Raw genomic sequence first — 54,662 nt, forward strand, 5'->3', positions numbered from 1 at the left:
GAAACGTCGCATCTACGAATAGCGTCGTACCATGGTAGCGTAAGAATGCCACCAAGGCAGGGTGCGTTCAACCCAGAAGGCGAATAGGATTAATCATACCTCCGCTGTTTGGTGAAATACAGTGACGATGGAAGAATGTCACTGCCGCGTTTAGCGCTAGCGAGAGCGTAGATTTGTATAATGCATTTTCTAAGGAGAAGCTTGTCAAGATCGTGAATGTCTTCAACAGATGAGGAAACAACTGGAAACATTTGCAAGCACAACGGTCACCCCCGAAAATACAAAATCTGGACACCACACCTGCGCCATCACACACTGATGCTTTGGAAAGCTTACATCTACTACTACACCGTTTTTTCTGGTTATAGATGTTGTACACATCTAAGCCGACCGCGAATTCGTCGACGTAGGTGGCTGCGCAGGACACACTCAAAATTGTTACTAGAAAAGTTACAGAGGACGGGTAGATATAATGATCCTTAGTTTCATGACGAGCCAAAGACAGTCGCAAGGTTCACCTACGGTACGACTGCCTTTGTGTGTGCGCAGCCAGTAACGACTTTGCACACTTTGCACCAGATGTATCTTCGCCGTTGTCAGCTCCTCTCACATGTGCCAGTCGCCTTTTAGAAAATATCGGGCATACGTCGGAGAAATGTCGGGGGTGTTGTGAGACAAAGTATGCAAAAACACTACAATAATCTAGTACGTAGAAGAATCAATACAAATCACTAGTGTATACTTGACGGAGCCTCCGACATCATTGCAGTTTTATCTTTTTCTCACATGTGCCCCGTGAACGAGGAGCTAATAACGGACTCTAGCCTTCGCTCGTGCCGAACTCCTAATACCACTTTCGCCTCAAAGTGCAGAGGGCTGGGAAATATGTAGACCGAGCACTGGGCTCAACGGGGTTCCCCCCCCCCCCCCCCCTCCCCTCTCTCTCTCTTTCTGCCAACGACGAAAGTCATTTATTAGATGACTCAGTACTCCAGGGTAGCGCCAATTTGTCATCCCATCCAGTATAGTTTCATCTCTCTGGCTGCGTTTCGAGTCCATAGCCAAGTTCGCAAGATAGTCAATGATTTGGTTATGCCAACGCAGGTGGTGAGTCCACGACTCTATCATGGCCATGTTTGCCATCGGTTGAGCGGGGCCATACCTATATTCAAGCTTGCGTAAGTTTCTCCTGCGTCGCTCCGCAGAATCAGCTGGCTGTCGCCAACGATGTGAACAGATGAAAGTTTCTGTTTAACCACGAAGAGCAGAAGGCAGTGAAGGGTCCGAAACTCCGCAACGTTGCGGGTACCACTGGTCCCTGTCAGTGATGTTGTGCAAGTCCAGATAATCGTTGGTGAACCTGCTCTTACTTCGACCAATACACTGCCACTTCCCCGGGCCCGAGATAGCCCCGCGAGCCTCCATCGAAGAATCCAGCATGGCTGAGCGTCGGTGCGGGGTTGGTGGAAAGGTCCCCTGTAGAGGCGCTTCCTTGATGATGCAGCAATTTCGGGATGTCCGTGGTTATTACACATTCTCCGTATTTGACCCTGTTTAGAAGAAACAAACATGCAATATTATCGAATCCTGTTTGTAGATGCCAGTCAAAACGAGCCCGTCGCTCGTCTAACGGGGGTAATCTCTGGTCAGAATTATGTATCAAGTTTAGCCGTGCCCTCCATTTCGAACTGAGAACCTGCGTCACTGCGTATTTCTAGTACTTGTTGACCACATTCAAGATGGTGTCCGTCGTTATGTCATTATTTGTTGTTTCTGGCTAACCATGCCGCCCTAAAAGCAATACACTTTGATGGTGGGTAGTGCAAATTGAACGAGATATTTTCCTCCAGCCTGTGAGCCACTTGTCCCACGTGAAGGTTTGTGAATGTCGTCAGCATCCAGCTCCATGGCTGCTGAGTGAAATGACAACCCATAAAAATTTGCTGTCGATATGGGAAGGAGTTCGGATTGACCATGAGGCATGCAATTGTCTTTCGGTCCTTGATCCACAGCAGCGGTGCGTGAAGTTTTATCCGGTAGCCTAGAGTGTGCTGGTCCGTGGAAATGCCAGTAATACGAACCAGGCAACTCCAATGACTTCGAAATATATGGTGGGGTCATCTTGTTTGTGCGATACCGCAATCTGCGAGTCGCAATGCTGCATAAGCTGTAAATGTAGCAAATTTGCGAGTAGGTCCAGTACAAGTTCACGAAATTGGAGAACCTGCTGTAAAGTCAGTGGATCTGTGAATTGCGCACTTTTGAAGCTAATCATCCCCAGTCTGATTCACTTCCATTCCGGAGCTTCCGCCAAGTAGTCGCACTGTTTTCCAGTAGTCCAAACCGATTCCTGAGCAGTTACGTGATTGTTGTGTTACTTCAGATTACAGAAGCAATCATTACGATACAAGGCAATTAGGCCAACGCGTTCATACTCGCGGCAATAGCGGCAATGGTCACCGAATTTCCGGGTGCATCACACACCGTAAATGTAACGGGGTTACACGCACAAGTGGCTGCAAGCCACTTGTGAATTTAACAGATAAGTTATCTGTTAAAAGTTTTGGATACTTCCTCACCTTGGTGTAAGACACACCAATGGATACATTGAAGTGGACCACCACCGTGAGTGGTCCACACATACCCAAAAGATCCTATTGGTAGAAAGCAGCATCTTTCTACCAATCAGAGACATGCATATTAGCGGGGCTCTGACAGCCAGCCGCTGCCAACCCTTTCATAGATGATAAACAGTTTTTAGCAGATTTTAGAGGAAGATCAATTTACAAACAATACAGTTCTCATTTTACCTAATCTAAGTCACTTGGAATCCTTTCTTACTTAACTTATATTTGTGTATTCAAATATAATTAACCTAAGTAATTACTAAGTACTTACGCTTCCTCATACACGTTGCGCAACGTGTAAGCTAAAGTAGTGAGTCAAGTTAGACCCACTACACCTGGTAGCACTTCGTAGTCCGTCCAACGACCGACTGCTTGACGTTCGTACGCGGTGTACGAACGCGGAGCCGAGAACCACATGAGCACGGAGGTGCCCATGGAGAGCTCCAACACGCCTGCAACGCATGTTGCACGCGCTGACTGCCCCCACCTGTCTGACCCAGAGTGGAAGGCTCTCCAAAGACTGTCAACAGTCATTGGAGAAGCGGCGATAGCCACGATGCTGCGTACGCTATCGCCGACGGAGCAACATGGTGTTGCTCTGGGCTTCATCATGAAGGAGCAGCGTGATGCTGCTTCCTCAGTGACGGCGTCGTCAGGGACGACACCGCGTGCTCAACCATTAAAGTTGAGCGTAAGCAATTACGTGGGAAGAGAGGGCGAGCCTCTCCTCCGATGGCTTGTCGAGCTCGACACAGCCATAGCGGCTCGACGCATCGTCGACCCGCTGTCGAAGGTCGCGTTCGCCATGTCCTGCCTTGGCGGACGCGCAAGGAGTTGGGCGTATGGACGCCGACTCTCCGATCCTACGTGCTTCAGCACGTACGAAGTGTTCAAAGAGGAGCTCAAACAAGCGTTTGAGCCCCCGCAAACGAGTTCCGGTCGAGGGCGGAGTTCCTCGACCTTCAGCAGGGTAAGCATGACGTCCATGCTTACGCGCAGCGCGCACGATATTTGGTATCAAATCATCGTGACTAACCCGATTGACGAGGCGACCAAGGTCGTCACGTTCATGAAGGGGCTTAGAGATGGGCCTGTGAAGACCTATCTCTTCCGAGAGTACCCGAGTACTCTCGAAGCTGCAATCACCCTTGCCATGCAAGAAGAGTTTAGCCTGCGGCAGGCTAAACTCCATGTAAACGTACCGAGGCCGCAACCGCGCCCGGTAGCGAGGACGGGAGGTCCGGAGCCAATGGACCTCTCGAACGCAACAACTGCTGGTTACCAGCAGCAGGGAGGTAACGTGCGATGCTTCCGTTGCGGAAGGATCGGTCACTTTGCACGGGAGTGCACAGCTCCCATGCCCCCTGGAGGTGGCCGTCGTGGCGATGCTAGGCATCGCCGCGGACCAACAAAAAACGCGAACATCCAGTAAGCGCGGGGCGCCCTACTGGTAATGCAGTCGCGCGTGCCGATATCGGGCACGCGACACTGAGGACGGCAGCCCCCAGTGAGACTAGCTCTCACTGCAAGAAACAAGATGACAGGCCAAACCTAGTCATCTTGAAGGTTTACTCGAAGAGAGCGAGTGACTCTCTTCGAGCATTGGTAGACTCAGGCGCGTCGAACAACTTTGTTCGACTACGAAGCCTGTCGAGACTTGACTTCGAGGAGGTAGATACACCTCGAAGTCTTCTGGAGGTACGACTGGCCACAGGTGCCATCGTAAAGACCGAGAAGCGCGTCGTGAACGTGCGCTTCTCGTACAAACAACGAGTGTTTGTCGAACACTTCATCGTCCTGGACCTGGACGATAAGTTCGAAATAGTAATGGGCATGCCGTGGCTTGCACGGCATGATCCGGTGATAGACTGGAAGAAGCGCACGCTCGTGCGCTTCGGACGCGACAGCGGAACAGAGAGCGATGGCCCTGTTACCGCAGCGCACGCACCAGCAGGTGCGCGCGGCTCACCAGTCGAGACAGCGCTTTATGCTGCTGTCCCGGAGTGCCCAGGAAGTGCGCGAGGGCGCGCACAAGTGAGACCCACGTCGGCAATGCTGCCGACGTCGGAAGAAAAAGCTGTGTTGGTTCCGGGAACCAACACCCACGTTCAAGCGTGTACGGGACAGTCCCTGACCCGAAGCGGTCAGGTCGACAACGACGTGTCGGCTCCGGGAGCCGACGCACCCTCGGTCATGAGGGACTCCGCCAATGAATGACGTCGAGGTGACGAAGGCGTGTCAACTCCGGGAGTTGACGCTGCAAACAGTGCGGGCGGTTGCAAACGTACCGCACTGACGCAATTTGCATGCTGTCGTGCAGCCGGGCTGCACGACGAAGCGCCATGCGATCAAGCCGGGCTTGATATCGCGCGCCCGCAGACAGGGTCTGCCGGCGAAGGGACACATTACCGTGCAGCCGGGCTGCACGAAGGAAAAAGCGGTCAAGCCGGGCTTGATACCGCGCGCCCGCGGACAGGGTCCGCCGGTGAACGACTGTCCACGGCCGGGCCTGGACAAGAAGAACAACTGTGCGGAGCCGGGCTCCGCACAACAAGAAGACGGCGCAAGCGGAAAAGGCTGCGCAAGTCTCGGTCTGGGACTGAGACGCAACAAGGGCAGTCTGCTGGGCAGACTGAGGCGGGAACGCCGAATGTCAAGACGCTAAGCGTCTTGACGCGCACCGATACTGGATTCCAGTATCGTGAGATGGAACTCGCTAACCCTCCGACGACGGCGTCGGAGTTGACTTCGCTTCCAGCCATGAGCTGGAAGTGCTTCACGCGCGACTTGCACGATGGACGCGTCGAGCAAGTCTGCGTTCTTTCGGACAGCGAAAGAACGGCGAGCGAGAGCGAAGAGCTGAGACAGCTCTTCATGGGAAGTACCACTGAGAGTGAAGACACTCTCAGTGCGAAGACGAAGCGAGAACGCTTCGAGGAACAAGGCTGGGACTCGCTGAAGTCGAGTCCCTATTACGAATTGTTGAGGGAGTACAAAGACGTACTCCCGGAAGACATTCCTGCGGAGCTTCCGCAGGATAAGGGCATTCAGCACGAGATTGATCTCGTGCCGGGCACGAAGTACTGTGTCACGCGGCAGTGGCCACTGCCGCGAGAGCAAGTGAAAGCGATCGACGACTTCTTTGAAAGTCGTCGTAAAGCAGGACAAGTGCGGGAATCAAAGTCCCCGCACAGTGTTCCGACGTTCTGTGTCCAAAAGCCACAGGGCGGATGGCGCATCGTTCATGCCTACAACAAGCTGAACGATGCGACGGTACCGGCGCAGACGCCGATACCGCGAAAAGATGTTATCATCGATTCGATGGCCGGGAGCACCGTTTACAGTGCTCTCGACTTGCGAGACGGATTCTATCAGATCCTAATGCGTGAGAGCGATATCCCTCTCACGGCAGTGAGCACGCCAAGCGGCATGCTCTGGGAATGGCTAGTGATGCCACAGGGGCTTAAGAACGCCCCTGCGACTTTCAACAGGTGCGTGACGCACTTGTTGCGCTCGGTGCGCGACTTCGCACCGAGCTACTTCGATGATGTGTTCATCCACAGCCGGGCTGTGGACGGGAAGACCGACGTAGAGATGCACAGGGTGCATCTCCGGAAGCTACTTGAGCTTATGCGAAAGCATAAGCTCTACGCAAACCTGAAGAAGTGTATCTTCGGGGCGAGCGAGATACCCGTCCTCGGGTGTCTCGTAGGGAAGAATGGTGTTCGCCCTGACCCGGAAAAGGTCAGAGTGATCAATGAATGGCCAACGCCTTCAAGTGTCAAGGAACTGAGGCAGTTCCTTGGCTTGGCCACATACTTGTGCAAGTACGTGGAGGATTACGCGGGCAAGATCCGCCCGCTGTCACAGCTTCTCAAGAAAGAAGCTGTGTGGAATTGGACACCCGATTGCCAAAAGGCATTCGATGCAGTCAAGCGGGGCTTGACTGAGGCGCCGATCTTGGCAGTAGCTGACCAAGATCGCCCATTTCACGTAGTGTGTGACGCATCCGATTTCGCGATCGGATGCGCGTTGATGCAGCACGATCACGAGGGCCGTGATTGTGTCGTCTACTACCAATCGCGTCAGCTGAAGCCAGCTGAGCGCAACTATCCGGTGCATGACAAGGAACTCCTTGTCATGAAGTATGCACTCGCAAAGTTCCGAGTGTATTTGCTTGGGAGTAGACCATTTGTGGTCTACACCGACCATGCATCACTGCGCACCGCAGTGAAGTCGCCACATATCACAAAGAATGGCGAGATGGCTCTCATTCTTTGCGGAGTATAACTTCCGGGTCGAATACAAACCCGGAAGATTGAATGTAGTGGCCGACGCGTTATCACGTCGGCCGGACTATGCAGAAGCTGTGGACGTCAATGGCATTGACGCCATGCGATCGAGCAAACCCACATCATCTCTGTTGGATGATGTGAAGGCCGCGTACGCGCACGACGCGGACGCGAAGCTCTTGCTGGCCTATGGCACAGCGCCTTCTGACAAGTCCCGTCAGAAGCTGCCCAAGCACCTTCGAGCGCGTGCACACCGCTTTCGTGTGCACGACGGACTACTGCTTTACAATGCAGTCGACGACAACGCGGATCGCGTTGTCGTGCCAAATGACCATGACCTGCGACTCAGGATCATGTACGAGTATCATGATGCCCCGACTGCGGGACATCTCGGACGTGAGAAGACTTACGTCCTTCTCACGCGCGACTTCTACTGGCACCACCAGTACAAGTGGGTGCGCAAGTACATCCGTGCTCGCGAGGTATGCCAACGCGTGAAACCTGCGCCATTCGCGCAGGCTCCACTGCAATCACTACCGACTCCGTCGGAGTGTTGGAAGTCCATGTCTTTGGACTTCATCTTTGGTCTTCCCCCGGATAGCGGAGGGAACACCGGTATTGTGGTCTTTGTAGACCGCTTCAGCAAGATGGTACATCTTGCTGCGGTGCCAGCAGAGGTGACCGCGAAGCAGACGGCCCGTCTGCTCGTCGACATGGTGTTCAAACACCATGGCATGCCGTCCGACATCGTGTCGGACAGAGACCCGCGCTTCACAGCGCACCTGTGGCAAGAAGTGTTTACACTTCTTGGGAGCCAGCTTTCCATGTCGACTGCGGATCATCCGCAGACGGACGGTCAAACCGAGCGCGTGAATCGCGTGCTCGTCGATATGTTGAAGAGCTACGCTCACTCGTTCCAATACTGGAGCGAGTGCTTATCGATGGCAGAGTTTGCCATCAATAACTCAGTGCATGCCTCGACCGGGCATACACCGTTCTACGTGAATGCCATGCGGCATCCACGCCTACCGAGTTTACTCGGAGTGATGGCTCCCACTTTAAGTGGGGGAGGATCTACGACTGCAATACAGCAGCCGCAGAAAACCGCTGACACTTGTACAGTGTCAGCTGCAAGAATGGACAAACCACATGAGTCTGCGCAGGGCGCAGACTCCCCCAACAACAAGGCCAACGACCACGGGTCTGCGCAGGGCGCAGACACCGCAAAGAACCACGCAGAGGCCGGGCCTCTAGCGCAGAGCGAGCTGAATGACTTCAGCTCGGATGCAATCAGTTTCATCACTAAAAGACAAGCCGTAATTCGGTTTGTCCAAGACACAATAGCAGCTTCTGTTGATCAACAGAAGCTGAACGCAGACAATGCGGGCAGAGGCAACACAAATGAATTTAAAGTTGGTTCATTAGTTTTGTTAGCTACACAAAACCTGCCAAGACATGCAGTTTCGGATTTCGGAGCAAGCAAGCTTGCTCCGCGCTTCATCGGGCCGTTCACTGTGTTGGCACGGCACGGCAACGCATACACGCTAGACATACCGTCTAGCATGCGCCTCCATCCGACCTTTTACGTCGGACGGCTGAAGCCATACCTGCAGCACGAGCCATCTAGCTCGGCTGACCCGAAACCTCGGCAGGAGCCGAGGCAGATGCGGAAGCCTTGGCCTCGGCGACGAGCAGCCTCTCCTCCAGCGCGCGGACGCGCTGAGGCAACTCCTTCATCCAGGTCCCCAACTCGACCTGGATATCCGAGGCGGTCTGCGAGACCGCCGCGACTTGAGCCTTCTGGTTCGCCAGCTTCTGCTTCAGGGCGGCGAACTCAGCGCCCTGCAGACGCTCCACGGCGGTCACCCGGTCGTGGAGAGGCGCGTACTGATCAGCCCGGGGATGATCATTCCCGGGGCGCGTTCCCATCCCGTCCACCCCCGATCCGTGACGCCTGTGGCTCAACCCGCTCGATTGTTGAGCGGATTGTTGACCATAGTATCCCGAAAACGAACCCTCAAGGGGCTCGTTTTCGTATTCGTTGGAGAGGATTTCCTCCCCATCGAGATACATGGGAGCCGCGGAACGTCTTGCTGGAGGACGTTCCGGAAATGGTGAGGGCGTACGAGGAGCAGTACGCGCTGGCACAGCGGAAGTAATACGAGCGCTGTGATCATCGCCAGCGCCCGAACCCTCACGTGCTAAGAATTTAGCACGGAGCTCTTTGAGACTCTCGGGCACACGGAACGACGTGTACCCGTTCAGGTCGCGGTCGCTCAAGCGGACCGCGCCTGGGAAGCGCTTCGTGCACTGAAAGCCCTCGGGCACAGCGCACGGCACATTTGCCTCCTCAGCAGCAACGTGGAGCTGCTCCAACTTTCCACGCATCGAGTACGTCTCGAAGCGATCACGCGCTTGCTTAATCCGATCACGGTAAGCACTCGGCCTCTTGTTGAAGTTTTCAACAAAGGCGTTCCAACTTTGACAAAGTGCCTGCCACTCGGGCACTTTGCTGCGAGAAGACGTCTTCTTGCTTTGAAACCATCGGAGCTCATGAAAGAGTCCGATGTAGTAATCGCGCCTTTGATGCGTTTCCGCATCAAAGTGCAGCTCGGCAGCCACAGCGTCATCTTTGATGGCGCTGCATACGTACAGCGGTACCTCATTCGGAGGTACCGAGTTCCCATACCGGTCCGCAATCTCGGATGCGGACGGCATCCACGGATCGCGCGCTGCAGGCGCAGCGCGCGGAGAGCCTTGAGCTTTGACATCACGCGCTGCAGCAGCAGCGCGCGGAGTACTGAGAGCCCCAGCGGAAGCGAGTGGGGTATCGCTCTCAGTTCGCGAACGCTTCGAACTCGAAGCGTCCGATTCGTCCCCTTCACGCGGACGAACGTTCTTGGCGTGAGGGTCGAGCGATTCGCTCGACACTGAGTCTTTACGCTTTGAGGGCGAGTCCTCCTCGCCCTCCATATCTTCATCGTCGTCGTCGAAGTCGACGACGTCGCCGTACTTCGCCTTCTGGCGTTCGAAGTAGTCGTGGATGGAGAGATGACTCCCCACCGACTTGTGGACTTCTTCTGAGGCGCGCTCATCGTTGAATGAGCGCGGATTTCTTCTCCAAACGCGGAGAATTGACGAATGGTCAATTCCAAAAGATTGACGTGCGGGGACCCCGCGCGTCTAACCTTAAGGGGGGGGATGGTGTAACGGGGTTACACGCACAAGTGGCTGCAAGCCACTTGTGAATTTAACAGATAGGTTATCTGTTAAAAGTTTTGGATACTTCCTCACCTTGGTGTAAGACACACCAATGGATACATTGAAGTGGACCACCACCGTGAGTGGTCCACACATACCCAAAAGATCCTATTGGTAGAAAGCAGCACCTTTCTACCAATCAGAGACATGCATATTAGCGGGGCTCTGACAGCCAGCCGCTGCCAACCCTTTCATAGATGATAAACAGTTTTTAGCAGATTTTAGAGGAAGATCAATTTACAAACAATACAGTTCTCATTTTACCTAATCTAAGTCACTTGGAATCCTTTCTTACTTAACTTATATTTGTGTATTCAAATATAATTAACCTAAGTAATTACTAAGTACTTACGCTTCCTCATACACGTTGCGCAACGTGTAAGCTAAAGTAGTGAGTCAAGTTAGACCCACTACAGTAAATGTCAAAAAATAAAACGTGTAGTTTCACCAAAGACGAAGGCGGGAGGTCGAGTCGCTCGAAAAAGCTGACGTTCATACTGTGTAGGCATGTGGCGAGACGAAGACGGGAATAACCGCTAGACTCAAGCGGTAGTTTGACGATTTACTATCCAGTGGTATGGGTGGACAGAAGCGCTGCAAAATATCGACGAAGAGGGAATCGTCGCCGCCCATTGTGGTCGTTCCAACCAAGAGACAGCTCAACAATCGCCAGGTGTATTTGAAGGAGAAGCGTGCAGGTGCGTGCTGGTTTTTATCTACGCATCTTGGTAATTTTTGACAAACAACAGTGCATGTGATCTTCACGGGGTAGGGGGGCAGGAGATTGCTAACGAAGCTACGTTGCTACAGTGGGTCGGTTGAAAGATATGTCAGTCGTCGGACTATTTTGTGGTGCAGGGTCCACTTTCTTCACTAAAAATGACGTCGGGATGATTACAGCAAAATCGAGCAAATTACGATCCGTGTTTGTGGTTCTAGAGTCATTTGAATACGTCGCCGACAAAGAAAACGGGGTGAAAACACCAGTCTTTGGTGTTATTGTAGCCTCGAGGACGTGTTTCAGAAACATCGTGTACGCATATCGCGACCAGGGCAGTGACAGACTGCCAGCAGTGACCGACTGCACACACAAACTTCATTTCGGCACGTTGTATAGTGATTGCTATACTGCTGATACTTGGTTATGGACGTTGTTGTGCTTTGCAGATCAGGTGTCGTCATGATTTATGGCGTAGACCGAGGTTGACCGCTCCACAAATCATGGTAAAACATATTGTTAGAATGATTGACCTCGATTTGCGTTTCGAAACCTAAAATTATAGTTTTTACCGTAGGTCGACCTTGTTATAATCAAATCCACAAGGAGTTCAATCGCTAGCTCTGATGAAGCTCCATTTAGTAGCCGACCTAAATAGGTCGTTTTGTCCTTTCTATCGACCTCGATATATTATAACAGGCGAATAGAGCCTAGTAAAAACGACAAAATGTTTGCAAAGCACAATAACATTTTCTTAGTGTTGTCTTCAAATGCGGGGTAATGGAAAGCTACAGACTTCGGCACATACACGACCCACTTCGCAAAACAACCGTACTAACAAAATCTTCGTATAGGGATTTTACATGTTCGTTCTTACTTAGAACGAAATGGCGTACACAGCCACATACGTAGCAATCAAAACAATTGCGAAGGCCTTCTTCAATATCAACCTCCAACCCAACTTTGGGATTCTCGACAGAACGTCGTACATCGCAAATAGATACCACAGTTTGTGGCCTGAAATCCGACTGGGAACCGCTGCGCGTATCTTGCGCGAAATGCAGGAAGCAGAGGTAAGGTCCTTCAGGTAAGTCAATATGGCGTCACAGTAATCTTGTGTATTGGCGCCAACTTGTGTGTATACAGAATGGGCTGTTCTTCGAGACCAATATTTGGCTCGACATTAAGTACCTGCACGAAGCATGGTTGCGCATACAGTTCGTAGCTTTGCTTGAGCTATTTACCCAGTTTTGGAGAGAGAAACGTTACGGAGCCTATGCAGCTTGGTTAAACCACCAATAGACCAGGGTAACGGGTTTGGTACGTGTGTCATTTTAATCCATCTCACAAGTCCCCACACTGGGTGATCAAGCTGGCAGTGTTTCAGGTCAGCGACCGTCGTCATCAAAAATCACTAAGTCAACTTCGGTATCACACGGACAGCGAAGCGGTCAGGGTAGCTGTGGTATACCTTGATCTCGTTGATGTTGAAGCGGGGGCTGGTGTGTTGAAGGCTGGCCAGTAGATCCAGAGCGCGACGTTGCCACGAAACACCAGGATCTAACATGGGCCGATGAATCATCAGGATCAACTTCTGGGAACGAAGGGTCATTTCCGCATTCGCGTGCGAGATGTTCAGGTCCTGCACCAACCGTAAGGCCAGCTCGCCAACCTTGGGCGGGTTCACAACACGGCATCGGTCGTCGAACGTTTTCTGAGCCTCTTGTGCGTTGAACATACTATTTCGAGCGCGTCCAATCACCTCTTAAAAACCAGGACCGTACTCTACGCGAGACAGTACCACCGGATGAGGATCTCCCGCGCCTTCCAATCGGTTCTTGGGCTGGCGGCCGGTGTCGGCGAAGTAAGGCGACACCTTCGAGGAGCTTGACACCAGCGTTGCATGGGCGTACTCGAACATATGCAGATATTCATTCCAGTCGTTGCCATGGTGCGAGATGGAGCATCGTAGCGAGCTTTCGAGCGTCATGTTCTGGCGTTCGGTCTGCCCTTCGGCCTGTGCCCTGTGTGCAGTGGTCATCGATATTTTGAACTTCAACAGTTTAATTGAGCAGTCCAGAACTTCGCCGTGAACTTAGGTCGCGATCGGAGATAATGGTGGACGGGATCCCGTTGTACCAGATGACATTGCTGAAAACCAGCTTCGCGTTGTTGTCTGCCACTGTAGTTGACATGGTATGGGTCGGGATGCAGACCGGGCGCTTAGACAAGTTGTCAACGGTCACCATGATGGTGTCGACGCCTCCGAACACCAGCCAGTAGTAACGTCGGGCGAGACGACGTCTCAACAAGATTTTGGTACTGGAATAGGCTGTAGTTTCTCAGACCTGTGTCATGTGCTCGACTTGAACCTCATGCATGACCCTCCACTAAGGACGTGGTCTTTGAGTCCATTCTTGGTCAGAAGTATCAATGAGCGGCTGCTAGCTGTATTCGACGGATTCTGGGGTTTGCCTTGATGGCAACGCCATGTATGTTGTGGATGACGTCCAACCGAATTTGTCGTTGGTTGGGCAGGCACAGACGCCGAATGTTACCATCTGCCTTCAAGAATACGGGCTCTCCCATTATCTTGCTTCGAATCCTATAGCTGCTTGTACACAAGGTCTTTTGCTTATCCTCTCTGAATTGTCGTTTTCGTAGCACCGTCAAGTTGGATCGAGCTAACCGCTGAAGTCGTCGGCGCCAATGTTGCGTGGATCTACATCTGAATCTGGGCGGCTCTGGCAGGGCACCTCATCGACGCTGCTCCCTTGACGCAAAGCATCACGTTTTGAGTACGAGATGGAATTGTAATCAGCTTAGCGCGGATTGCTGCACATCTCGTGCAAGTTGCATGCACTGTGGAGCATGTCGCGCACGAAAATCGCGCCGCACAGATGACCACTTTGGCAGTCGCAGCTGTAGGCCGTAGATCACCTACTTCCCCCGGCTACGTCGATAGCACAGACGGGCGCGAAAGGCGCATCCTCGACGACATTCTGGTATCCTGGGCTGTTGTGGAGTTTGAAAGCAAATGAGGCGAAGACGTCTAGCCTGTGAGCAAGTCGACCAGAGATACGTGGATGCTGCAAAAACCTTTTGCACGCCGAGTTGGCTGTATGGGCATCGAAACGGACGCAGTAGTATCGCCAGGGTACAAGCGCTTGTTTTATGACAAATACCCCCTTTTCAAGTACCGACCGATTCAACTCGTGGGCACCTAGCATTTGCTGAAGAAAGCAGTCGGGAGGTCAGCGCCATTATGGATCTGAGAGAGGAAACACAGCCAATGCACGTGCGACTGGCATCGGTCTTCAAATGGACTAAGTCAGGCAACCACAGAACAGGCGTTTGCCTCAGATCCAACTTGATAGCATTGAACGGTTGACGCTGTGGTTTTAGCCAAGTCCACGTCATGTTCGCATTGACGAGAACACTCAACGACAATTCGAGGGTTGCAAACTGGTGAAAATAGCGTTAGTAGCGGCCCGCTAAACCCAGAAATCGCTGCACGTCCTTCACATTGGCTGGTTCAGGCCACTCCGCAACGGAGCGAGTATTGCGTATGTCCACATACAAGCCCTGCCAAGAGATGATATGGCCGAGAAAGACAACTGAGATCTGCCCGAACCCGCACTTGTCAGGGCGAGCATACAACTTGTTTTCGCGAAGGACCACACACACTTGAAGCGGGTGCTTGACGTGTTCCTCCATCGTCCGAGAGGAGATGCATATGGTGTCCAAATAAACAATAATGAAGTGGACTTGTGGAGTAGCTGACGCATGAGTCGAGTCCAAGTCCCTCGTATTCCGGTCAGGCCCATGGGAGCCACGTTTCCCTCGTAGATCACGTGACTAGTTTGGAAGGCCGTATATCGCTTCGAAGATGGAGCCATCCTCTCAACCGGTGGTATCCACTAGCGAGATCTAGTATGGAGAACACTCGGGTGCCCACCCGCTTCGATGATAAGAAGCCGAATCTTAGCGACCTCTGAGGCAGCGTTGACCAAAAGGAAATCGATAACCGATCCGAACGAAATGCTGGGGGGTTAGCCGCTCCAACCGAGCCGGAAACTTGCCAACGACCCGATCCTTCTTCGGTATGCCGAAGATGTTGCTCATACAAGGGGGCCTGGCACCTGAATACAGTTCTTCTACAATAGATCGGCGAAGAATTCGAGTGCTTCCTGCCCTACCTTGACATGGAGCTCGGTTGCTATGGTCCACGCCAGGCTTCCAGACCACCTCATGCTCGATGGATCCGCTTGGAGGCAATTAGGGTGGTAGTTCAGCGAAAAATACATCCGAAATATTCCTCCAGTACAGGCTGGAGTTGGCGCGGGATCGGCTTCGCTTACGGTGGCGCTTTGACGCGGACATTGTAGATCTCCTCATATGCTTGGTTCTTGATCTTGCTGTCGAATCCGGCATTTGAGGCCACAAGCAGGACGCTGGTACATCATCGTCATCGTCAGCTGCAATCGTAGCACCGGTACCATGAGGCAGTGGAACCGATAGTAACCAAGCGAAATGACCATTTGCTATGCGTCGCGCTTGCTCATCGTGGGGTTCTCATGAAGCATCGCCTCAACCATGTGATGTGCAGGCGATCTGATGTACGAGGACAGGCTCGGCATCTGGTCCTGCCAAGAGCAGGAAGACATGAACTAAATCTCTTCCGTCTTCCAGTCAGTGCTTGGGTTGAACTGTACCAGCCGTGGATACCCCAAGATTATATCCTGGTTGGCGATGTCTCCCACTCGATGAACGAGACGTCCACAAAGTCCTTGTCATCAAAGCCCACTGTCTCTCGACAGCGTCGCGCATTTCGGACAGGTGTGATCGACCCATCAAATTTTTCTGCTGTAACCCTACGTAATTTCGACGAGATCAAGTCGCACAATGTTTTGCTCTGCTCCGCTGTCGATCAACACCCGAAGGGGTTCACCATTCATGGTTCCGTCGAAGCAAAGAAGGTCATGCGTGGACTTTCCATCGAAACCATTTTCAGCTGCGTGCTCTCCAGTACTTCCTCATCCGCCTCGCCGTCCTCGATAACGCGGCGTAAAGAGATTGGATTCTTTCGGAAGGAAGTCGAGCCTTACTGCGGTTGAGCTGATCTGCTAGGCACGTCGTCAATAGATTACTGGGGTGGGCGCACAAGCTCCTCAGCCAAATCAAAGGTTTGAAGTCGCAGACACACCCTCGAGCGCTGCTCCCAACAATGCCGATAAGAGCCAACGAAGTCAAAGAGAGTACAGCTTCTCGCCCGGAGCTCTGTTTCCGTCAATTCCTGGTAACCTCTTGAAGTATTCAGTGTCCCGTAGGAAGCAAATGGGGCATTTCCGCTTGCTGCCACTTTGCAACTGAGAGCTGATGCGACAAATGGTGGGTCGACGTGGGAGCCGTGAATAGCCACGCGGTAATGATTGAGTGGAATGCACCAATGGGGTATTGACACGAAGTGACGTGTGACAATGCGTGTCTCCATCCCCCCTGAAAATAAAAGAGAAGAAAACGATAGTGCACGGCGAAAATGTCGGCCTCGTCAGCAACGAAGTGGATCGGGACGGTGAAAGGGGTCACGCACGCGGCGTACCCGGAGAAGATGGACGGAGTGGTGTACACCCTCGGCGCACCAGAGCGACTGATGCGTGGAGGACGGCGTGCGCAGCGGCAACGCGAAACGAATGAGACTGATCAAGCGGGCGCGCCGGCGACGCGTCACAGGACTGGATCTGGAACCGGGACTGGAACGATGGAAGCGCGCGTCGGCTTCAAAATTCCTACCAACTGTAAGGCGGTTGGTTATGCTTGCTTTGGAGGTAAATCGAATACTGAATTGATCGGTCTTATGTGCTGGTCTGAGCAGTCGGTTTACCCTAGGGTGCACTCGTGAGGCACCGTATTGTAGATGCAGAGGATGGTTGTGACCTGCTGGAGCAAACGCTTGCGCAACCTTGGTGAGTATGCAGGCGGTGACACAAGCTCTCAGCGCGCGGACTCAACTAATGATGATGTTTTGCTCCGTTCTTGTTAGGCCAGATCATTACAACCCACAGAGGTACAGGTACTGACTGCTGCACGACTTAGGTTTATGAATGTCCTTCGTGGTGATCTGACGGCAAAACCTACAGAAAACGAGATGAACTTGCTGTTTCTATATCCCGACAAGGTGGATCGACTGGATATGAGCCATTTCAGATTTCGGTGCAGGCTTCGCTATCGCGTGGCAATATGCGCCCTCCATTGCGGCAATAGTGCTGCAAAAGGATCTAGTACATGAAGGACTCGTCGCGCGGCTTCCCTTCAAGAAAGTTGGAGGTGGGCAGAAGAAGAATTGAGATGTGTTGTGTGAAGATCGCACCAGCCAACCCTATTCTGGATCCGTCAGGCCCTCGACCTGGCAGCTGCGTGCTATGCAGCAAATTCCAATTTGAATCAAATGCATTGATGCGAAAGGGGAGGTGATATCGACAGCGGGGTTCCCGCTATGCGCAGCGGGAGCCTGACTCCGAGTCATAGTTGAAACACGATCGTGCGGGAAAACATGGTGACGACGGTATGCCAAAACTAGGACGTAACACGTAAACGAAGACATGACAAATACTAGTGCCTACAAGGCGGCACGGTCGGGATCGCTGAGAGAGCGATTCCGATCACCATAACCGGATTTCTCTCGCCCCCCCCCCCCCCCCCCCCCCCCCCCGACCCCAGACACTGACAACCCAGCACAAATGACATCGCCTCACGCGGACGCCGCGCTGGCCAGCGCTCCTACCTCCCCTAGCACCGCCGCAGTTGCCTCCAGTCCTAATGAGCTCGCTCCGCCTCACTCGACAGCCCAAACCGGGGCCGCTGATGCTCGCCAAGGGGCCACCCCGACCAACACCGGGGGAGATCACGTGGGAAAGCGTGCCAAACACCACGAAAAAGCTGCTCCAACAACAAAAAAGGCGGACCCAGCTAGCACGAAAGCGGCCCCCGTAACAAGTAAAGGTGGAACCGCGGGTAAGAAGACGGCCGCGGCGCCCGAAGGCAAGAAGGCGCCCAGGGAAAAGGGGAGGTAGTCACGGTGGACAAGGACGCGGGCCGTTCGAGTGAGGAGGCATCTGCGGCGGGATATAAGACCACGCCTGTTAGGAAACCGTGGCCCCGGGTAGCATCGATGCTGCATCCGGTGGTCAACGTCAGCAACCCCATGGAAGGGCTGATGTTACCGGCGACGCCAGCCGCGGTGCCAACATTTCAAGCTACGAGGAAGTTCCGAATGGAGCTGATGCTGGCGCCGCTGGCGTCGATGCTAACCGGGGCTCAGCTAAATGGAGCATTAGAGAAATGGCTCCGTTCTGGAATACTGGTTATGCTACGTTGCCTGGGTTTATGGACCGCGATGAGGTGGATATGCTGCGCCGCGCTATTGACGGCTTTCATCCCTGGTTGTAGCTTAGAGAGGTGCGGAATCCAAACCGTCGACAGGCAGTAGCGAATACGCGTTTGGATTCCGCTCCTCGAGCTTTTTTCGTGTTCACAGACCGCCTGATTGAACTTGCGTCTAATGCGCATCCTCGTTGGTGTGTGTTGGAGAGCCTTACGGTGGTGGAGTCATTAGCAAAAGCCAAGGGTGAGAAACTGCACCGCGACTTTACGTCGGCGGAAACAGCTTTGGCATCAATTACCCATGAGCGGGTTCAGGCATCGGTACTGCTAGTGCTAGAGCCTAATACTAAGCTGATTGTAGTGCTAGAAGCATTTGCCGGATCGGCATCAAGGGGGAAATGTACTGCTGTGGAAGATCTACACCCCGGTGACTTGGTTATTTACCGAGGTGATTTACCTCACGCTGATGTGCCATATGAAAACGGCAACTTACGAATTCAAGGGTGCATTAATATTGACGCCATTGATCACGATGAAAGGGTGGTCGAGCGCGTGGCATGGCTTGTGTATCGTTGCACGCACTGCTTTGAAAAATGCGACAGTAAGCGGGCCCTGCCATGCCCGGTACTGCAACGCCAACCCAGACAAGGAGACGATTGCGAAGAAGCGCAAGCGCAATAACGATAAAGGTGCGTACTGTGAAGAGTGTGATCGTCACTTTGGTAAGAAAAACACGTACGTAGCGCATACCTGTCGTGGTGGTGATGATAGCGAGGAGGAAAAAGACGAAGATAAATCGTGAGTTGAAAAAAGTAGAGACGGGGACCAACTAACTTCTTAATACATGTATTGTGAGGCCCTGGTTTCTCCGTCTGTGTCTGGGTCTCGGAATAAATTAAACGATTCTGATTGGCTGACTGTTTATCCCCCGACAAGCCATTAACTCCCACCTCCAAGGGGGTGGGAATTGTTTGAGGATTTTATTCCGAGATAGGCATCAATTTGGAGAGGCAGATAATCGCGTGGTTGCCATGGACGACAAAGGCGACGACGCTGCAGCGCTCGTCCTTTTGGTGGTCATTGGCGCGGCGGCTATTGCGGCCAGCACCGCGCGTCTTTGAGCCGATAATGAAAACCAACTGACTGTTACTAACTTGAATTTCGACCCCTCTACTGGCATCTCCTAGCTTCGACGGGTGGTTTCGTGACAATTTACGCTGCTCGCAGAAGAATTTTGTGCGCCTTTGCGAGATATTTCGCCCACATGCTTCGACCAGCCTGCTTCACGGACGCGAGCACTCATTTGAGAAGAAAATGGCTTTGTTATTACTATATCTAGCATCCTCCGGAAGCATGAAAGATGCTGGGCTTGCGCTTGGCATCTCTAAGCCCCACGCAGTCGGTACAATCAACGAGTTGCTGAAAATTATTTGCGGGCAAGCAAAAGTATTCATCAGGATGCCGATAAATGATGTTGAATGGAGGGAAGTTATGGATGGTTTTGGTGCAGTTCGTGGCTTTCCGTACGTGTGCGGAGCTGTTGACGGCTCTCTCTTCGAGATAGCCCGGCCTGCTGAATACGAAGGTTGGTACTGCAAGGACTTTTATCCGGCGATAAACATGCAAGCTATTTGTGATGCCCATCGTCGCTATATGGACTATGATATGAGACCAGGATCTTATAGCGACAAAAAGACTTGGAAGGCATCAACAATCGGCCGCTCTGTGCAAAATGTTCTTCCTCGGGGATGTCATTTTATTGCTGAAGGTGGATATACCCTCAGCTGTGAGCTTCTCACGCCTTGCATACCGCGCGAAGAAGGTGGGAAGCTGTCTCGACAACAGGAGTACTACAGTTACATTCACAGTGCAACACGAATGGCAATTGAGTGTGCATTTGGGATGTTGAAGCAGCGCTTCCGTCTAATTAGGCGGCAGTTCGATCAAAAATCAAGCACAAACTGCACGAGGTGCATCTTAGCAGTAATGGTATTGCACAACCTTCTAATTGACTTTGAGGATGATACTATCAGTCGCAACGAACTCGATGATCCTAGCGTAATGGTGTTGGAAGTGAAGCCGAGATCGGACAGACGTGATATTTGTAGGGCAAAACGTGATGATCTAGCTCAGCTATTCTACCTTCGATCAAATAGACGTTACGCTTTACCTCTCAGCGTGTAAATGAGCTCTAGGATCGCCGCCGTTTGCCGCTGCAACGCGGTTTCTTGGCGGGTCAGCGAATCAAGAACATCTCGCGAGATTGAAGCTTCTGTTAATGTTGAAGTCTTTGCCTTCATAGCCTCGCCTACCAGTTTCACGCCTTCGGCAAGCGCGCGCAGTCCTAACATAAGCGCATCATGCACATTCGTTAACCATTAACATTAATACTAGCTCATAGTTCGAAGGTATGAAGGAGGATGTCGCTCCAACATTTCTAGAACTTCTCGGCACATGTACATGCATACCTTCCTCTACGCATTCGCCGTTCGTTTTCTTGCGCTTGTTTCGCGGAGCCGCAGGCGACTCATCTTCGTTTGACGAGGCGTCGCCGGTGTCGTCGTCGGCGTCATGGGTGGTCGACACGTCGCAGAGAGACGTGTTCTGCATGCCCGGGTTCGGAGCCCAATGCTCAAGCATCAGATCCAGGCACGGTGGTGGGGCCGCCTTGGGAACATTGCCAGTAGCGCTTCGATTCCGCCCGATAGAGTGACCACTTCTTCTTCAGCCATTTGATCTAGATCATCACAGTAACAGAGTCATCAATAAAACATTATTAGCAAATAGTTATCAGGGATGTTTACCTCATCCTTGCACTGAAGCACAGTGTATGCCTTTTCCTCCGCTTTATTCACTAACATGGTCACCATCACCCAGGCAGCACCAACTTCAACGTGGTTGCGCGCGCGCGTGAACTCATCCTTCGCCGTCACGTAGCTAACATATTTTACAAGCGCAATGTGAGGTTAGCTCCCTGCTAGGTCAGTTGCACCACAGCAGTAGTCCTTACAGCACCGCGAACAAGGTCTCTGTAGCCTCCTTTGTCCACAACTCGGGGTCGGCTTTCGCCGGGCGCCCACGCTTGGTCTGCTTCTTGGTTGCTTGCGGCACGCACGCGGAGAATACGGGAGGAGACCGCTTCGTCTCAGCCGGAGCTTCTTCGCGGGCGGGATCTTCTCCGCCGCCAGCAGCACTCACGGTGGCGGATTGCGCAGGGGGTGGGGAAGTCATCAGGCGGAGCGTCGCATCCGAGGCGGGAGACAACAGCATCTCCATGACGCTTGTTTGCGTGCCGGTGCGACGCAAATTTCCAACTTTCCAACTGCGAGGAGGCATCCTCCCTGGGGTTGTGTATGAGATCTGAATGGTGCGAGGAGACTCAAGCTAGAAAAACGATTTTGACAGGGTATTTGTAGCAGCAACACAATCCCCAGCACCAGCAATCTGGGGACTGCGTCTGGGAATTGCATCTTCATTTATCCCCAGACCCAGACGGAGAAACCAGGGCCTGAAGTTTTAAAATTGTTTCCAAGCAAATATTCATGGATCCGAATGGAGATATCATGGATCCGATTGGATGGTACCACTATGATTATATTTATATGTGAATGTCTTGGTAGGATTGTCTTGCACTAGTATTCAAAATCGGACGGAATCCGACGTGTTCCTCGGGGACCGGCTCCAGCTATGTGTCGTTGCGCCCGGTGCTCCGCGGCACGACGAGCTCTTCGGTCTTGAATGCGCTCAGGCTTTATTACACGCGGTGGCAGATCACGTGGGGCCTGTTTTCGGTGAACCCACCAATGTCCATGGCATTCCGTCGGTTTTAGAGGAGCAAAACATGTCATCTTGTGGTGGAGTATATGGACGCAAGGTAGGCCAAGTGTTTGCCGATATAATCCAGTACATAACTTCAGTAAATCGCCAACTCGGTGAAGAGTTTCAAGACATCGGTGCAAAGCATTTCGATGACTAAGTTTGACAACTGCAGTAAACAAATTTACTCGCAACCTTCTTGGTACGAACACTTCTGCGTTAGAAACATTCATCCAATGCTTGTCGACAGACTGGCACCACCAATGCTCCATCCGAGTATGAACAGTTAAAAAAAATCTCCAGTTGAGGTTCCAAGCTATCCTTTCATTGCATCATGATAGCCTTCAACACGCGAAGTATCCTGTAGACCAAAATGCGTCACTCGATCCGTCCAGCATATCACGACTCTGTATTTCCAAATATCCAGCCACACTTCCGATATGTAGGCTGCCTCCACAGGTGCGAGAAGATACAGTTCCCGTAACCGGTACTTGTAATCCTCTTCTGTATGAGAGTACACCACGCGAAGAAAAGCTTGGATAAAGCTTTCGTGTGACAGAGAGTCACATCGTCGACCTGTGAGTGGGTCAATCTGTTGAGGGAATGTATGTCGGCGGGAATAGGCTTGTACATCCATTAAAATGTGCCAGATGCACAAAAGCACTGGTGTTTCAGGAAATCAATGTTCAAGCGCGTTCATCAGAGCCAACTCCCTATCGGTCAGGAACACTTGTGGTGTAGAATACCGTTCGCCCGTTGAAGAGTCCATAACTGTAGCAATGCCCATACGTAATCGGGTTGGGTTTCGCAACAGATGAAGGCTTGAGCAATGTGGATTATCGTGTTCATACCGGTAACGCCAGCGATGTTGAGAAGTGGGAAATTGAAGCAAGCGGTTGGTCTTGTATGTACAATCGAACAATATAACATCGTAATTTGCCTTGTATGGATCTATCGCTTCCTTGTGTGCGAAAAATAAATGCGTCAAACGGTTGTTGACATCGTACTTGTAAGCCATGTAGTACGGACCTGTAGTCAGTTTATCCACCAGACACTCCATGCGCGAGCGGCTTCCTAGTGCGACAATCCCAGAGCGAAACCGCGTCCCTAGGCGTAATTATCAACATCGGATCTTCAATCAGTAGACGCGCGATTGTCTGACGAGCTGTCGTGCCAGTTTCACTATCCACGGCAATTGTCAATCGAACAGCATCAGAGCGAGTAGCGCAGCAAAAAATAGGGTGCGAAGCAGGATGAGAAGAGGGAAGGTGGTTGTGTTCAAATGCACGTCCGCGGTACAGAAGCTCCCACATGGTAACACCGTCCCCAGTCACCTTCCGATTCAGATAAACTTCCATTCTTCAACCACACTTCCTGCTCCCTGCATTTGGGCGAGGTCGCATTGTAGACTGTAAGTGACGACTCCGAGGAGCCCCATGACGATCACAGCCGTAGAGGATTAACTGTCGTTGGCGTTGGTTGTTGTAGGTAGTTCCCTTGTACACAATTTTGTATCCGTGCTGAAGGCCGATTGTATTCAACGTCTTTTGCACTTCTGACGGCGACACAAAGAGCTGCTCTTGAATGCAAGGTAAGAACCACGGTCCTTGAATGCTCCCGTCCAAACGCAGATGTAGCGGGTGCGTAGCGCAATGATTCATGTTACGTGAATCCTGGGTAACCGACGCAGCTGTAGCAAGTGCTCGGATACCATTTTGTCGCTGAACGGTGAAGCTGGGGGTTATAGGTAGCTGTTGAAGATACACGTGCTGTTCGTGGAGCGGCGCTTGATTAGGGTTAATTAGCAAGTGAAGTGGCAACGCTGTCCTAACCGCCTCACTGTATGAAGCGTGGGGATGTCGCTGACGCAAAACCCATTGAGCAGGTGCACTCGCCTGCAGCCCAATAGCATTCGTAGCGGGGGCAGGATAAGCAGCCATGTTCAGAGTTTCGTCCACGGTGGTTTAGTAGACAGGCTGGTAATGTACTTGTACAGAACTGCAGACGTGCGATGACTGGTTGGGAGAAAGCTTCAACTTTTAGTAATTATAACTTATTTTTGTGTACAGGCTCCCGCTGCGCATAGCTGGAGCCCCGCTGTCGATATCACCTCCCATGAGAAGGCTACCCGGCCTGAATCCCTGCGCTACCTGAATACTTGCACTACCTCTACCTTCCATCACCCCTGCTCCTCCGATCCATCCACTGCGTTCAGCTAGTAGCACCAAGTGGTTCAGCTGGTGGGTGGGTGTAGGGCAGAACAACACTTCTTCTCCGTCAACAACTTTGTATCGCTGTTCTTGTGACTTCCTGCTAGGACGCTACACTGGAATGTTCTCCAAGAAACGCCAAATGATACCGAAGAGTGGGAAACCCGAGCTGGCGTGGTAGTGACGTGGTCTGAGCGGGAAGGCGTCTTCGTTTGGACTTTCGAACGGGGAAGTTGTGAAAGTGGAGTGGGGCGAGTTCGTCAAGTTCGTGCACCGAGCGTTTGTCCTCGGGATGGACGTCACGACAAGCGTGAACTTGTAGGCGAATAGACAGCCAAGACAAAAATACAAGGCAATAGAACGATTCACACTGAGTTTCCAACAGTACAATAACACGATGGGCACTGTCAGAAACAGAAAACAGAGACGGTGCAGAGCTTCTCCATTGTATAAGTTGTGTACAAGTCGTGTATCCCTTTTAAACCATCATCAAACCGCATACCCTGTCCAACTCCAAACCCCGTGATTACGCGCTCCCTGCCAAACTCCATCCCGTCTTCAACCGCTCTATCCAGCGTACGTAGTGTCGCGCATTGCTCAATCAATAGCCCCCCCCCCCCCCTTCATCCCTCTGATCATGGCGGACGGCGCGCTGCTGCACTCGTGCGCCGTGTACCTGTACCTGTACGACGACGCCAGCGGCTCGTACACACAACAAACCGACGCGGCCGTGGGCTGCGCCTTACTCGGCAGCGACGCGCCCTCGTCCTCCTTCTCTTTACTGCTGTACGACACCAAGAAGACGCCGCTGCTGCAGCTGCCCTTAACGCCCAGCGGCGCGCGCTTCGTGCCGCAGAAGGACCTGTACGTGAACTTCTACGAGCGCCAGACGCAGCGCAACTACGCCATGCGCTTCCGCGACGCCGCGGCCAGCGAGGGCTTCCTGCGCGCCGTGGCGCTGGCCCGCGCGCAGATTCTGCTGCAGACGGGCAAGGCCTTCGAGCGCCAGCGGCCCGTGGTGCTCGTGGACCAGCTGGCTGTAGGCAAAGAGGACGCCGCGCCGCTCACGTTCGGGGACGTGGCGGGCGTGGCGCTCCGACTATGGCAGGGCACAATGCAGGACAGGGGCAGCTTCTTCTCGTCCAACCCGCTGGACATCACGCAGCGGACGACGAACGACGAGACGCAGAAAGGGGACGTCAGGAGGATCAAATTAGTGGACGGAGACGCCGCCGCAGTGGACAAGGACCCCTTTGTGGGCGTCCTGGCCACCGAGGCGCTCGTGAGCATGCAGAAGACAGGCAAGAGACTCGTGACCGCAGCCTTCCCGCAGACCCAGCACTGGGTCATTGCTGAGGTGGAGCTTGTTAAGGTCAAGAAGAGCACCAGGGCCAGTGTGGGCGCTGCTGCTGAGCAGGAGAAGGAGACGGCGGAGGCGGTGGAGCAGGGAGGACATGACGACCTGGTGAAGCGCATGGCCAGCTTGTCCAGGATGGGCAGTCAGGGCTCCGGACTCATTGCGAGCGTCAAGACGAGGCTGGACAGCCGATCGTCCTTGGAGAATGGGGAGGCGGACGCCGCGCTGCACCGAGCAGCTTCCATTGGACAGGGGGACCCACCGGCAGGGTACGTGCCCGTGCTGCTGGCAGGGCTTCAGCTACCTGGAGAGAGACCAGGGTCGTTCCGCAACTTGCAGAGCGAATTGCAGTCGACAGTGCAGGCCACAGTGCAGTCGGAAGCTGCCTCCCCTCCGCGTGCAACGTCGCTGGCGGCAAAGGTGCTTGAACCGCTGAAGTATTCTACTGAAGCTGTTGATGTGGACGTGGGTACCAGCAGCGCGAGTTCGACAGCGTTATCGAGCGATATGGAACGGCTGATGAAGGAGCAGTCGGACTTGGCGCGACTACGTGAGCAGCTGGAGGAGAGCAAGCGCAAGCTGCAGTCTGAGGACATCAGCGCGAATGAAACGTCAGCAGCTCCATCCTCCACGGGGAAGAATGGCACAACTCATTCTGCAAGCTTGACCGAGTACAAACCAGCGGAGAAACCAGCACCCACCTTCACGCCCTCCTCTTTTGCGCTGATGGGATCGAATGCACCGCCTATCGGGACAACATCTTCTTTTGGGTCGACGACTGGTAGGTGGAGCCCACCTAAGCTGGACATCGTGCCGTCCTTTTCTTCGACTTCGTTTGTCCCTCCATCGCAACCACCTCCAGCGATCCCTCCAGCCCCCAGCCCATTTTCTTCCTCGCTTACGCCGTACACTAACCGCTCGTTTCCGTCATATTCGTCAACACCGGCGCCGACAGGATCTGGTTCATCACCGGATGTTGAAAACGGCATCATTCGTCTGCAGCGATCGTCTACGTCTATCGAATCGACGTTGCAGGACCTCCAATCCAAGTTGGATAGACTTCTGAACATGCAAAACTCGATCAAGTCGACGAAGTTTGTCGCGAGTTCGGGCAAGTACGGTGGTGGCGCGTCCTTCTCGCCTGCTACATCATCTTCGTCATCGTCGTCATCTTCCTCGATGCTGCTGAAGAATCTGGAGAAAGCTTTGTCCCAGCGTGATCAACTGCAAGACATAAATGCTCGTCTCCAAGAAGCCAACGGTGAGCTGGAATCAAGTGTTGAGGATCTTCAGAGTCAGCACGAGTCGTTGCAGGTGGAGAACCGAACGTTGCTGGACAAGCTGCAAAACGGTAACCATTTGCAACAGGAGAAGTTCCGCTTGGAACTGCGGAGCGTCCAGCAGCAACTTAGTCACACGCAAGAGCAAATGCTGGTGTACCAGGAAGAAAATTTTCAACTTCGAGCACAACTTGCAGCGAAGGACGAGCAGCTCGCAAAGGAGAAGACGAGGCTGCAAGAAGATACGCACAGACAGCTGGAACAGCTTCAACGGCAGGTGGAAGATGAGGTCCGTCAAGGATCGAAGGACTCAATCGAGAGAATGGCATCTGAGAAAGCTGCGCTGGAGGCACAAGTTGCGGAGCTGACAGCTCAGAAGAAGCAGTGGGAAGTCGAGCGTGACATGATGAATAACCGACTGAATCAAGCGCAAAGCCAGCAGGTGCAGCTTCAAGACGAAACAGTCAAGTCGCAAGCTGCTCAGAACTCACGCGTCCAAGAGCTTATGGCTCGTGTTCAGCAGCTTGAGAGTGAATCCAGGGTGCTGAAACAACAAGCGGAAGGATTCCACTCCGACGCGCAACACTTGGAGGAGTTGCTGGCAGCGAAAGAGCAAGAGATGACCCAGCTGCAGTCAGCCAAGAACGACCAGGAGTACGCCGCACTGAGCGAGCTCTTTAAGGAGTTCATGAACGATATTTACTTCCACTTCCAGGACGCGTTCGATGAAGACACCGAGTTCACTGGTAAAGAGATTGTGATGGCCATCCGGAAGATTCTCAAGCAGAACACGATGGATATCCTAGCCAAGTTAGAAGAGTTCTACCAGCAGCAGGCGCTGCGTCGCCAGTGAACGAGATAGGCAGCGGTTGAGGTTGCGTCTTATTGCTTTGAAATGAAATTGAATCAAAAGAGAGATGGCGAAGGAACTATCCCTCAGTTAGACCGGCGATAAGTGATGCCGTGAGTATGCGTGGAAAGTATGCTGGACACGAAGCCGGTGGAGCTTCGAGCCATGTCAACTCGTGTCTTGTGCCCATGCGAATAGTGACGAAGGCAGTTTTTCTTGCGCAGACTGCAACCGATACATCAAGCGAGAGGATAAGTTTAGCGCCGGAAGTGCCAACCTGCATTAGGCAGAAACGTTTTGTCGACGTCGTGGACTGGTTCTTACTCGAGTAGGGTAGTGCAAGCTCGTCAACTCCATTGAAGCGAAAAGAGATGGAGGTGCTGGTACTTGCTGCGAACGGTGGCGCCGAAGCTCTGTTTGCCGTAGTTTTGAGCGTGCTACAAAGTGCGTATTCATCTCCTGACCAAGCATCTTGAAACGAGCGAGCTCAGTATTTAGTTCGACTAATCTTGCCGGTGTTTCGTGTGCTACTGCCAATGCAAACTACTGTCACTCCAGCATCGGCGACACCGATTGAAATCCTTTCCAGTCTACCAGTGGTGAGCTTCAATATGCACTGTGGAGATGCTGTTTTGGCCAGGAGAACTAACCGGTCGATCTGCCGTCGATTTGGTGTTTGTCCGTAGTCTGCAGCAGAACTTCAAGACTACCAACTTGTAAGGCATAGCGATCCGTCTTACGGTATTGCCGAACGCAAGTGGACTGAGTCGTTGCGATGAGTAGATTGTTTCTAGGAAGCGTTTGGACAGAGAGTCCCTGTCTGCCATTATCGGGGACGATACGAGCGGCAAAACTTCTGTTCCTAGCGACAATGCAGCCACATCTCGCTTGGACTCCGCAGAATCTCCATCAACCGAGGCCCTTGCCCGTGGTGATACAAGGCACTTGCTACGAAAGATTGGCAGGAAAAGCAAGAAGATAAAACTGTTGACGGAGCAGGTTGACTCGTTCAAGGCAAAGGCGCAAGATGCGATGCAAAAGGCGCAGCATCTTGAGATGGAGCAGGATCAGTTTTTCGACGACGTGCGCGAGATGAAAGCTCAGTTCGACAAGCTCGCAGAAAATCACCGAAAGTTGATGTGGGAATACCTCCCCGCTCGTGACCCAAGCCTGCGTTCTATTCCCCGTCTAACGACTCAGTTGCCAGAGACTCCGACAGCAGTCGGCAAATACGCACTGGAACAAGTGCTAGGCTATGGACAGTATGCAGTTGTGTACACTTCTAGCACGCCCGAACGCCCACAACTGGCGATCAAGGCAATTGACAAGCAAAAGCTTATCGATCTCGTCTCACTGCACCGTATCAGCTCCGAAATCGCCTCATTGAGCGACTCAGCCATTCGGCATGCGGGTATACTGGAGTTGGTAGACGTTATTCATACGCGGAAGCATATCTACTTGGTCACGGAGCGTGGTGGTAAGGACTTATTCGAGTTCTTTGGAGCGCATTTAGATGGGGTGACGGAGGACACCATTCGACCGCTGTTTCTACATCTCGCGCAAGCTGTGGAAGTGCTACATCGCAACGACTACTGCCATCGAGACTTGAAGCCGTAAGTTGGTGTATCTGAATGCTGAGCCTGTTAGGCAAGCTAACCAACACTTTATGAGCAGGGAAAACGTTTTGTACTCGCCTGAAGATGCGCATCTGATCAAACTCATCGACTTTGGCCTGTGCACTAAGGCTGTGTCAGAGCATGGATCCGCGCTTCATGACTTCTGTGGCAGTCCAGGCTTCTTTGCTCCTGAATTGTTGCTAAACGAGAGCTACGACGGATGCAAGGCTGATATCTGGAGCATCGGATGCATATTGCTTGAGGTACGTCTCGAACAGTGACTTCGGCATATTTATTCGTGTTTTTTACGCCGTATTTTATTTTGCATTATCCATAGCTGGTGCTGGGGAATGCGCTGTTCTCGTCGATCTGGATGTCGATGTACGAGATTTCTATCCTGAAGGAACCTAAGAAGTTTGCAGAGTGTGTCAAAGTGGTACGTAGTCTCTTTTCGACTCGTGCAGTTTTGCCATTAACTCACACTCAAGTCTGTTTCTGACGGCAGGCATTGGCACGAACACGTGATTTCAGCCATGGGCCAGATTGGAAGTACACCGGGAAGCTTCGCAGTGCGCTACTAGGCATGTTGTGCGAGGATCCGTCGGAACGGTTCTCAATTAACCAGGTGCTGGATCACCCCTGGCTCGCCGTCGAAGGTCCATCGCTGTCCCGTTCCGCATCATCAGCTTCAACCTCGCATTCCGAGTCGCGTAAATCCTCCCCTGTCAAGACCAAGTCGTCACACGGGCCTCCTTTGAGTGCTGCCACTCGGATACCCGACGACACCGCGGCAACAGACACGGGCGCAAGCGTGCACCCACTTCCTCCGTCCGACCACCCGCCTGGAGTGTTGTCTGCACCAGGCACACCTCGCAGCCACCACTTGCACAGCCCGTCGGCCGGGTCACTAGCCAAGCTCAGTCTACCAAGTTTATCACCAGAGAAGCCGTCCAGCCGCTGCTCTCCTGAGCGCAAGGGCTCACCGGACAAGCTCGCGTTCGGCGTTGCTCGGGTCTAACACCGGACTACTAACAAAGATGGATATCTAAGCAGACGACCTCAATTAACTGCCTTACAGCACGGAACTACTACTGGAGAAGCGTGGGGATGGCGGCCAGCAGCTCCTGCGCCTCCTTGAAAGTCTCGAGCGGCTCGACCTCGTCCCGGTGGGCCTCGATGAAGTTGGAGACGTCGGTGGCTGCCTCCTTGAGGCGACTCTGGCAGTCTGGAAGCATGGTCTCCGTCTCCACCAGCACTTCCTCCTGCTTGCGGATGTCGTGCTCGTCCTTGCCGTCCGCGCGCATCTTGTCGATCTTGGCTTGTTGAGCTGCGTGCTCCTTGGCGTAGTACTCCAGGTCCTTCTTCACCCTGGGCACCACAACGTGCGTTAATATATATTATATCATAGACATTGCCGGTAATATACTCAATGCACACACCGACGCAGCGTGCCCACTTTGATCTTGAACTGCCGCTCCGCCATTATGCTACTACTAGTACTAGTATATGCTACGCTGAGACTTGTGTGGTGCTTCGCCGACTGTTGCGAGCTGCGCGACGATCGGCTGCGATACATTTGTGTGCAGCACATCAGTTATCTTTTAGCAAAAACGGTTGTTATTTGGTGTGCGGTACCTAAGCTGAAGATGGACAACGCGACGATTGACGTTGAAGCTGTTCACACACCAAGCGGACATTTATTGACAAAGGAATGGCTGCTAGCAAGTCTTTTGAGTGTCCGCGTGGCCGCCCACCTGCAGCTCCTCTTGGTTCTGAGGCCGCGAGGAGCCCATCGCAAGTCTTCGTCTCTCTCTCTAGTTGGAGGAAGTGAAGGCCTTCTCCAGCGGGTGCGGGCGCGTGATCACGTCGAAGCGGTCCGGGCCCACGCCGATCCACTTGATGTGCGTGCCCAGGAGCTCCTCCACGCGCAGCACGTACTTCTGCGCGGCCACGGGCAGCTCCTCGAACGTCTTGCACTTTGAGATGTCCTCGGACCAGCCGTCCAACTCCTCGTACTCCACGACGGAGTCCTGCAGCAGCTGCAGGTTCGACGGCATGCCGTCCAGCTTCTTGCCCTTGTGCCAGTACGCCACACCGATCTTGACCTTCTCCAGACCAGTCAGCACGTCCAGCTTGGTCAGGTTCAGCTCCGTGAAGCCGTTCACCATGTTGGAGTAGCGCATCTGCGGGATGTCGAGCCAGCCGCAGCGACGAGGGCGACCAGTGGTCGTGCCAAACTCGGCGCCAACCGTGCCCAGGTGCTCGCCAACCTTGTCGTGCAGCTCCGTCGGGAACGGGCCTTCACCCACGCGCGTGCAGTACGCCTTCACAATACCGATGATGCCGTTCAGGCGGTTCGGAGAAATACCGCCGCCCGTGCACACACTGCCGATGCTCGGGTTGCTCGACGTCACGTACGGGTACGTGCCGAAGTCAATGTCCAGCATGGTAGCGTTGGCACCTTCCACCAAAATCTTCTTGCCGGCCACGTAGGCATTGTTCATGTATGCTACCGTGTCCACGGTCATGCCCAGGATCTTGTCCTTGATGGCGCTGTAGGCCTTGATCTCGGCCTCGGCGTCCGCCTCCAGCTCCGGGTAGTTGTCCTTGTAGAACTTGACCAGGTCGCGCATCTTCTCCGAGAAGTCGTCGAAGTAGCGCAGGTCGCCCACGCGCACGCCGTTGCGCAGCATCTTGGACGAGTAGGCCGGGCCGATGCCCTTCTTGGTCGTGCCGATCTTGTTGCGGCCGCGCCGCAGCTCGTTGATGCCGTCCACCTCCTGGTGCAGGTCGAGCACCATGTGGGCCCGGTCCGAGATGAGGATGCGGCCCTCGTAGTCCACGCCCATCTTCTTGAGCTCCTCCAGCTCCTCCAGGAAGCTGGGCAGGTGCACCACGACGCCGTTGCCGATGATGCAGATGGCGTTCGGGTTCAAAATGCCCGAGGGCACCAGGTGGAACTTGTACTTCTTGCCCTCGTGCACGATGGTGTGGCCCGCGTTGGAGCCGCCGGCCACGCGCACGATCACGTCGTACGACTGGGACAGGCTGTCCACCAGCTTGCCCTTGCCTTCGTCGCCCCACTGGGCGCCCAGCACCACGTCCACGCCGGCGTTCAGCCCATCAGTGTGGCGGTGCGGGTTGGCCACGGCGCTCTCGATGCGGTTGAGCTTGGCCACCACCTCCTTGAGCATGGCCTGCGTGACGGCCTCCCGGCTCACGGGCTTGGCCGCGGCCTCGCACTTGGCGGCCGAGCCGTCGTCCATGCTGGCCACGCCGGCCGCGCCCACCAGGGCCATGGCCGCGGCCACGGGCAGCAGTCCGGCCGAGCGGCCGTTGCGCTGCTGGGCCTGGCTGGCCTCCACGGCCAGGGCAGCGCGCAGCGTGGCCGACGCGTGGGCCGCGCGGAACTGCTGGCCCTGGCAGCGGGCCGAGAAGCGCGCGGCCGCGCGCGCAGCCTTGGACACGACGTCGAGGCGCATCGTAGCGGGTCTTCCTCCGGTCTCCCTGCGGCTCGTGGACCCTCCGACGGAATGAGCTGCCCGTGTTTGTGTGGCTCCGAGCTGGGCGATTCGGGCCGGGCCCGTTTTATGGGAAACGGGCCGAGAGCGCGAACACGGCCTGGCAAACCCTGCAGGGCCAAAAAACGGGCCGGAGGCTGGCCAATCGGAAGCCGCCTTATTTGTGGCACGGCCGGCCGTTTGTGGTCGGTCACGCGACCGCTGGTGTGGGAATGCCGCCGATGCCCGAGGCGTGGACTGCGCGCGTAGCGTAGGCGCACGGGCGGTGTGACTGGCCTGGAGGTGGCCTGCAGTGCTATTGCCCGCAGCAATACGCGCTGCCACCTTAAATCCCGGGCCGCATCGAACAATGAGCACTCGCATGACGCCCGAACTCAGGGATACTGGTACATGTATCCCTGTCATGTTGGACTTGCTGGCCGCCGCCAGCCAGCCAGTGGCCACGACGGCTTCAAGGCCGCCAAGACACGCGACGCCGCCGGTCGTAGAATGTGCAGCCGCGCATCGAATGAGCAAGCTGCCTTCGTCGAACACGCACGTGGCCATGCGGTCGGCTGCTTGGGTGGCGGAGACCAAGCAGCTCGAGCTCACATCTCGATTCGCGGGGTGACAAGAAGGAGGCGGTGATGCGCCTCGACGTCGTGTCCAAGGCTGCGCGCGCGGCCGCGCGCTTCTCGGCCCGCTGCCAGGGCCAGCAGTTCCGCGCGGCCCACGCGTCGGCCACGCTGCGCGCTGCCCTGGCCGTGGAGGCCAGCCAGGCCCAGCAACGCAATGGCCGCTCGGCCGGCCTGCTGCCCGTGGCCGCGGCCATGGCCCTGGTGGGCGCGGCCGGCGCGGCCGGACTTGACAATGACGCCAAGTGCGACTGCGACTGCGGATACAAGGATGAGCCCGAGGAGAAGACGTGCTGCGCCCACAAGGACAAGCAGCCCGTGGATCCTCAGGCGTCTACACAGGCCACGCTCAAGGAGGTGGTGGCCAAGCTCAACCGCATCGAGAGCGCCGTGGCCAACCCGCACCGCCACACTGATGGGCTGAACGCCGGCGTGGACGTGGTGCTGGGCGCCCAGTGGGGGGATGAAGGCAAGGGCAAGCTGGTGGACAGCTTGTCCCAATCGTACGATGTCATCTTGCGCGTGGCCGGTGGCTCCAATGCTGGCCACACCATCGTGCACGAAGGCAAGAAGTACAAGTTCCGCCTAGTGCCGTCAGGAATTCTCAACCCGAACGCCGTGTGCATCATCGGCAACGGCGTCGTGGTGCACCTGCCGAGTCTGCTGCAAGAACTGGATGAACTCAAGCAGGTCGGCATCAAGTACGAGGGCCGCATCCTCATCTCGGACCGGGCCCACATGGTGCTCGACCTGCACCAGGAGGTGGACGGCATCAACGAGCTGCGGCGCGGCCGCAACAAGATCGGCACGACCAAGAAGGGCATCGGCCCGGCCTACTCGTCCAAGATGCTGCGCAACGGCGTGCGCGTGGGCGACCTGCGCTACTTCGACGACTTCTCGGAGAAGATGCGCGACCTGGTCAAGTTCTACAAGGACAACTACCCGGAGCTGGAGGCGGACGCCGAGGCCGAGATCAAGGCCTACAGCGCCATCAAGGACAAGATCCTGGGCATGACCGTGGACACGGTAGCATACATGAACAATGCCTACGTGGCCGGCAAGAAGATTTTGGTGGAAGGTGCCAACGCTACCATGCTGGACATTGACTTCGGCACGTACCCGTACGTGACGTCGAGCAACCCGAGCATCGGCAGTGTGTGCACGGGCGGCGGTATTTCTCCGAACCGCCTGAACGGCATCATCGGTATTGTGAAGGCGTACTGCACGCGTGTGGGTGAAGGCCCGTTCCCGACGGAGCTACACGATGAAGTTGGGAAGCACCTGGGCACGGTCGGTGCCGAGTTCGGAACCAACACCGGTCGTCCTCGTCGCTGCGGCTGGCTCGACATCCCGCAGATGCGCTACTCCAACATGGTGAACGGCTTCACGGAGCTGAACCTGACCAAGCTGGACGTGCTGACTGGTCTGGAGAAGGTCAAGATCGGTGTGGCATATTGGTACAGAGGCCAAAAGCTGGATGGCATGCCGTCGAATCTACAATTGCTGGAGGAGTCGGTGGTGCAGTATGAAGAGATGGACGGCTGGTCCGAGGACATCTCAAAGTGCAAGACGTTCGAGGAGCTGCCCGTGGCCGCACAGAAGTACGTGCTGCGCGTGGAGGAGCTCCTGGGCACGCACATCAAGTGGATCGGCGTGGGCCCGGACCGCTTCGACGTGATCACGCGCCCGCATCCGCTCGAGAAGGCATAAGGTAGTTTGCCATGCCCCAATTGGAGAGAGGTGATGCAGTCTAGCTTGTTGCATTCGCCTAGTCAAGTGAACTTGCATTTGCTGGGGAGCGAGTGTACATGTCTGTGGGTGCGGTTGGCCGGTGGTAGATCATTAGAACTATGCCTCATAACCACTCGCATTCGTTCAGCAACACGCGGCCGTACGGTACTCGCAAGTTGCGAGTAGCAAGATAGTGGGGAATTGGCTGGATATGCACATTGTTGCTCTATTACGATCGCTTTACATACGCATGCTAGCGAAGCACATCACTTGCTTGGCGTACACAGCTCAGGGCAAGACAGCTCTTACGCGTCCTCCTCAATTAGCGACTTGGCCAGATCCGTGACACTGCGCAAATCCGTGGCTTGGGCGCAGCGCAGGCACAGTAACGTCTCTGCGGCGTCCACCTCAGGCGCGTACTTCCAGCAGCGAGGGCACTTGTGGCCCTTGGCCGGAGTCAGCACCAGCTTCACGTCCATCGGCGCATCGTTTGGACCCATGGTCAACTGGCAGCTGGCCTTGAACTGCTCCGCGCTTTCGATCTCAGTCTCGGACACCACAACTTCCACGCTAGAGCACAACAACACGTCCTCGAGCTCCGACGAGCTGCTCGCAAGCGGAGACAATAGTTCTGCAACGCGCGGGTCGGATTCCGAGGCCACGATGTACACGTTGCACTCGAGTTGGCTGCCGACACGCCCCGCCTGACGCATCTGCTCCACGACACGGTTCACCTCGAAGCGAAGTTGGCGGATAGCAGTCCAGTCGCGAGCCAGGTCGTCGTTCTTCCACTCCTCGGCGCTGGGCATCCAGCCCTTCTCCAGGAAGACGCTGCCGGGCACCTCCTCGAGGGGAATATCCCCCTGCAGCTGAGACACCCAGTGGAGACGAATGTCCTCGGCAGTGTGGGGCACCACAGGTGCAAGTGCACGGGTGAGAGCCTGCAACGACAACCACAGCACAGTCTGCGCAGAGCGGCGAGTCTGCGAGTCGGCCGCGTCACAGTACAAGCGGTCCTTGGTAGCCTCCATGTAGAAAGCTGACAGATCTGTCGAAATGAAGTGCGAGAGCGCGTGCTGGGCGCGGTTGAAAGCGAACGCGTCGTATGAAGCCGTCACGGACTCGGCCAACAAGTTCAACTCGTGCAGCATGTAGCGGTCAAGCGAGTACTGCATCTTGTCGTGCGGGACAGCGTGCTGTGCCGGGTCGAAGTCCTGCAGGTTGCCAAGCAAGAAGCGAGCCGTGTTACGCACCTTGCGTAGCGCGTCGCTCGCCTTACCAACAACAGCGGGTCCAATGCTGACGTCGCCGGTGTAGTCGGTGGTGGCCACCCAGAAGCGAAGCACGTCGACACCGTACGCAGGCACCTTCATTTGCTTGACCTTCGGGGCCTTTTGCGGCTTATCGCTGTTCTTCTTCGGCTTCTTCTTGCTGTTTGAGCCCTTGTCCGCAACGGGCACGGGCATTGTGCACCCGTTAATGAAGTCATTGGGCACAATGGTGTTACCCAGAGATTTGGACATCTTACTGCCACGCTCATCCAGAGTGAAGCCGTGAGTGATGACATTTTTGTACGGCGCAGTGCCCTGCATGGCCAGAGACGTAAGAAGCGACGACTGGAACCAACCACGATGCTGGTCTGAGCCTTCAAGGTACACGTCCGCACGAATTTGTCCCTCCTCGTTCGGCTCGACAAGGTTCGGCAGCACGGCGTGCCAACTGCTGCCACTATCGAACCACACATCGAGCGTATCGGTGCCCTTCTCGTACTGGTCAGCCTGATCCTGAAGCGATTCGGGAAGCAGCTCTCGAACAGACAGATCCCACCAGCAGTCAGCTCCTTCACGCTCGACCTCGCCATCTTCGCCTTCAACACGGTACGACTTGACAATGTTCTGGAGGTGCTCAATACTTTCCTCAGTGATCAGAGGCTCGCCCGTGGCCTTGTGGTAGAACACCGGAATCGGCAAGCCCCACGCACGCTGGCGAGAGATGCACCACTCGTGACGGCTTGACAGCGTAGCCTCTAGGCGGCGACGAGCACTCGGCGGCACCATCTGCACCGAGTCTTCGAGCACCCGCTTACCACGCTCGTGAAGGCCATCCAGTCGCGCAAACCACTGCGCCGTAGCACGGAGGATCACAGGCTTCTTGGTGCGCCAATCGTACGGGTATCTGTGGTGGTATTCGTTGATCGACAGCAGATTGCCAGAGTTCTTGAGCAGATCGATCACGGCAGCGTTACCTTCATCCAGCACACTCAACCCCTCGAGACCTTGTCCCGCCTCGGCCGTGAAGCAGCCGTCAGCGTCGACCGGGCACAAGATGTCCGGGTGCTCTCCAGGTTTCGAGTGGTGCGCCATCCAGGCGAAGTAATCGTCCTGGCCGTGTCCCGGGGCCGTGTGCACCACGCCCGTACCAGCGTCCGTGGTCACGTGCTCGCCCACCAGCACCACCGCGTTGCGGTTCACGAGCGGGTGCGTGAAGTGTGCGCCTTCCAAGTCGGCACCCTTGAGCGTCTCCAGCACTTCCAGCTCCACGTGTGCCTCATGGCCTCCCTTCAACACGGCCGCGAAGCTCTCCTGCAGCGCGCTCGCAATCAAGTAGCACGCGTCCGAGTCGGCGCCGCGGGGCCGCACCACCACGTAGTCCAGCTCGGCGTTGACGCACAGGGCCTGGTTGGACGGGATGGTCCAGGGCGTCGTGGTCCAGACCACGGCCGACAGTTTGTCCCCATGCTTCTGCAGCACGCGGGCCGCTTCGTGGCCGGCATTGCTGCCCATGGAGGCGAAGCGGAACTTGACGTAGGCGGCCCGGGACACGTGGTCGTCCTGGTACTCGAGCTCGGCCTCGGCCAGCGCCGTGCGGGAGCTGGGCGACCAGTACACGGGCTTGAAGCCGCGGAAGATGAGCCCGTCGTGCACCATCTTCTTGAGCACGTCGTACTGGCGGGCCTCGTAGGCCGGGGCCATGGTCAGGTACACCTCGTGGCCGGCCCAGTCGGCCAGCACGCCCCAGCGCTCGAAGTCCTGCTGCTGCTCCTGCACGGCCGTGCGGGCCAGCTGCCGCGACAGCGCGCGCACCTGCGCGGGCGCCAGGTCCCTGGCCTCGAGCTGCAGCAGCGTCAGCGCCTTGTGCTCGATGGGCAGGCCGTGGCAGTCCCAGCCGGGCACGTAGCGCACGCGCCGGCCGCGCAGCAGCTGGTAGCGGTTGATCACGTCCTTCAGCGTCTTGTTGAGGAAGTGGCCCATGTGCAGGCTGCCGTTGGCGAAGGGCGGGCCGTCGTGCAGCACGAACAGCGGCCGCGTCCCGTCCGCCGCCTGCTCCGCGTAGGCCACCGACACACAGCGCGCGCGCAGCTGCGGCTCGCGCACGGCCGCGTTGGCCCGCATCGGGAAGCGCGTGGCCGGCAGGTTCAGCGTCTGCCGCATGGCCCCCGCCAGCGCCTTGGCGTCCGCCGCCCCGCGCATCGCTGGCCGATAATGTACTAGGAAGTGACCCCAGCCGCTCGTTATGACACGCCAATACCGGTACATAGATAGATACCTGCCGATACTGGTACCTTAAATAAGGGGAATTTGCACATTTGGTCAGGTGTTTGACTGGGAAGTTGCAATTCGGTCAGGCGCTTGCTAACTTGCGAAACTTAGAATTATGGCACTCCTAAAATTAGAAATGCTAACCTGCAGCAATACAACCTGATTAAGTTGAATGTCAAGAATAATGCAAAACGCAAACGAATGGTGGTTCCTCTGGGAAATGGCAAGTTTGCTGTTCAACGCACAAATGGTTTGGATCGGATAGTTGACTTGGATGCGAATCATTGCACTGAGGTCTTTGGGTGGGTGTGCTGCGCTCCAAAATATGCATTTGTCGGTGTTCACTTCAGTTGCACCCTATTATCGTTATGGATGCCTACAAGCCATCTTCGCCAACTCGATGATCCCTATAGATATCGAGTCGGCAATCGGTGATGGCACGACAGAAGGCCCCGAATCATACCGTAGATCCAGTCGCCCCAAAAACCAAAACGGGTTTGCTGCCGAGGAGAATGTATACCCGACGACTCGCCGATCGTCTGCTCACGCTGTCGCGAAAGGGGTCACAACTTTCGGACCTGGGAACGAAGACAACAACTGAAACTACATCGTCACCTTGGCCCTAAGTAGCTTTAGCTTCGCATTTACTTCTAAGCTTACTTGAATTACAATTAGGTTTCAAAACTGCGCCACTTAATCCCTTAACCGTTGCCAATCGAATGGTCAATTCTTTTTGTAAGGGGTAGCTGATGAAGCGGTGACCGCCATAGTCCCCTTGAGACCCTCGCGTTTGTGCTCGAGTAGCCCTTTTTGGTTGGTGAGCAAATTGATGAGCAGTGTGCGCAACACGCCGATCTGCTTCGGTGGCCGTGATGCGTATGAGTCACTTCCATGCTATATGTTGTGGAGTAGTGGGTGGGCGTCGGTTGTATTGCTGCAGGTTAGCTATTCTAATTTTAGGAGTGCCATAATTCTAAGTTTCGCAAGTCCTGACTGACTAGCAAGCGCCTGACCGAATTGCAAATTCCCAGTCAACCACCTGACCAAATTGCAAATCCCCCCCCCTAAAAAAAAAAATAAAAATAATGTCAGTCTTCAATCTGACGAGCTCCGTTACTTAAAAGTGTATCCATCTCATGTCGGCGGCGGAGGACGCCGTGGCGCAGCTGCTGTGCGTGCACTTGGGGCTGCTAGAGCCGGCGGAGCTGCCTGACGACGCTGTGCGGGACTTCCGCGACCTGTACCGCCTTCCGCTGCGCTCGCTGGGGGACAAGTGCGCGCTGCTGAGGGCCGCGGAGGCCTCCGGTTGCGCGGCCGTGGTGCTGGACGTGCTGCTGTTCGTGTCCGAGACGATGGCGCCCTCTTTACTGCGCAAACAATTGGCGGCGCTTCCCCTGGCGCTGAGCCAGTGGGTGCACTACCTGCTGGAGCAGTGCATGGCCACGAACGAGACGGTGTCGCTGGGCGCGCTCAAGGACCTGCTGGAGCTCTACGCGGCCACGCAGCGCTACCGCGAGCTGGCGGCCATGCTGCTGTCGCTGGTCTTCTACGACCGAGAGCTGGCGCGGTCGCTACGCACGACCGACGACGTGCTGGACATCGCCAAGCTCTACCGCCACCGCCTGCCGGTGTGGATCCTCCAGCTGCTGCACGAGTACGTGGCGCTGTCCAAGCTGCAGCTCCAGACGGAGCAGGAGGACGCCGGCACGGCCCCCGAGGTCTGCAGGATGGAAGCCTACCTGGACAAACGCGCCAGGGGCGTGGGCAACCTGCAAGCCAACTGGAGGATGCGGTACATGCAGCTCGCGGACAAGGAGATCGTGTACTTTAAACACGACGGCGACAAGCTCGAGAAGTCCAGGAACCCCTTCCATGATAAGACGGGGAGGAGCAATAAGAAGGGTAGCTTGCCACTGGCGAGAGGCATGCACGTCGAGCCGCTGGACTACCGTGGCAAGTTTTCGTTGCGCCCGTACTGTGTCAAGATCTGTGACGCAGCAGGCACGGAGGAGCTCATTTTTGATGCCTTCACGCCGGAGGTGCAGCGCCAGTGGGTCGCTGCCATTACGGCCAATGTCAAGCGCCTGGAGCTGGATCCACGCTGGTTGGCGTTCCCGCGAAGGTGCGTGCATCGCATGACGGTGGGCGAGTTCCTCCGCTACTCGATGCTTTACCACGGCGACGCCAAGAAGTCGCACACGCGCCACAGCTCGTGTCAGCCCGGTCCACTACGAGAGCAGTTCAATATTGACCCCAAGCGCTATCTCTTCTCCGCTCTAGTGACCTGTGCGCTGGTGCGCGATTGGAACACCATGGAGGCGCTTGTGCAGCCGAAAAGCGCAAAGTCAGCGATCATCTCGCTGTTCCCAGGCGGCAACAGCGGAAGGCTCGCCACGGCGTCGGCTCCAGCATCGTCATCAGCGTGGAGCTCGACGCCAGCCCCGGCGCCGTCACGTTATTCCGTCTGGTCCAACAGTACGGACCCAGCACCCTCTTCAAGCAGATCAGCTGCCTCGTCAAATGCCACAGCTCCCGCTTCAGCGCCTGCGGGCAACACGGCGGTACAGGGTATGGTTGACGCAAGTGCTATCGGCTACGGAGCTATCCTCGACATCGCCGAGCAGCGTAATGCTCCGCCCAATTTGTTGATGCTGCTGGAGTCGCTGCACGAGAAGAATGACTCGAAGCGCGGGGGCTCCGCGGGCTGGAGTTGTCGCCGCGACGTGGATGCCAGCGACGCCGCGTCGATGAAAATCACGATTGCCATCCCCGAAAGCGTGCGCGTCGATACGAACTGGGAGTGATGAAAAAAAAAAAAGCTTGGAAATATGTAAACACAAATGCGATGTGCCGATAGTCAGTACGCCTATTGAGTCTGATCCTGGTGAAGCTAACCTTGCCATTTAATGAAACCAAAAAATAATCCTACAATTTTTAGGGATCTTGGTTCCTGAGGTCTCCGTAGGGCAAGTGACAATGGTGACACCGAGCCTGGAATCGTTACCTCCTTCCCTGCTCTCTCACATCCTCGAGTTCGCTATCTACAGCTTCACACAAGAATTGGCACCAACAGAACGTTCATTTCCACTACGGCAGCTGAAAAACGTGGCGCTAATAGCGTGCAAAGGCACACTCTCCTCTGTCCGCAGTCTCATCGCGACCTTCTGGGTTGCAACGTTCGACTTGGAGCTGCGGGAGATGCCGCGATAATGTATCAAGCTAATAGCCGAGTTCGATTTGGGGACTACAGGGACAAATTGTTATCGATAAGCCGCCTATGGAGAAAGTGGAGATCCAATGGAACACGGTATTTAGCTGTCTCTGACGGAGTTGACACTTTCAACGGGTGCGAAGGGGATCATCCAGCTTATGTTCGCGAATACAGTAGCTCAAACGAGAGTTCGGGCTTTGGGATGATGACATCACGGTCTGTATCGACTACCTGCAGCATCAATCTGGACGTGTATGGAAATAATTTATGGGAAGCACTGGAGGCGATCGCGATGGAGGATTGCTCAACTGACAAAACCTTTCGTGTTTTGTAAGCGAAGCATCCGTCATTGAGCTTGCAGGCGACTGTGTTTGGTCACAACGGAGACTAGTTCGGTCGTATTGATACCATCACGTTGGATTGGAGTCCAAACCACCGCGAACGGGGCCTTTTCATCAGAATGACAGAATGTATCGCGACGCTGGAATGGAAGAAATTATCAGCAACGACGAAGGAGATGACCTTGACGAAAACGGACGGCCAATGGACCAAGAACGACTGATGTTGAGGGCTCTCACGAATCAGTTCTTACAGGAACGGGGTTACACGTAATGGAAAACTCACATTCGAACAGCATATCGAATCCGCAGACCCTCGGACCCAAAGTATACGTCCCTCTTGTATGTTGGTTAATGTTTGCCCCCTCTCTAACTACTTTCTTGTTATCAGACAGTGGACGATAGCAATCAACTCATGCAGTCTTCACCGTAGCTGCGTGCTTCGCTCGCAAGTCCGCTACCTTCTTTTCAGACACTAAAAACTCCTCGAACGCCCAGTAGTTTTTGTGAGCCTTAAGTTTATCCCCCGACAGCTTTGACAACCCCAGCATTTTCATGACGTCTTCCTCGGACCAATTTCCAAGAGCCCACTGCCATACCTGCGTCTCTGTTTGCTTCTTGTTAAAGTACGCCGAGCCGATCTTGAAACGTTTATTCTTGAACAATATCGTATTGTACCTGGCAAGAGCTTTCCAGTTTTCATGCTGTTTTCTCGTGGCCAGCGGTAAGCTGGCCAGTCCCAGTTTGGCTGCGACATCGTCCTCGGATTCTCCGTTTTTCAACCAGAACTTAAGCAAGTCCTTCGTTTCCTCGCGGTTGTGAAATTTTCCTTCGAAGTTCATGGTCACTCTCTCTTCGCCGTCGTTGGTAGTGCTCAAGTCGGTCTTCTTGTTCGTTCGCAGGAATCGTGCTTCGCCGCGTTCATTGTTCTGGAGTGAGAGCTTGGCAGGGGCTTCGAATGCAGAGACTTCGCCGATGGCGGAGTAGGAGGCAACAGCAACCACCAAAACGTAGGAGAGCCGCATGCCTCGAGCGGAACGGAGTGAATGCTGGGAGGAAAATTGCAGAATGAACGGACGGGACCGTCAGACTCTGATTCAGAGTGATCACGAACGCCTGATGGCTGTGTATACATAGCATCCCATGGGTTTCCTGTATTTTATGGAAGTGTCGCCTCGTCGTGGCAAAATCCGATCCCACGATTGACCGGCTGGGAAACACGGACTCGCAAGTGGCTGACATGTAGTAAGTACATCACAAGGATTGAAGTGTACAGGTACAGTTTTTATTTACAGTGCTTGATTTATTAAAGCGCGTGGACTGCCGTTGGAGATGCTCTTGTAAGACAATACCTGTATTTCGAATACATTTCGCAGCGTTGTTGCTCAGCTTGAAACCAACCTAAGAGTCATCGCACTGGTAGTGCTATTGTTATTGCTTTGAAACCAACCTAAGAGTCATCGCACTGGTAGTGCTATTGTTACTATGTACAGTGCGACCCCCCCGTTTTCGCGGCTGCTGACCTCTAATAAACTGTTAGAAATAATACTCCGCACATTCGGAGGCACTCGGATGATAGCTTTTGGGATAGGACTGGTGGCGTGCACATCTCTGTTTTCAAAGGTTTTCCCTGTATCAAGGGAGGGATGACACGTTCTCCGAGATTGACTTAAACTCGGGTGCATAGACCTTTTCATACCCCTGCTCTCATTAAACATTTCTGTGTCGTACAAATGTTGCGTCGCCCCTCCTGGTACACTACGCTGACACTAACTCAGAAACACGAACTTTGTCTTAGCGCCAACATGGTATAAGACTGTGGATCTCTTCTCCGCAATGAAGTGTTGCTCTGAGGGCTTTAAAAGATCTCCGATGAACTATTCGCAACTGCTGGTGCCGCACAGGCTTCATTTATAAGGCTCGGATTAAGTGAAATACAGTATCAAATAGCAAATCATTTTAATGTCCATGGCATTGTTTATTACCCTCTCGTTTCTTTTATGGACCACCCTCCGCGAAAACGGGGGGTCGCACTGTACTGTTATACATTTGGCACGCGAACCACCTGTTTTGATTCAGGGCCGTTCTTAACGGAGCGGGTGTGCGTAGGCCGGGGTAGGCTGCGCACCGGCTCTGTGCAGCAATCGGGACTACCTCGAGGGAATTTTCGATCACGGATCGGTAGGCCCCCTACACCCTACGCGAGGTGTGTGTGTGCGCTGTCCGTGGTAGGCTGCCCAGATTCAGACTCCCCATCCAATTGGATCGCCCTCGAGAGTAAACGCCAACTGCGTTCCCCGGGGGAACGCAGTTGGCGTTTACTGTACTGTACCGTAATCCATGCAACAAGGCAACACGTAAAAACAGTCAGGTTTTCGGCAAAAACGGTGCAGAGATCAGATATATGGGGGTGACACAACGTCTTTATATTGATATTTGTATGGAATTTGTATGGAAAAGGTTAAGCATTTCTTGAAACCGCAAATTATGCGATGGCTGGTCACTTTAGTTTTTACGCCGTAAAAACTCAGAATATGCCACCAAATTGTATAGGATGGGAACTTTTTACGAGCGTTGCAATGAACCCGTGGTTTACGGTATATGCACATGGGGGTTGTACAGTAAACATTTTCTCTCCAGCACCTTGGACTCCTAAGGCCCTGGTTTCTCCGTCTGTGTCTGGGTCTCGGAATAAATTAAACGATTCTGATTGGCTGGCTGTTTATCCCCAGACAAGCCATTAATTCCCACCTCCAAGGGGGTGGGAATTGTTTGAGGATTTTATTCCGAGATAGGCATCAATTCGGAGAGGCAGACTATCGCGTGGTTGCCATGGAAGACAAAGGTATGAGAAATATGGTGCGACCTCTCACATTGGCTGCGTACGACAATACCTATTGAACCCACAGCCCAGTGGGTGCCTTCCAAAACCTCACCAAACGGTTTAATTGTTAGGGTTAGGCGAGATCAAACGGGTCATTAAACAGAGTGATAAAAAACGAATTGTTTCGTGGGATCAAAAAGTCGTCTCATCAAACAATTCATTTGGTCACGGTTTTATAGCACCCTCATCTTGCAACGCTATTAAAAAGCTTCTTTAACAAAGTATGTACTCAAACATGCCCCCCAAGTAGAGATATCCTTCAAATTGAAGAGGCGCGATCTTGAAAGGCCCCAAAGGCGCGAAAATCCCGCACGCTCGGGCGCCTGGCCTTCATTTCGAAATTGGACTCGGCGCCCAGAAGCCCCAATCGCATCTAGTATTCAATGGTAAGGACTCGCATCACTCTCTCCTGCTGCCCTCCAATTTTCTGAACATCCTGTGTGTAGACAACCATGCATGGCTATTGCAGCAACAAAAAGCGGCGTCAACACTCAATCAATACCGTTGCTGCCACTACTGACATGGATTGTGACATCACCGTGGGGCCCAAGAAGCGCAAAACCCTGGTTTTCACACGAAGCACCACTCCAGTAGCGTCCCCATCTGCGATGTCAAGCATCCGATCCAGTAACTCTCCCCGCTGCATCGAGAAGTGTTCCAATACCGCGAGCCCCCAAACACCTGCCAAAGACACTATCGTTGCTGCCAGTCCGGGTGTTTCTTCGATGCCGTTCCGTCAAGACGGGGGATCGGCCACACCATCCAACGCTCCACCTGCCACGAGGGATGTCGTGTCGGAGACCGTGAAGAAGACGATCAACGCTGTCAAAACATCATTTACCACTTCGGCGAAGACTGCGGTGGCGTCCCGGTCGAGCATGGCGTTCTCCAAAGCCAACGCGGAAGATGGTTATAACCTTCTGTCTGCTACTTGCGACACCTCACTTTGGAGCTCAACATCTTTTGGAACGCGCTCTGGGCATGTGACTATGCCACTTCCAGTCAACGAAGCGGTGACCATACAGGTCTCTCCACTTTCGGAGTTCAAGCTATCACAATCGTCTGAATCTGGAGCTAGCTATCGAGGTGGCGAGAGCTCAGTGTCAAGCCAGAGAACGGAAACGGAGCCACCCCTTCCCTCTTCCTCACCTCGAGGTGGTCTTTCTGGGTCTCCGGCAACGGAGCCACCGCCGCCCAAGACATGCCAGAAACCTAAGGAACCATGCTCGTTAGTAAAGACATCCCGAGTTCCTTTCGCTCGGCCGCGTGATGTCGTGCCCGCTTGGTACCTGGAAATATTCGAGTCCGACAGTGATGATTTTGAGACGGTGGAAGGCAACCGGTCGTCTCGTTCAACTGCACAAGATGCGCATTCGGCTTCTCAATCGAGTTCACCGGGATTTACTGTCGTTGGTGTTTGTGCTGAGGATCGTCGCCAAGAATGGAAAGCTGAGCAGTGGCCAGCTGATGTGAAGTTCCTTACCGCTCAGTATAACCCGCGCCGCTGGCGTTTTCCGGCAGTCAGTGTTGGTGTGAGAGGAGGGCTGGGCTGCGGCTGCGTCATTCGCTGCAAGGCAAGCACTTGTCTTAACGCGAGAAGCAGTCGCTTTTGTACCGAATACAACTGTGCATTCGGTGGTGAATGTGGAAACGCGCTTCACGAGAGCCGCGCCCTCGCAATCGCACGGAACACACGTACTGGGATCCGTGGTTTAATTACCAAGGCCCCTATTCCGGCTGGAGAAGTTATTGGTGAATACGTGGGGCACATGGATTTATTCGGACCGCCATGCAAGAACGGCCCGGTGAACGAAGGGTACCGGATGCACCTTCGCACACGCACGACGGGCAAGAAGTACATTGGTATCGATGCTCTCGAAGCAGGCGGTATGCTAAGATTCATGAACCATGCGTGCAATCCTTGCACCCGATTCCATGAAGTACAGACTGGGCAACGGCTAACAGTCGTCGCTGTCACGGTGCGTGACGTGTATCCGGGTGAGGAGGTGACAGTCTCATATGGGGACAAGTTGTGGTTCTTGTGCCGCTGTGGTTGGTCAGGGTGCCAACACCGCGACTTGAAGCATCTCACGACATTGTAGTGAATCCGTGCGTTGCTTCGAGTAGCGGTAGCAGGTTGTTGAACTAGCATGCCCGACAATTGTGTGAAATTTGTGTAACACAAATGAATCTTTACTTATACCCATACAAAGCTTTAGTACTCTTCGATTCCATATAGAAGGCGATATCTTTGACCCCACCACTTCGATGGGTTTACTTCCCCCCTCGACGAGTCGTGCGCAGGAAGTAGAGGACAGCATGGGCTACGTACGGTGGGTGGATGCTGCTGCACTGACGCGAGCTTTAACTGCTTTCTATGTGAATGTCTTGTAGCAACGCGGACGAAAGCCTGGTTACCAGAACTACGGGCCACGGGAACAGCTATTGCTTTGCGACATCGTCGCAAAGTATAAGCCTACAGGTCGGAACATGTGGGAGATGGTCGCGGCGGAGTACAATGCGTCTAAAAGGAAGAAGTGGGCTCCGCGCGATTACGACTCGCTACGAAGGAAGTTTCGCAGCCTTTACGCCAAACCCAAGCCAACGGGAAACCAAGGGGACGAGCTAACTCAAAAGGAGAGGGCAATTTTTCTAGCACATGAGATTCAAGGTGCGATCGAAAAGAAGGGGGGAGCCCTCACTTCACACGATGGACGCAACACCGGAGACGATGATGACCTTCTCCTTAAGGAGGTAGCTGCCGCTACCGGGGTAGCCAAAGATAAGACCACGTCAGCTGAAGGCGATGAGGTCGACCCAGACGACGAGGTCGACACCAACGACGAGAGTGAGGAAGACGACGAAGTCGAGTGGAGCAACGACCAATCGTCAGATAACGATACGCAGGAGGGGAACCTCGATGACATCAGCCAATATGCCCAGCACACACCGCCCCATAGTCAGCAATTCGGCACTAGCGGTGCGATGGTGGGCTCGATAGCCACCCATGATGGTACTGTGCCTGTGGCTTTTGCCGCTGACCTCGATAACGACAGTGACGCTACTACAGGGCAAGACCTCCCATCCACGACCGCGGAGAATGCGCGGACTGTGGGTTGTAGTGGTGGTATTGGCTTAGAGGCATTCGCTAGAGCAGACCTGTTCATTGACACGAACGATGCTTCAGCCAGAACGGCCGGGGGAACCCCCCAAACTCCTTCGACACAGAGATCGACTGGTCCAACAACTCCACGAGCTGCAGACCGTCCACGAACACGCGAACGTCAGACCGTTCCTTCTGTAGCTAACCCTGACGGCCCGACGCTCTCGCGTAACCCAGAACGAGCTACATCGGACGCGGAAGAGCTCCAGAGACACTGGCGCCTGAGCACGAGCAGCGATAGACTCGGTGGGAGGGATCTCAGGGTGCTACGAGACAACTTCGAAAAAATGGGCGGACGAGTGGCGAGAGGAAAGCCCAAGCGACCTGCATCGGAGGGGGCAGCAACAGCCACATACGCTAGTGCCAAGAGAACACGAGCCAAGCAACGCATGGACTCTATTGATAATGAGTTGAAGAAAATAGAGGCCGGCCACGCCTCTTTTGGATCAGAAATGACAGAACTATTGTTTTTTTTTCGAGAGGAGGCGGATCGCCGAGCTGCGGCCGAGGAGAAGCGACGTCATGACGAACGGAACGAGCGCCGTGCTGACGAGAAGCGTGAGCGAGACGAACGTGCGGCCGCTGACAAGAAGGAGCGTGAAGAGCGCGAGCAAGTGCGCCGCGTTGAAGCTGCAGCTTCAGAAGCGAAACGCCAAGAGGAGCGGAAAGATGCCCAGCAGCTTCGCGAGGACCAAGAACGCAAACAAGCAGCTGATCGCGCTGATCGCAAGGAAGAACAAGAAGAAAAACGCCGTCAATTCGAAGCGAGACTGGAGCTTGACCGCGTAGAAGCACGTCAACGTCACGAGCAAATGATGTTGCTCATTTCAAGTCTTCAAGGTAAAAAGTGAGGAAGAGTTCGACGCAATCCAAAATGTTAAGAGCTAGCTCGAAGTGCTGTACATACATGTTCAATTCAAGTTTCATACCTTCTATCCTCCTTACCATCTACGAATGTAGTACGTATCTCACTTATCCCTACCATGCGAACACGATAGTTTGCGAGCCTAAACAGGTTGTCCAAGCGCTGCCGACGCTTGGACTTGTCATAAGGGAGCGGCACGAGCAGGCGATGGTATACTTTCTCAATGGAGCCCATGCACCATTCTGCACTTTGACGGATTGACGTTATTGCGCTGGACAACGCTTTAGCAACCGATCGTACGGATGGTACCAAGCGGTTCGCATCACCCTCCTTTAGAGGGGTCATTATTTTACCTGTCATATCCGCGCTGCACGGGAACGCACTGTCAGCAACTACACCGTAGCGAGGATCGGGATTCAACTCAGGGGATGATAGTTTTCGCCGGAAGTCGAGACTGGTGTCGCCGTCATTCCAAGACCCTGGGCAATTGTGCTTTGCCCAGACGATAAGACCGTCCGCAGAAAAACACAGCGTGCCCGTGACGAACACGCTGTGCAACCAGCCGTTGTCATGAGCATTCTGGATATTTCGATCTGGAGGTTGTTGCACCTGATTAACAAATACACTAATCGTAAGGCTCCAAGTAAATCGTATCGTTAAATACATTGTCAATACCTTATAGTTTTTTTCATCTAGGAAACCCCAGGTAAATTGTAGCATCGGTTGTTTGGAGGCTACCAGTAGTGCTAGAGCCTTTTGTCTCGCCAGGGATGGCCACACAATTCTGGCTGGCGCAAAGTCGCGAAGAGCTACTGTCATTGCGTCTTCAGCTGCGTTGAGAACTCGAGTTAGCGTTGATGGAGGAACGCCAAACATTACACAGAGTCTGCTTCGGTGCTCGCATCCCACGTAGAAAGCGAGTAGCAGCCCCAGCACCTGGTGATGGTGCTGGAGCTTCCGTGGGCGACCGCCCTTTGGATTGAAGGTTGGGATATTGTAATGGGGAGAAAACTGTTCCAGGAGTTGATTAAAGGAGCCTCTAACACATATTAACACGAGTGAGAATACTAACAACGATAATAGACTGAGGAAATTGATAATATACCTTGACAAGCTAGTTATTGTGATCATGTTCTTGTCTGTCCCGCTGCGCCAGATGTGTCCATCCATGACGACTGCTCCGGGGACTTGAGGCAGTTCACGGTGATGTAGTGTCTCATGCGGACGAGTCGCTGCCACTCCCAACGTCTTCTCTCGTCATGCAACCTGCGTCGGAGATCTTCCAGAGCTCTTTGGGAATGCCGGCGCGTCTGTGACGCTACACAAAGGGCTAGCATCAGGCTCGCTTCTGGCGCTAACATCATCCTTCTTTGCATGAGCTAACTCAAATGAAAGTGTTGAATGAGGAAGCGCGCAGCGCGCGCCCCGCTCGTAGAATGGCAGCAGGCAACGCCTGTCTGCCAGTCGAGTAATTGAATAATGAAAGAAAAACCTCGTTAAGTTGTTAATGTTTATATTAGCAAGTACGAGAGGAAAATGTTCAGATCGCCAGCTGCGATCTGGATAGTGCAGAGAGTTTCCTGCCATCCATAGTGCGATGACGACAAGAGGCCGAGGAGTGAGCTGTCGAGGACGCAGTCCGAAGACGAGCTCACTTCCTCTTTTGCCTCCAGGTACCGAGCACGGACCTAGAGTAGTAGGCATAGGAATAAGAGGTTAAGAGTAATATATTGTTGAGAGTTACCGACAGTATTCTGTTCATTTTAACATTTCAAGTAACATGAGCAAGCCCCAAGTTGACAAGAGTTCGGTCGACTCGCTGCGGTTCAGCGGAAAGCCTCTGCACTTCGCATCATGGAAGAGCAAGCTGGTCATCCACCTCAAGGCGTTAAGTGAGCAACGCGCGCTGGAGGAGCTGCAGCACAAGCGTGCAAAGCCGCTGACTCGGTTCGAGGATTTGCTCGAGAGCCAGCCGGTAATGCCGCCGCGTCCTCCTGCAGAGGATAAAGACGCGGCATGGCAGCACGATTTGCACGAGACGCTGCTGAGTCAGCAGTCGTCGTACATCAAGCGGCTGCTGTGCGAGACGCTGCCGGGAGATTTCAAGGGAATCGCGACCAAGCGCATGGACGAGCCCGTCCATGTAATTTGGCTGCTCGTTGAAAAACAGTACAGCCTGAGCAACGCGGCAGGCGTCGTCGGGCTGGTTCGGCAGTTCATGGAGATGGTGAACTCCGACTTCAAGAGCGTGGGACAGCTCTTTCAAGATCTCAACAGTGTGCGTAGTCAAGTCAACGTGAACGCGCACGAGGCTCTGCACAGCCACATGTTGACCTCCCAGCTTATGCTGGTGATGGTGCTCGGAGTGCTTCCGAGGCACATGTGGGGCTCATCGGTTGAGCTGACCCAGGATGGGTTTACGCTCGAGAAGGTGGGCGACAAGCTCAATGCCATCTTCGGCACCAAGAGCAAGAGCGAGATCTGGGCTCTGGCCAGCGGAAAGGCGGTCAACCATGTCAACGCGGCTCCTTCAAATCCGAAGGGGCCTGTGCTTGGCAAGCGCAAGGCCGTAGACGGGCCGGTGCGCGATTTGCACTACAACATTGGTGCAATGAAGTGCCACTACTGTGGTGGTGAGCACAACAAAATGAACAATGTTGGGCCACACAAGATGATCAACTGCCCCAAGCGTGCACATGACAAGGCAGCTGGCGTGCACCGCTGGAACATCTGGTCAAGGCCAAGCCGCCAGGCTCGCAAGGAAGTCCACGAGCCAACGCCCAAGATGAGGGGCAACGGCAAGGGAAGGGCCAAGGCCAAGGTGAGACGTGAAGTCCCACTGGATGAGTGCCTGGCTAAAGCCGTGGCGGTGGACGCGTGCAACGCTGAACACGGCGCGTCACCAGCGACAGCTGATGGGTACACGAGCCCGCCTCCGAGCAACTTCGAGGTGCCCGTGACCCCGGGAAAGGGCACGCTGCCCTTCAGCGACGAAGACGAGCCAATGGATACCGTCGTCAACGCAGTGAATGCTGACGCCACGGGCAAGGCTCAAGCCGCGGGTAAGGAACCGGACGGCGACGTGGACATGGAAGAGCAGCCAGGCAAGGACAGCAATCAAGAGATTGCTGAGACGACGAAGTCCTTCGCCGGTATGCTGACTGAGCTCGAGAAAAAGGTGCGAAGTTTGTATCCATTTCTGTTAGATGATGAAATGTATCTAACCGCAAATTCTTGGGTACTTGACTCAGGGTGCGGGCATGGCCTAACCAGCGAGACAGCGCGGTTTGTGCGGAAGGAGCCCAACACCCAGTACATGTTTACATTTGCACAGGGCTCTAAGCATTCAAATACACATATTGGTACAATAAAGTTGTATTTGCATGGTCCACGAGGAATTAGACCTTTTCTATTCGAAAATATTGCGTTAGTACCGGACGCTACCTCGAACATTCTGAGCGTGTTCTGGCTCAGGCGCGGTGGGTACCAAATTTTGGGATCCTTAACTGGCGAGTACAAATTTGTACTTTTCAAAAACGAATTAGTTTTTGTTGCGAAAGCTATCAACGGGGCGTATTATATGCAAAATAAAACGCTTCAAGAAAGACAACTGCTGTGTAACGCAGTGAAGCAAGGGCCCTGTAAGCCGCTAGCTCACCTTAATAATAAAAGGTTTGAGCGCACACTGCAAGAGTGGCATGTCAAACTAGGCCACCTCAATAAAGAGGCAGTTATTGCGATGCTAAGCGCAAAGTTAGTGGCTGGAATGCCAAAATTACCCGCGTCAGGTCTAAGAAAAATTCCGTTCTTCTGCACAACGTGTGCAGAGATGAAGAAACGGAGGATGTCCTACCGGAATGCGAGGGGTTCGAGAGACGAACACCCGATTAGCACCATTCACATGGACACAAACGGCCCCATGAAAACAATTGGGGTGTATGGCAGCTGCGGGAAAATTAAATACTTTCTGAGCATCATTGACGACAACACGTCATGGCGTTGGACTTATGTCCTGCGCAATAAGAAAGAAGTATTTGAGAAAGTAGAGGAGCTACTTTTGCAGCTGGAGCGTGAGGGAAAGTTCACGATTCGTCGGATCAGGTCCGATGGAGGGCGAATGCGCGCCAGTAATGACACCACAAGTGCCTGGTCTCGTACTCGAGCCCGAGACGAAACTAAGCGCAGAGCAAATTGCTGCGCAGCCCTTTGACTTCAGAGGTATTGTTGGCTCACTCCAATATTTGGTCCGTGGCACACGCCCGGATATCGCCAACGCGGTTAGAGAATTAAGCAAATTTCTATCTTGCTACAACCGCACGCATTGGGATGCAGCTAGGCGAGTACTCAAGTACTTGAAAGGGACGTCAACGTACGGTCTGTTTCTCGATGGAAAAACGAGAGACGTGACTTACGAAGTGTACACTGACGCGAGCTTCGCGTGTCAATCAAAAGAACGTAAATCCGTAACTGGGTATGTGATCCAAATGGCCGGAGCGAGTGTGTCATGGTGCAGTAGCAAACAGGGAGGCGTGTCACTCTCAACTGCTGAAGCTGAACTTATCGCACTAAGTGAGGGAGCCAAGGAAAGTGAGTGGTTGTGGCATTTGCTGGGAGAAATGGGATTTCCTCAAAAGGTACCAGTGCAGGTGTGGTGTGACAGCAACGCTGCCATCAGCATTGTGAAAAACCCTGGAAATCACAAAGCAAATAAGCACATTGAGATCCGCTATCTGTTTACGAGGGACCTTGTTGAACTCGGTCGCCTTAAGATAGCCTATTGCTCTACAACAGAGATGACAGCGGATATTCTCACTAAAGCTCTTCCCACAAAACAATTCCTGAAACTAAGAGAGAAACTAGGCGTTCGCGAACTGAAATTGTCCCCTAGTACTTAGTGGGAGTGTTGAATGAGGAGGCGCGCAGCGCGCGCCCCGCTCGTAGAATGGCAGCAGGCAACGCCTGTCTGCCAGTCGAGTAATTGAATAATGAAAGAAAAACCTCGTTAAGTTGTTAATGTTTATATTAGCAAGTACGAGAGGAAAATGTTCAGATCGCCAGCTGCGATCTGGATAGTGCAGAGAGCTTCCTGCCATCCATAGTGCGATGACGACAAGAGGCCGAGGAGTGAGCTGTCGAGGACGCAGTCCGAAGACGAGCTCACTTCCTCTTTTGCCTCCAGGTACCGAGCACGGACCTAGAGTAGTAGGCATAGGAATAAGAGGTTAAGAGTAATATATTGTTGAGAGTTACCGACAGTATTCTGTTCATTTTAACAGAAAGGCTGAGGGGGGATCGGTTGCGCGGAGAGGGCGCACCGCAGCTTTCCCGCCTTCGGAGATCTTTACAAATAGAAACTTCGTTTCGAAATTTGTCCTAGTGCTGTTTG

General features: G+C 54.1%; 10 protein-coding genes across 10 annotated transcripts; 4 read left to right on the forward strand and 6 right to left on the reverse strand.

The window, feature by feature from the left end:
- Nucleotides 1-20,440: 20,440 nt before the first annotated feature.
- IUM83_19272 (uncharacterized protein) lies at nt 20,441-20,891 on the reverse strand (the record flags this gene model as incomplete). The annotated part of the gene is made up of 2 exons (XM_067944317.1): nt 20,441-20,625; nt 20,750-20,891. The coding sequence occupies 2 exons, from the start codon at nt 20,889-20,891 to the stop codon at nt 20,441-20,443; spliced, it is 327 nt and encodes a 108-aa protein (XP_067785115.1).
- Nucleotides 20,892-20,913: 22 nt separating this feature from the next.
- On the reverse strand, nt 20,914-21,557 carry IUM83_19273 (uncharacterized protein; the record flags this gene model as incomplete). The annotated part of the gene is made up of 3 exons (XM_067944318.1): nt 20,914-21,018; nt 21,086-21,218; nt 21,292-21,557. 3 exons carry the CDS (start codon nt 21,555-21,557, stop codon nt 20,914-20,916), a joined length of 504 nt encoding a protein of 167 aa, XP_067785114.1.
- Nucleotides 21,558-24,944: 3,387 nt separating this feature from the next.
- On the forward strand, nt 24,945-27,797 carry IUM83_19274 (FK506-binding protein 15; the record flags this gene model as incomplete). The annotated part of the gene is made up of 1 exon (XM_067944319.1): nt 24,945-27,797. The coding sequence occupies one exon, from the start codon at nt 24,945-24,947 to the stop codon at nt 27,795-27,797; it is 2,853 nt and encodes a 950-aa protein (XP_067785113.1).
- A 368-nt stretch (nt 27,798-28,165) lies between these two features.
- Nucleotides 28,166-30,428, forward strand: IUM83_19275 (CAMK/CAMKL/SNRK protein kinase; the record flags this gene model as incomplete). Its single annotated transcript, XM_067944320.1, has 7 exons — nt 28,166-28,238; nt 28,353-28,393; nt 28,481-28,510; nt 28,578-29,407; nt 29,469-29,673; nt 29,748-29,846; nt 29,916-30,428. 7 exons carry the CDS (start codon nt 28,166-28,168, stop codon nt 30,426-30,428), a joined length of 1,791 nt encoding a protein of 596 aa, XP_067785112.1.
- A 70-nt stretch (nt 30,429-30,498) lies between these two features.
- IUM83_19276 (Tubulin-specific chaperone A) lies at nt 30,499-30,893 on the reverse strand (the record flags this gene model as incomplete). The annotated part of the gene is made up of 2 exons (XM_067944321.1): nt 30,499-30,778; nt 30,850-30,893. The coding sequence occupies 2 exons, from the start codon at nt 30,891-30,893 to the stop codon at nt 30,499-30,501; spliced, it is 324 nt and encodes a 107-aa protein (XP_067785111.1).
- A 331-nt stretch (nt 30,894-31,224) lies between these two features.
- Nucleotides 31,225-32,892, reverse strand: IUM83_19277 (adenylosuccinate synthetase; the record flags this gene model as incomplete). The annotated part of the gene is made up of 1 exon (XM_067944322.1): nt 31,225-32,892. One exon carries the CDS (start codon nt 32,890-32,892, stop codon nt 31,225-31,227), a length of 1,668 nt encoding a protein of 555 aa, XP_067785146.1.
- A 665-nt stretch (nt 32,893-33,557) lies between these two features.
- On the forward strand, nt 33,558-35,255 carry IUM83_19278 (adenylosuccinate synthetase; the record flags this gene model as incomplete). Its single annotated transcript, XM_067944323.1, has 1 exon — nt 33,558-35,255. One exon carries the CDS (start codon nt 33,558-33,560, stop codon nt 35,253-35,255), a length of 1,698 nt encoding a protein of 565 aa, XP_067785119.1.
- A 326-nt stretch (nt 35,256-35,581) lies between these two features.
- IUM83_19279 (Isoleucine-tRNA ligase) lies at nt 35,582-38,746 on the reverse strand (the record flags this gene model as incomplete). The annotated part of the gene is made up of 1 exon (XM_067944324.1): nt 35,582-38,746. The coding sequence occupies one exon, from the start codon at nt 38,744-38,746 to the stop codon at nt 35,582-35,584; it is 3,165 nt and encodes a 1,054-aa protein (XP_067785118.1).
- A 1,205-nt stretch (nt 38,747-39,951) lies between these two features.
- Nucleotides 39,952-41,619, forward strand: IUM83_19280 (uncharacterized protein; the record flags this gene model as incomplete). The annotated part of the gene is made up of 1 exon (XM_067944325.1): nt 39,952-41,619. The coding sequence occupies one exon, from the start codon at nt 39,952-39,954 to the stop codon at nt 41,617-41,619; it is 1,668 nt and encodes a 555-aa protein (XP_067785155.1).
- Nucleotides 41,620-42,777: 1,158 nt separating this feature from the next.
- Nucleotides 42,778-43,389, reverse strand: IUM83_19281 (putative secreted RxLR effector protein; the record flags this gene model as incomplete). Its single annotated transcript, XM_067944326.1, has 1 exon — nt 42,778-43,389. One exon carries the CDS (start codon nt 43,387-43,389, stop codon nt 42,778-42,780), a length of 612 nt encoding a protein of 203 aa, XP_067785156.1.
- Nucleotides 43,390-54,662: the final 11,273 nt, after the last annotated feature.

This window comes from Phytophthora cinnamomi (genome assembly GCF_018691715.1).
Source record: "Phytophthora cinnamomi strain GKB4 chromosome Unknown Contig82, whole genome shotgun sequence".
In the NCBI taxonomy this organism is placed as follows: Eukaryota; Oomycota; class Peronosporomycetes; order Peronosporales; family Peronosporaceae; genus Phytophthora; species Phytophthora cinnamomi.